Source organism: Pleurodeles waltl, chromosome 2_2, assembly GCF_031143425.1.
Source record: "Pleurodeles waltl isolate 20211129_DDA chromosome 2_2, aPleWal1.hap1.20221129, whole genome shotgun sequence".
Taxonomy (NCBI): domain Eukaryota; kingdom Metazoa; phylum Chordata; class Amphibia; order Caudata; family Salamandridae; genus Pleurodeles; species Pleurodeles waltl.
The window spans coordinates 710,224,471-710,296,559 of record NC_090439.1 but is presented as its reverse complement, the minus strand read 5'-3'; positions in this window follow the sequence as shown (position 1 = coordinate 710,296,559).

Here is a 72,089-nt window from a genome sequence, read left to right as displayed (position 1 = left end):
GTTAAAATTATATCTGCATGGTGATATTTCAACTGCAATACTGTAAAATACAAATTTTTGTAGGGATAGCAGAGAGTTATCTGTTGTCTTAGGTCTTTTGGGAGGTTGGGTGGGTGGTTGATGTTTATATTGTTTTCTGAATGGTTTATTTGCTGTGTGTAAGTTCATGGGTGTAAAAGATCATGGAGGATGCTGGTTTTGTAAAGTGTAGCTTTATTTAGACTTTGGGACTTATTCACAATTAGTACATTTCCTTTTTTATCATTTTTTTTTTCAGACAAAGAAAGAAAATTAATTACAAAAATAATACGGAGCGGAAAATTCATCCAGTGAAAACAGATAATCACATTCAAATTCATAGTACTTCAAATCTACTTCCCATAGCGAGCTTTTCCCTCGCAATAGCCCATTAACGTGCCCAAACCCACTCTCCAAACCGCCCCCAGATCGCCTGCCCCTTCTTCCTCGTGCCCCTCCCCTTCCGCTCATATAGGGCAATCTCCAAATGATAAATAGATAACAATTTACCCAGCCACACCCTGTGCATTTCCGCCCTTCTCTCTGAGATCCCTAAAACCGACATATCAGAGGTAAGCTCTACCTCATATCCCATTACCCCCTTTAACACATGCTGGACCCCTTCTTTCAACGGTGTCAATTTCCCACAAGTAGCAAACATATGTATGGTATCTGCACCAAATACGCCACATCTCGGGCAATGCAACGCGTTCCCTCCAGCCTTCCCCATTTGGCTATTTGAGCTGGGGTATGATATAGATCGTACAATGTCTTATAATGCTGTGCCTGTAGTGCTGAAGACAGTAACATGGTATGCCCAAGCTCCAGAGATTCATAAAACTTGATATCTCCCTTGTTAAATTTACTATCCGACTTCTTACTGTATTTCTCAAGATCATTGGATTGTTCAGACATGAATATTGAGTATATAGATCTTATTGATATACTAGTCTTTTAAATTATATTCTCCAATAGAGGATTCTTTGCAAAACCCTGTACCCCCCCCCCAGCTTTTTTACTCAAAAAATCTCTTATCTGCAAATACTTAAACAAATCTCTCCGCTCCAGTCCAAACTGCTCCCGAAGGTCCTCAACTGGCTCGACCCCAAACCAGTCGTAAAAATTGCCTAACCTTCGTATCCCCAGGAGGGCCCATTTAGCAAAATGACCATCTTTAAATATCCCGGGGAGGGAAGGGTTATTATCTATTAATGTATAGTGGTTAAACCGTCCGAGTCCAGCCATTTTCCGCCACGGTCGCCAGCAGTTATAGGCGGCTTCCAGAATCTTAAACCGTACTTTCTTCCACCTTTGAGACAATATAGATGCCTAGATACACAGCATGGTCCACCCTGCGAGTGTCCTGTGTAGTCACATGTCGATTAACCAATAACTGGGTTTCTCTTTGTTTAATAAGTACCCGGCAAACTTCCCAAATTTGCATGTCTCCTCCTCTATTTCTCTCAATGCTACATCTGGGTTGGGGGTTATAATTGCTATATTGTCAGCATACGCCAGTACCTTCGTTTCCCATCCCAATCTATGAACTGGAGAGATAGCAGAGTTCCCTTCTAGCCGTCTAAGCAGGGGATCTATATATATCGCAAACAGCAATGGAGAGCATGGGCATCCCTGCCTGGTACAATTGGTACATTTCCATGTGAATACATCTACCTGTGTACATGCAGTCTTACACTTTGTAGTAAATGTACTCCTATTCACTATTTCTGAGTTTACATGTACTACAAAGTGTAGACTTACTCATCCCCACCCCTTAAACAGGGGGCAGAGCCAAACTTATGAGTGTAAAGATACTATTAGGGACTTTTCATGTGTAGGCAGATGTCTTCACCGCCAGGGTGGAGATATTCCAGTGGTAGAGTAATGGTTATTTTGAAATGTTTAATAAACTTTATTTTAAAATTGTGAAAAAGTATGTACGTTTTTATGTTTAATAGTAATGTAACTGAAATGTAAATATTTATTTCAAATGTAGAACAAAATAAAAAGGCTACATCACTATTCACTTAAATTTGAATTAAATATTTAAATATATTAAATAAAATTCAATTATTTAAAAAAATATATATATATTTTGAATAAAATAGACCTAAAGTAAAATGTTTATATTTATGATGTATTAAACATAATTTAAACATTACGTATAAAAGTAATGTAAATTGATGTAATTATATTTATTAAGTTCATTCAGTCTAGAAATCTAGTCCATTTGATGTAATTATATTTTTTTAACTGTTTTTTAAATTAAAAGATTTATTCATATAATTTAAACAAAAGTAATATTTGTGTTAATTTATATATAGTTGTTAACATTAAAGTAAATGTATAAATTTATTTAAAAAACAAAATAACTTTATATTATTTTAACATTATTTTCTAAGGTGTTCTTTTTTCAGTCCTTGCCCCTATTCTTTTCTATGGGAGGGTGGTGCAGTGGCAGTAATTTGCCATGTGTTGTGTTGGACTCACTCAGAGCCTGAGCTGGTGTACAGTTACTAGTGTTTTGGGCCCATTTTGATTTTAGTAACTTTAGAAGTTCAGTTTGTAAATTGGAATGGACTTACTCTTTTGTAGACGGGTGCATGTCCCTCCAAAAGTAAGCCCTAATTAGCGCTCCCTAAAACTCTCCTTACTCCTCCTGCAATCCCTCCAATTTTGTAGTAAGTATTTCCTTTTTTTCCAGCCCCCCCACCTGCTACCCCTCCATTTACTACTAAATCCTTTTTCTACATGTCTGTAGACATCTACACTCGGGTTGAGATCTCTGTACATAATAGTTAGGCAAGGTGGAGACCTCATCACATAGGTTAGTAAATAGCATTATTCACTATGTGAGTAGAACTAATCATGCTACTGTTGGAAAATGGGTTATTGGTAGGGCAGGTAGGTACCTACACCTAGCAACAAGCCACAAACCTCCACATAAGTACAGTTAGGTCTCAGTAAATTAATCCCAGCTCTACCCTTGGTAGCTTGGCATCGAGCGTCAAGGCTTAACTTAGGAGACAAAGTGTAAAGCATTCAAATATCACAAAACAGTAATTAAATAAAACACAGGAAACAGTTTAAAAATCCAAAACCAATTTATAAAAATAGCTTATATTTTTATCTTTAAAATGACACAAAAACGATTAAAATCGGTTCAGGGGAACCGGAGATATGAATTTTTAAAGTATTATTATTTTCTAGCGCTTAGAAACAAAAAGGGCCAATCGGGTCATCTGGTTGCACCAGGACCGGGGCAAAGTCAAACTTTCAGGCCGACCGCGATGGAGCCCTGCTCGGCTACAAGTCGCGGGAGGCCTCGGTTAAAAAGTTACCTTCTGACTTAGTCTCTTTTTTGATGTTTTTCTTCCCCGGGACGAACCTGCCAGTTGGATCCGACCTCCTGGAGCCCTTGTCCGGATACGCGAAGTCGGTTTCCTCTGTGGTGATTTTTACCTTCGGACTTAGTCGTTTTTTCGAGATGAAAATCCTTCGACCGGGGTAAACCTGGATCTTGATCCGACGTCCGTGGAGCCCTTCTCGGATACGATGGCTGGAAGGTCCCGGTCAACTTTTTACGTTCGGACTTAGTCTCTTTTTTGGGTGTTTTTCTTTACCGGGACGAACCACGAAGTCAGGCCGGGTCGCGGTTGAGGCAAGCCGGCTAGAATTTCCGCGTCGGGTCGGTCACTTTATGGAGCTTTTTTCAAAAATTCTCCAATCTTTTCCAAACTTCTGGGGCTTCACCCAGATGTTCTTTTAAGGTTCTTTTGGGGTCCACAGCTCACCCCAAGGGTCCAGAAGTTCTGTGATGGTCCTTGGGAAGTGCGGACTTCAACTCCCAGAATACACCTGGCGCAAACTCCTTTTTGGCCACTGGACAGTGGTCAGCTGGTCACTTTTTCAGGAGTTGGTGCAGGGGACACTGGTTAGCAATTTTTCACCTGTAGCAAACAGGGAGTCCCTCCTTGAACCAGTGGAAGCCAGGCAAAGTCCTTCTTGTGGTGAAGCCCAAGTGTGCAGCTGGTGCAGTCTTTCTGAGTGCAGGGTCCAGGTGCAGGCCAGGGGTCCAGCAGGGCAGTCCTTCTTCTCCTTGTAGTTCCTTCTTCTTGAAATTTGGTGGGGATCTGAGGCGTGGGTGCAGGTCTGCCAGTTTTATCCTTGCTCCTGGGTGAAAAGCAGGGGGGCCCTGGTCCTCCAATCAGGAACAGGGTCGTCCCCCTGTGATGACCACTTCCTGGGAAGTGTGGCAAAAATCCATCCCAGAAGGCAACAGTCTCTAAAAATCCAAAATGGATGAATCTGATTTTTAGAGGAGAGATCTGGCTGAGCCCACCCACTGGTGTGGCTAAAAATCATAAACACACCCCTCTCCTGCCCTCTCCTAATCTAATCAAGGGGGCCCCTAGCTGTCTGGGGTTGCAGGATGTGGGGGTGTTGCTGGGTGCTCCAGATGTCCTTCTCTGCCTTTGAAGACCAGTTTGGCAGCCCTCCCCCTTCCTGCTTCCCCATCTGCTGAGGGGAGATTCTCTCCCCCAAGCACATTCCTTTGTGTGAAGTCAGGCCACTTCACACCTCATTAAAGTAGCCTGGCAGAAGCTGCTGCAGGCTGGCCAATCAGAGCACAGGAGCAAAAACAATGCAGAGCTGAAATTGGCAACTTTTTAGGTAAAGTCTAAACTTTTTACCTGCACTAGTTATATTAAATGCAACAACTGGAAGTTGTGGGATTTATTATAACAATCAATTTGATACCAAATTCTTGGTATGTAACATTTAAGGAGACTTTAAAATTTAAAATAAAGTCTGCCCATTCTAGCCTATGAAGGCCATTTACTTCAATGAGGGAAAAACGAATTTGGCTGTTTTTACCTCACCAGGGCTTATAAATCTATTTTTATAAAGTCCCTGCTTATAGTTACATGGCACCCAGCCCTAGGGGCACATAGGGCACACCTTAGGGGTGACTTATATGTAAAAATAAGGTAGTTTAAGACTTTGGAAGTACCTTTAATTCCAAAGTCGAATTTGCATATAACTTTAATTTAAAAGCAGCCAGCAAGGCAGGCTTGCTTTTAAAATGACACTGGGCACCTCAGCAATGCACCTAGGTGTGCACCACCTATGCTGTGGTCCCTAAACCTACATGCCCTACCATATACTAGGGACTTATAGGTAGGTTAACTTAGCCAATTATAATTAGCCTAATTTGCATATCCATTTTACACAGAGCACAGGCCCTGGGACTGGTTAGCAGTACCCAGGGCACCATCAGAGTCAGGAAAACACCAGCATAAAGTGGAAAATGGGGGCAAAAAGTTATGGGGCCTCTGCAATCAGCCCCAGTTTCTCACACAACCCCCCCCCCAGCCCACACGCCCAGGAGACTCAGCCCAACCCTGGGAGAGTCTTCCTGGCTTGTTAGGCGAGGAAGACAGTGAAGAAAACTGGCTGTCCCTTTGCAGGGCCTACTCTGCCTTATATCCTCCTGTCAGGGTCACTCCCTCTGGGTAGTGAAGCCATCCCAACAGTAAAAGGACCCAACTCAAACTGAAACTTCCCTCTAGGGGGGTCTTCCTCCTCTCTCTCTGCCAACTTGGGTAGTGAGGTGCCCACCTCCCCTACTCCTAACTTTGCTAGGGCAACACCTAGCTTACCCAAAGAGGTCACCCAACACTTGAGCAACCCCACCATGACCAACAGGGTCAGGGGGCCTACTTTGCTATTAGCCCTGGGGTCTGCCTCCCAGGCCAAGTACAGTGCTGCCTGGAAGGCTAGCACCCAGCAGAGGCTACTGACAGCTGTCAGTACCCAGAACCACACCCTAAGCTCTCCACTGACAGGTGGCTGAGCTGCTTTAGGGGCATCTTTGGGGTCCTGGCACCCCTCTTGCTGTCTAGAGTGGGGGGCTACCACCTCCTGTGGCAGACACCCTCCTTCCACTCTCCCTTCTGTCAGTGCAGGGGCAACACCTTGCATCTGGACAGCTGCCTGACTACTCAGGACTTCCTTGGGGTCAGGTGAGGCCTCACCAGTGCCAACTCTGGGCTCCCCCCTTACTGGGGCAGAGGGCCCTTGGCTCCCTGGAACTCTCTTTAAGAGTGGCCTACCCTTCCTTTTCTTCTTTCCTTTTCTTGGGGACCCCTGTCTCCTAACTGTAGGGACTGACTCCCCAGGACTTTGGGTTGGGGGGGCGCCCTGGGCGACCACCCCATCTGTGACCAGACTCACCTCTGGGAGGTCATTGCCCAGGATACAATCTAGGGGAAGGTCAGCACTGACTACCACCCTAATCCAGTCAAGGATACCCTCCCTCTCTAGGGGCACTATGGCTACAGGTTTGGAGGTGACCTCCCCTGTGGCTATCCTGACTTTCTTTGTCTTTCCTGGGACATACATGTCTGGGGTCACTAACCGGTCACTCACTACAGTGTGACTGGCACAGGTGTCTCTCAGGCCAGTGGTAGGGATCCCATTCACTTGAATGTGGTGGAAGTGCCTACTCCCACCCTCAGGGATCACCAGCTTACCATCTGGTCCTGTCTCCCAGCACAATGCTAGGAGGACTTCATCATCTGAGGAATCCTCCTCTATGGCTACACTGGACAGCCCAGTGCTAACCACCTTCATTGGACAGGCTGCATCTCCTCTGAAGTGACCTGTCTGCTGACAGTCAAAGCAAGCCCTACTGTCCAAGAGCTTTTTTAACCCTGGGTCTCCCTGTCTCTGCTTGTCAGAGTGGGAGTGGGATTTACTCTCCTCCTTCTTAGGGTTCTGGGGTACAGAGGGAGTCTCTGTGGTGGGCTTACCACCTCCCTCCTTAGGTTTTTGGGGACCTGTCCCCCCCTTCTTGGAGTCTCCCCCCTGGGACTTGACAACCACCCTGGTTCTCAACCACTCATCAGCTGCCTCCCCTAGCTCTCTAGGGTTGGTCTGCTTAGAGTCCACTAGATGCTGGCGTAACCTTTCTTGGATACAATTGGTCAAGATGTGCTCTCTCATGATCAGATTGTATAACCCCTCATAAGTATTTACTTTGTTGCCAATAATCCAGCCCTCTAGTGCCTTTAGTGAGGTGTCCACAAAGTCAACCCAAGACTGGGTACTGACCTTCTGGGTGTCCCTGAACTTCATTCTATATTGCTCTGGGGTCAGACCAAACTTCTTGACTAAGCACCTCTTCATACTAGGGTATGAATATGCCTCCTCCCCCCTTAAGGTCAGAAGCCTATCCCTCCCTGAGTTGGGGACCAACTCCCACAAAAGGGAACCCCAGTATTGAGGCCTAACCCTTCTCATTTGGAGTGCCCTCTCAAAGGCCCCTAGCCACTTATCTATGTCATCCCCCTCTACATAAGCAGGAACCACCCCCTTGGGTAATCTGGGGCAAACTCCCCCACCCATGGACACCTCAGCTTCTTTATCGCTGCTTCCATCTCTTTTTTCTTTGTATGCCCACTTTTGCTTTTCTAGGGCCAGCTTATCTGCTTCCAAAGCTATGTAGGCTAGCTGGGCTTCCAGCTCTCTTTCCCTGATGGATGGGTTCTCTCCTCCTGAAAGGACCCTCTTCCTACCACTAGCTTTGGGTCTGCCCCTAGTGACTGTATCCAGTGAGGACCGTTCCTCCTCTTCCTCACTTGGGGTCTGATGCCTTTCCTCCCCTGAGTGGTTAGAGTTAGCATCATCCTCTTTTGGTTCCTCCTCTGGAGCTTCCTCTGTCTCTACCTCTTGTGCCTCAGCCCATGCTGTCAGGGATTTAATCAGGATTTGCTTCCTGAGATCAGGGGTTGCAGGCAACCCCCTCTCAATACACAACCCCCTAAGCTGGACTACTGTCAGTGTGGGTAGGCTAGCCAGATCAAGCTCCATGGTTCCCTAGTTTTGTGTCAACAAAAACTTTTTGCAAAAATTGGAAACAAGAATTTAGAAAAAATTACAAAAATTCAATAATTGAAATTAATCCAAATTAATTTAAAAAAAAATTAAAATTAAAAATTAAAAAATTTTTTGCACTAGGACAATTTAAAGGATTTTTAATTTGTTTTATCTAAAACTGTAACGTGATATTGAACACAAGTACAGGATCCCGTCGCTGCTTCCAATTATGTTGGAAAATGGGTTATTGGTAGGGCAGGTAGGTACCTACACCTAGCAACAAGCCACAAACCTCCACATATGTACAGTTAGGTCTCAGTAAATTAATCCCAGCTCTGCCCTTGGTAGCTTGGCATCGAGCGTCAAGGCTTAACTTAGGAGACAAAGTGTAAAGCATTCAAATATCACAAAACAGTAATTAAATAAAACACAGGAAACAGTTTAAAAATCCAAAACCAATTTATAAAAATAGCTTATATTTTTATCTTTAAAATGACACAAAAACGATTAAAATCGGTTCAGGGGAACCGGAGATATGAATTTTTAAAGTATTATTATTTTCTAGCGCTTAGAAACAAAAAGCGCCAATCGGGTCATCTGGTTGCACCAGGACCGGGGCAAAGTCAAACTTTCAGGCCGACCGCGATGGAGCCCTGCTCGGCTACAAGTCGCGGGAGGCCTCGGTTAAAAAGTTACCTTCTGACTTAGTCTCTTTTTTGATGTTTTTCTTCCCCGGGACGAACCTGCCAGTTGGATCCGACCTCCTGGAGCCCTTGTCCGGATACGCGAAGTCGGTTTCCTCGGTGGTGATTTTTACCTTCGGACTTAGTCGTTTTTTCGAGATGAAAATCCTTCGACCGGGGTAAACCTGGATCTTGATCCGACGTCCGTGGAGCCCTTCTCGGATACGATGGCTGGAAGGTCCCGGTCAACTTTTTACGTTCGGACTTAGTCTCTTTTTTGGGTGTTTTTCTTTACCGGGACGAACCACGAAGTCAGGCCGGGTCGCGGTTGAGGCAAGCCGGCTAGAATTTCCGCGTCGGGTCGGTCACTTTATGGAGCTTTTTTCCAAAAATTCTCCAATCTTTTCCAAACTTCTGGGGCTTCACCCAGATGTTCTTTTAAGGTTCTTTTGGGGTCCACAGCTCACCCCAAGGGTCCAGAAGTTCTGTGATGGTCCTTGGGAAGTGCGGACTTCAACTCCCAGAATACACCTGGCGCAAACTCCTTTTTGGCCACTGGACAGTGGTCAGTTGGTCACTTTTTCAGGAGTTGGTGCAGGGGACTCTGGTTAGCAATTTTTCACCTGTAGCAAACAGGGAGTCCCTCCTTGAACCAGTGGAAGCCAGGCAAAGTCCTTCTTGTGGTGAAGCCCAAGTGTGCAGCTGGTGCAGTCTTTCTGAGTGCAGGGTCCAGGTGCAGGCCAGGGGTCCAGCAGGGCAGTCCTTCTTCTCCTTGTAGTTCCTTCTTCTTGAAATTTGGTGGGGATCTGAGGCGTGGGTGCAGGTCTGCCAGTTTTATCCTTGCTCCTGGGTGAAAAGCAGGGGGGCCCTGGTCCTCCAATCAGGAACAGGGTCGTCCCCCTGTGATGACCACTTCCTGGGAAGTGTGGCAAAAATCCATCCCAGAAGGCAACAGTCTCTAAAAATCCAAAATGGATGAATCTGATTTTTAGAGGAGAGATCTGGCTGAGCCCACCCACTGGTGTGGCTAAAAATCATAAACACACCCCTCTCCTGCCCTCTCCTAATCTAATCAAGGGGGCCCCTAGCTGTCTGGGGTTGCAGGATGTGGGGGTGTTGCTGGGTGCTCCAGATGTCCTTCTCTGCCTTTGAAGACCAGTTTGGCAGCCCTCCCCCTTCCTGCTTCCCCATCTGCTGAGGGGAGATTCTCTCCCCCAAGCACATTCCTTTGTGTGAAGTCAGGCCACTTCACACCTCATTAAAGTAGCCTGGCAGAAGCTGCTGCAGGCTGGCCAATCAGAGCACAGGAGCAAAAACAATGCAGAGCTGAAATTGGCAACTTTTTAGGTAAAGTCTAAACTTTTTACCTGCACTAGTTATATTAAATCCAACAACTGGAAGTTGTGGGATTTATTATAACAATCAATTTGATACCAAATTCTTGGTATGTAACATTTAAGGAGACTTTAAAATTTAAAATAAAGTCTGCCCATTCTAGCCTATGAAGGCCATTTACTTCAATGAGGGAAAAACGAATTTGGCTGTTTTTACCTCACCAGGGCTTATAAATCTATTTTTATAAAGTCCCTGCTTATAGTTACATGGCACCCAGCCCTAGGGGCACATAGGGCACACCTTAGGGGTGACTTATATGTAAAAATAAGGTAGTTTAAGACTTTGGAAGTACCTTTAATTCCAAAGTCGAATTTGCATATAACTTTAATTTAAAAGCAGCCAGCAAGGCAGGCTTGCTTTTAAAATGACACTGGGCACCTCAGCAATGCACCTAGGTGTGCACCACCTATGCTGTGGTCCCTAAACCTACATGCCCTACCATATACTAGGGACTTATAGGTAGGTTAACTTAGCCAATTATAATTAGCCTAATTTGCATATCCATTTTACACAGAGCACAGGCCCTGGGACTGGTTAGCAGTACCCAGGGCACCATCAGAGTCAGGAAAACACCAGCATAAAGTGGAAAATGGGGGCAAAAAGTTATGGGGCCTCTGCAATCAGCCCCAGTTTCTCACAGCTACAAAATGTAGTTTGTTAATAGAACCCTACTGTATCCATATTCACTTTTAGACGGCACCGTGGTGATTATGGTTTTGGTCTGTAGTGGTTGCTAGGGTGGTGTGGTCTTTTTTTACTGTACGTATGATCTCATTTATGGAATGGCACCAAAATGAAAAGACCAAGGGCTTAATTTATGAGATCCAAAAGGCTACTGCTACTGACATGATGTAAGTTTTAAAGTTATCATATCCTAAACAGAAGAGCAGTCTTGAAAGTCTTGCTGTTTTAACACATTCATGTTCCCTATTTGTTCTGCTATCTCTTCTCAGGTAGTCCTGCAGTCTTTACGCAGCATGCTCCCATTATATCGATAATATAACTTCTCATTGATATTTGTTTTGTAAAGTACACAGTCATGCTTGAATTTCTTAGAGGTGAGTAGCAGATGTTTATTGTCACCCTCGGGAGGGTGAAAGGCAAAGTGGAACTACCAAGATTTGAATCTATGACTATATGGTCAAACACAGTGCATGCATTAATCCACTTTGCCATCAGACCCGAACATTGTTAACCATTAGAAGAACAGACCTCAGCATCACGAAAATCTCTACCTTAATATGGCCATTAAACTGACTTGCCATGACCCCATCACTGTTGATTTGTAATAGTAGGTATGTCAGGCCAACATCATAGGGGTAAAAAAGACTGACATATCATGACAGATTATGTTACTGTAAATGCTTTTATGCAGTGACACATATTCCTATACACACAATATGTCATTTCAACATATATTTTAGCACCTGTTAACCTTGAAGAGAGATTCATGATGTTTAAGTGTCATGCAAAAAGACAATTCTATAAGTGTGTCATAGGCCAGTCATGTGCTCTCTGTGGATTCCCGTTATGTTTTTGTGCCATTGACTCTGTTGGATCTGTCATCCTTGGTGCGGTCTTCACACAAACCTTTTGCTTTCACCCCTCCTATTTTCTAAATTTCTTTTTTATTGGTATTAGAGCTCTGTGCACTTTAACACTACTAACTAGTGATGAAGTGCTTGTGTTCTCTCCCTAAAACATGGTAGAAACTGGCTTATGCCTGATTTGCACATTTAATTTACTTATAAGTCCCTATTATATGGTACTACATATACGCAGGGCCTGCAAATTAAATGCTAATAGTGGGTCTACAGCAGTCATTGCGCCCTCCAATTAAGTAGCCCTTTAAAATATGTCTCAGGCCTGCCACTGGAGCCTTTATAACAGTTTTAGAACTGACAATTTGTTCTGGCAAACTAAACCTATATGCAGGCCTAAACATACCTTTTTACAAAGATGTCACCCCTAAGGTTGCCCTACACAGACCATAGAGCTGGGGCATTGTAGTTAACAGGTAGGACATATATTTTTAAGCTTTACATGGCCTGGAAGTGAAAAACGACTACATTTGTTTGGTAAGGTATACTCTCCCATTGAATAACACTGGGTTACCTTGATACATTTAATAAGTTACAAGTTTTGACTGTGAACAGATAGGGATGTCAAGTTTGGACTCAAATAAATTGCATTTTCGATCCTCTTCTTTGGTAAAGTCAGATCCTAAGTCACAATTCTGAAAATGCTACTTTTAGAAAGTTGTCATTTTCATGTGCTAACCATTTAGTGCCTGCTACCCGTATTCTAGGTCACATGTATGCGAATAGCTTGGCAGTTGCCTTTGTGTATTCTTCCCAGACATTGAGGCAAAAGGGGACTAGGTGTTGGCAGAAACAGCTATCATGCCCGGATGGGTGGGGCAGAGCTGTTCCCTGCCTACTGACATTTCAAAGACCTGCCTCCAGCACACACTCAAAGGTACTTGACATATCAGTCTTTTGTAACCTCATACTAATTGGAGCCTTGGCTAGGGAGTGGAACAACTTTCTAGAACCAGATGTGGGGATAACCATGATGGGACCCTTACTTCAAAGGCTGACATCAGGTAGGAATATTGGACCTCCTGATCCACCACTTCCTTATACTCCTGTATCTGTGGACTACAGAATAAGGAGTGCTGTGTTCCCCAGAGGACTGCCTTGCTGCTTGAGGACTACTTTGTTCTTCAGAGGACTGTCCTGCTGCTTGAGGCCTGATCTGCTGTCTGTAAAGGAAGCCGGGACCCTGCCTGCCTTGTTTCTGGAGGACTGCTATGCTGCTTGAGGCCTGCCCTGCTGTCTGTGAAGGAAGCCTGGTCCTGCTCCCTTCATCCCCGGCTAACCCACGAGACTCCAAGGGTCAGTTGGCTGACCTCCTGTCCTTATCTACCGGGTCACAAGAAGATCCAGAGGCCTACCTGCAACTGCCCAGCTAACTTGCTGCAACTGGACATGCCGGGACATGCAACTGGACCTGCCTTAGCCCTGCTGGCCTCTGCTAAAGTGAGTCCCAGATCTCCCAGAGGAGCCTCCCCAGGTCTTGGAACCTTGGCTGGCATCAGAGTGTACATCTCTGTGAAGAAAGGTGAAATCTAAAGTTTCGGGGAACAGGTCCATTTGCACCAAGAAGCTGCTGCTCATTACGACTGCAAACATGAAGCTCTGGTGAACCTAACTCTTTGTGCTACAGTGACCGCCAGCAACAAACCAGCTATGTGAATCTTCATTCTACAGCTATGACCGTCTGTGAAACAGGGCTTGTTCTTTGCACTATAGTGACACTCATCAGTGATGCGCTCCCTGCTCCTTGCACCCCCTTTACTGCTGGAGTTTGTGAAGGTAACTTTTTTCAGTGGGACTAGCCTGATCCCTGTAACCAGTCCATGCCCCATTGTGGTCAGCCTGAACTTGTGACTTTTCCCCAGTTTAGCATGACTAGAGGACTGTGAGTGGTGCTTTGTGTTTTTAGGCACTATACTAACCTAAACCTTTAAAATTGCATACCGTTGGTGCTAGTGATCATGGTGGTATCATTTTAGTTAACAAAATGCACTCTGTATTTCTACATTGGTTTGGGATTTTGCTTGTGTTGTGTATTCACTTTATTGATGTTTGTATGCTGCACAAATACTTTTCACTTTGCCACCAAGTTAGGCCTGACTTCTTTTGTGTCAAGCTGCCAGGTTAATTTGGAGACTATTGTGGTTTGAAGACAAGGACTGTGGTTGTTGCTTGAGTGGGGCTTCCATCCCTCTCAACCAATTATCCAATTACTTACACTGGTGGTCAGAGGTGTGATCCAGTACATGTGCTTGTGCAGTACCACTAAAATCCCACATAAATAATCTAACATCAGATTTTAACTCTTTTTAAATTCTCCATAGTTTCTGATTTGGTCACTTTTTTCACTTTTCCAATTTAAGTCTAGCCTCACATCCTTTGCTTCACTAGAGATGGAGCTGATCAACTTTGATGACCTTAGCAAGGCAGAGCTACAGAGACTTTGCAAGGAGAGAAGGCTGCATATGGGAGGACAGCCACAAATTCGGACCTCCAGGTAGCCCTCAGATCCTCTTAGGAAGTCAGCAGGGTGCAGGTCACCCAAGAGGAGCAGGCAGAGTATGATCTTGAAGAGGAAGTGGACTTGGAGGAAGAGGAGGAGGAAGAGGACCTGGCCACAGGCCCTGAATTGCAGTACCCTGGGGAGAAGCTGGACAACTTACTCAAACGATGGCTCATGGTCGAGGAGAGGCTCACCCTCCTCTTCCATCCAATTATCTGTCACCAGGGGCATGGTGAGCCTCTCCCCGACTATCAGCCATCAAGATTTTACTCTCCTCCAAAGCTCTTTTAACATTCTTCTCCTCTGCTAATCTCCTAAGAAGCAGGAGGAGTTAGTAGATGGTGTCAACCTCTCCCCTACCCTGACCCCCGAGCAGCAGAAGGACTGTTGCCACTTGCTGACTCCTCATTTTGGGGGAAAAAGACCAAACAACCAAAAGACAATCACGCTTCCAAGGTCCCCACCAACACCTCAAACTCAGAACCTGAACAGAATAATTTTCTATTGACCAAAATAGCCGACTTGGAACGAGATGCACAAGATGCCTTCTCCACCGGAGGAGACACTCTGCTGGCCATGGGCGGAGTGGGCAAATAGCAGATAAAATAGGCAGTAGAGGGAGCAAACTAAGGCCCTCATTATGTCTTTGGCGGTAAAAACCGGCTACCGACGTGGCGACGGCCGCCAAAAGACCATCGCCCCGGCTACCATCTGTCCGCAATAATATGACACCAGCCGGATTTCCACCACAAGAGGCGTAAATCCGGCTGTGGCCATACTGGCGGATGGTGGTAAGGTGGCGCTGATTCCACCAGAAGCGCCACTCCAGTCGGCCACCAGCCGTATTATGAAAAATAATACTGCCTGGTGGCGTTCTGCTGATGGGCGCTGCTGGCCGTAGCAGCGCCCCATCCCATTCCCTGCCGGAAGACCCCCTGGATGCAGGGAAGTCGGGTTTCCGACAGGGGAGGGGAGTGGGTGTGTGCATGATTGTGAGTGTGTGTGTAGTGTTGTTTGCGTGCATGCGTGTATGCATGTGTGAGAATGCGTGTATGCATGGAAATGTGAATGTGTGTCTGCGTGTCAGTGTGAATGTGTGTACGGATGTGTGTGTGAATGAATGTCTGCGTGTATGTCTGTGTGAATGAGTGTATGTCTGCGTGTGTGTGTGTGTACGGGGGGAGGTTGGAAGGGAGGGGGAACGTGGATGAAGAGGGAGTGGGGGTTCATCTCTGGGAGTGTTTTTTTTTTTTTATTCTTTTTATTAACCGACAAAACAGCCATTGCAGTTTTGTAACTTGCGACCCTTAATAGCCCCTCTTTTGAGAGTGAATCGTAGTGGGGGAAACAAATAGTGGAGTATCACATTAACAACATAAACAGACATCCCCTTATTAACATACAGTTGCGCCCTACTGTAGCCAAGCTACCACCAGATCCAGCTCTTCCCCTGTAGGCCTCCCACCCATCCCAGATTTTGCACCATTTTTTCAGGTACCCCCTGCTTTCATATGCTACTTTTTTGGCACTGCAGTACCAGTCAAGGTCTTACCTCCACTCCTGAATATTGGGTAGGAACTCCGCGCCCCACATCCGCGCTATATTGCGTTTGGCAATTATAGCCGCTATTGGCAACCAGGTGGCCTGCTGTCTCGTCCAATGTTCTTCCCCTTCTATATTTAAGAGCAGTAGGCCTGGATTTAGTGGAACCGTCCTACCCAGAACCCGGATAGCCTCTCAAGTCACCCCCTGCCTAATAGGTTAGCACCCTGGGTCAAGTCCATAGAATATGTAAGAAGGTGCCCTCCATCCACAACGCCGCAAGCACCGCGCACTCTGCGTCCGCCCTATCTTATGCATTACCACCCTAGAATAGGGTGCCCTGTGAAGGATCCTCAGTTGTATTAGTCTAAGTCGTGTCTTGATTGCCACCACCCTGGGACTCTGCCTCGCCACCCCCCATTCCTCATCAGAAATTGTGCCCAAGTCCGACTCCCATTTTGCCTATAGGGATCTCTGGAAGTGTTGGGGGGAGGGGCCTCCTATCAGTGACAGGGAAGGAATTCTCTGTCACTAATAGGGCCTACCAGCTTGGTTTTCGTGGCGTTCATAACCATGGCGTAGGCAAGGTCATGATATCGCAGGCGGTACAATAGCAGCAGCCGGGCTGGAGATTCTTATCTCCTGTCTGGCGGCTGCTACCGCCATAGCAGTCGGAGTAGTAAATTGGGGGGTTGAATGTCATAATGTGGCGGTAAGAACTGCCAGCCTGTTGGCGGTACTACTGCCCCATTATCTCCAACCGCTAGGGTCATGATGACCCCTTTAGACTGGTCATGCTCCACAGAAATACCACTCTCCGATGAGTCCCTTAGACTCCTACACAAGAGAGGGAACACCTTCTCTTTTTGCACTCTATCTGTGCTGCAAACAAGTCTGATTGTTGTTTCGAGGTGGGGGGAGAACCAGTTGATAGCTACTGTTTGTTATAAGTGGTTCATGTAGTTAGCCACCAACGACATCAGGACCATGCAAAACAGAGGCAAAATTGAGGCCCTCATCCTCCTAGACCTCGGCCGCCTTTGACACCGTCTGCCACTACACCCTACACACACGCCTCCACAACGCAGGGATCCGCTACAAAGCCCTGGACTGGATTACATCCTTCCTCACCGACAGAACCCAGAGAGTCCTCCTCCCTCCATTCCGATCTGAAGCCACCAAGACCATCTGCGGCGTTCCCCAAGGATCCTCCCTCAGCCCGACCCTTTTCAATGTCTACATGGCACCGCTCGCCAACATCGTCCGATCACACAACCTCAACATCGTCTCATACGCCGATGACACCCAGCTGATCCTCTCACTCACCAAGGACCCAGTCACCACCAAAACTAACCTCCACGACGGAATGAAGGCCATCGCCGACTGGATGGAGAGCAGTCGCCTAAAACTGAACTTGGACAAGACAGAGATCCTCATCCTTGGCTCTACCCCCTCCGCCTGGGATGACTCCCGGTGGCCGGCCACTCCAGGAACCGCACCGACGCCCACCAACCACGTATGCAACCTGGGATTCATCCTGGACTCATTGCTCTCCATGACCCAGCAAGTCAACACCATCTCATCATCCTGCTTCAACACCCTCTGCATGCTCCACAAGATTTTCAGGTGGATCCCCACCGAAACCAGAAGGACGGTCACCCAGGCCCTCTTCAGCAGCAGACTGGACTACGGCAGCGATCTCTACACGGGAACCACGGCCAAACTCCAGAAAGGACTGCAACGTATACAGAACGCCTCCGCATGCCTCATCCTCGATATCCCACGCAGCAGCCACATCTCAGCCCATCTGAGAGATCTACACTAGCTCACTTTCAAGCTCCTCACCCACGCCCACAAAGCACTCCACAACGCCGGACCAGCTTACCTCAATGAACGACTCACCTTCTACACCCCTAACCGACAGCTCCGCTCCGCTCCGCCAACCTCACCCTCACCACCGTTCCACATATCCACAGGACTACAGCCGGTGTAAGATCGTTCTCCCACCTCGTCACCAAGACCTGGAACACCCTCCCCAGCCACCAGGTCCCAGGCAGACCCGGGACCTGCTGACCTTCAGGAGACACCTCAAAACCTGATTGTTCAAGCAGTAGCATCTCCACCCCCCTCAGCGCCTTGAGACTCTCACAGGTGTGTAGCACGCTCTACAAATGATTGATTGATTGATAGACGTATATATGGGGCAACAGACCTCTTGAGCTCTCCTAGGCAATGGACTAGAGTGAAAGATCGGGCCAACGAGGGGAGCACAAGATGGGATATGGGGAGGGGAGATAGTTGGAATACTGGCACATCATGTTTTGTTCATTGGTTGTTATTAACTTTTGTGGCGACCACAGACACATACACTTGTATCATGCGGGAAAGGGCAGAATCTAACAGCAAAGCACACAAATCACACCACCAGCTCCTACAATGAACCACAAAGGTAATACTCATCCCTTCACAGTCCTCACGTGGAACGTTAATGGACTGGGCAGCAAGATTAAAATAGACCTAGTGATGCAGTACATCAAGAGACAACAGCTCAACTTGGTCCTCCTCCAGGAGACGCACCAACAAGGGCCGAATTGCTGCTTCCTGGGGCATCGGGCGTTAAACACTCTGGCCTACGCGGGTTTCATTAAGGGGGCTCATTGAGTGGCCATACTGGCGAAAAGAACCCCTCCATTCCAGGTGGCTTAAACATGGACAGACCCGGGGGCAGGTTTGTTGGGGTACACGGTCACTATAACCGAAGGGAGATAATGGTGTGGAGTGTATACACTCCACAGAGGCTCCAAGCCTCCACCCTAGCTGAAATTACAGGCATATGTACCACTCTACCTTTCCCCACACATATCCTGGGGGGGATTTCAATGATGTAATGGACATCAGCCTGGACCGATCACATCCACGTGCTGTACTATACAGCCAACGGTACTACCAGACTTTGTGGAGGGGCTGTGTCTGGTAGCTCTGTGGAGGTCGTAGTTCCCATGGGCCCACAAGGTATATTCATGCCTCAATTACATACTAGCGTCCACATAGGGGGCAAGAGATGTTCAAAGGGTGAGTCACCAAGCAAGAGGTCTATCGGACCACTCACCCTTGCTAGCAACATTAGGGCCCGCTAGAGATAAAACAACAACAGGCTGGAAATTGAGTGCATGGGATTTGGCGGATAGGGAGGGGGCACAAACACTCTGAACTGAGACAGAATTATATTTTACTGAAAGTCAACACTCTGTTACTGCTAGGTAGTATCATGGGAGGACTACAAAGCTGTCCTACATGACAGAGCACAAAATGCAATAGCAAGCAAAAAGAAACAGGACACTTGAGAAACATCTGAGGGTTCTCTGCTTGTTAAATCAATGATGACGCACTCCAGATCCTCAGTGATCCCCACAGGTTGTGTTGAATAACCATTTAAATAATACTACATGTCATGTGAAAGGAAAGTTTTACAATTTGGGAGTGGGGGTTAAAGCTCAGCATCTTAACATTTAAGCACCTTAGTCAGGTAGAAACCATGGCTGATGTGCCCCCTTTCCCCTGCCTACATAAGACTCGATGGAGGGGGAGCTGAAAGAACAAAACCCATTAAGAGCAATAGTCACGTGCCCAAGTCTCCTGGTAGCAAATTATGTTGAATTTTTCAATAAAAGGTAACCAGTTCTTATTATTATATTCAAACTAATTTCTGGTTTGTTCTAGGAGAGAAGCAGTAAGTCCAGTTGATGGTTTACAAGTGGGGTTTTTGTCCCGAATGCCACGGCCCTGTGGGCTGTATTGGTACCTCTCAAGGTATTACTTCGGGGTAAAGTCATTTCTTGATCCGAGGGTTCTTCTGCCCCCTCACCTGGGAGCCAAAATGCAGCAGTAGTAGTTAGCTAAATTGACATGTGAATCAGTTACTATCAATGGGGCTTTAATCTGATGTGGACCCGCACCATCCCTCTCAGATAAAATTGAGCATCACAAGCTGAATATTGAGGGCGACCTCCCTTGTGGATAAAGTTAACATCTTCCTCTGTGTGCGGGATCGTGTCTGCTAGGAATCGCAAAAGAGCCCTTGGTGATGCTTCCCGGAAGCTCCTCAACTGATCTGTGGGGTGACTGAGTCAATCATTGGAGTCCAATCCTGAGAGTGGGAGAAATCTATGATAAGTAGGAAATGGGGTATCTTCCTGTGAAACTACTTGCCTCCTGTCCCTGTGTGTTGATTAATAAGTGGGGGTGGGGTAAAAATAGCCTAACATTACAATACGTAGGGACACCTGTGAACCCCCTTGGTGGGCCTAATGCCAAATCTTATCAAGCGGTGGACCAAATCTAGATACTTGCAGTTTATTACTATACAGTCTCCTTTGTTTGATTTTAGGGAAGGGCCAATCTATCTAACTCTTCTCACCAGTAAGGTGTCATTATGTTCCCAAAATGCAAAGGCAGTATTTTGGGCAAGCCAAAGGCAGATTTCATTTTTTAGATCAATACATGTTTCTCCTCCATGAACAAATGAGATACACTCATATGGTAAATGTAAAGTCTGTTGAGCTGTTGGTGAGTTGGACTGAGCAGGTAGGTTACAGGTACTGGTAGATCTAGAGGGCCTTTTTCCCCTGGGGCTAACTGCAGATGTTTGAGTTATCGACACATACCTTTCCCCAGAAGCCAGCTCAGAGGTACTTGCCATATTGACTTCTGTTTGGGGCTTAGGGACTCCTCCAGAAGACACACTGTGCATTGAAGTACCATATTCACACCGTAAACTCTCATCATTTATGACTGCAACTTTGTTGCTAAGCTGTGTAGGAGCAACAGTTGAAGATTGCAAGCTTATCATGGTTGATAAGTCTTTGATGACCCTCCAAGGGAGATAATTCTCTCCATAAGGGGGTCGATAGCAGAAGTCACAATGCTGTTCAACAAAGACTAGATCCCTTCTCAAGATAGATTGAGGCGTCCTTTATATAACTACAGGTTCATGATGGATTCTAAAATCCCTTGGGAGCATGCTGTGTCTGGAACTAGGGGATTGCTGTTATGTCTTTTATTCATTGTTACAGACGTGGCACCTATTTTAGTTTCCCTCCTTCTTTTCAATGAGGGTTTGCATCCTCTATTAGTTCCTGAGAGGTCAGATGTAACAACTCCCGTTTCCGGAGCGAGCTCCCCCACTCCTTCCACAAAGTTTGACAATGCCACATCTGTCCGCTCAGTGTACAGATTTAGAGCCACTATCTGCAGTTTTCTTTGTTGAGTGACAATCGCCTTTCTGCAAGTTCTATTTCTTTAAACACTACACTGACCGCTCAAAATAAAAAGGAGTCCAGTGTAGTGCCTTGATTGGAGTTGGCAGAGTTAATGAAGGAAGGGCCTATCCCAGATCCAAGTTTTCTTTTGCCCATGTTTAGAGAGCAAGACCCAAATATCAAATGCCTAATTAGATTATCAACTCACCAGGATAAAGATGTGTCTGCTGACAGGAGAACCAAGGGGTGTGGCCCAACCCTTTTTGTGTGATGATGGGTGAAGACGGACCTGTCTTGGCCTGGTCTTTGCCTGGGCACATGCCCAAGCGTGTCCTGTACTGCGGGGCACTGTACGTGCTTATTAGCATGTTGTCCTTGGCCTGGCCCTGCCGGCAACAAACAGCACCCCATATGGCCGGGGGCAAAACAAAGTTCAGGGCCCCACTCCTGCTCTCACACATGCTGCGGGACACTGTAGGCACTTATTAGTGCGTTTTCTTGGCCTGGCCCTGCCAGCAACAAACAGCACTCTAGGGGACAAATGTCCACCCCAGACGGCCACGGGCAAAACAAAGTTCATGGGCCCACTGCTGCTCTGACCCACCCAGATCTGTGACTGACACAGTTAAGTTACTTATCAGACTTTAGCGTATGGTACTACATGTACCCAGGGTCTGTAAATTAAATACTACTAGTGGGTCTGCAGCACTTATTGTGCCTCCCACTTAAAAAAAGCCTTTAAAACATGCATCAAACCTACCACTGCAGCCAGTAGGGTAACATTAAAGCTGCCAATTCAAAGTAGCAAACTAAAACTTTTGCCAGACCTAAACCTTTCTTTTTAAAACAATATGTCACCCCTAAGGTAGGCACGAAAAAGCCCATATGGTAGGATGCATTGTATTTAAGAAGTAGGACATGTCTTTTTACATTTCAGTAATCCTGGTAGCAAAAAACTCATGTATTTGTTACACCCATAAGGCCCATCTCTCCCATTAGATAATGTTGGGTTATCTTATTACATTTAATAAGTGCTATGATTTGATTGGGAATGGATAGGCATGTCAAGTTTGGACTCAAATGAATTATAATGTAAAAATAAACCTTTAATGGTAAAGCCAGATTCCAAGTTACAATTCTGAAAATTCCACTTTTAGAAAGTTGGAATTTTCTTTTGCTAACCATTTGGTACCTGCTGCCTGTATCCTGGATCACATGACTGTGAATAGTTTGGCATTGATTTATTGTGTATTCCTTCCAGAAAGTGAGAGAAACGGGAATACATGCTGGCAGGATGGGCCATCCTGCCAGAATGGGTGGGATGGAGCTGTTCTCTACTACTAATTAAATTTCAAAGGGCTGCCTCCAGCACACACACAAAGTGCCTGACACCAGTGTTTTGTATCCCCAGTCTTGGCAGGGGAGGGGAGGGGAAGAACTTTCGAGAACCAGATGTGGGGGTAGCCAGGATGTAACCCGCACTTCAGAGACTGCCACCAGGAATAAATACTGGACTTTCTGAGCCACCTCTTAAGTACCTTTCTGGATCTGTGGAGTATAGGACTGCCCACCAGCTTGAGGCCTGCCATGCTCTCTGTAAAGGTGGACTGGAGCTGCTCCCTTCATCTCAGGCTAACTTGAATGACACCAAGAGTCAGTTCCATAACTTCCTGTTCTGATATAGAGGGACACAACTAGCTCCATAGGCATCTCAGCAATACCCCAGCTGACTTGAAGCACTTGGACCTGCCTAGACCTGCTACTGTATCTGTCTGAACCCTGCTGGCTACTTCTCGAATGAGCCCCTGATCTAGGCCCAGGAGCCTTGGCTGGCTTCAGAATTTACGTCTCTGTGACAAAAGGTGAAATTCTGAAGTTGTGTGCTTTCCACCACTGCAAACATGCTGTGTTCTTGCAGAGACTCTGCACCATCTGGTGAACCTGACTCTTCGTGCTGCAATAACTGGCAGAGACTACTGGCAACACGAGATTTGCATTTCACGCTACAACAATGGCAGCCTGCAGTATCCGCAATGAGTAATTTCAGCAATGACTGTCTATGACACCCGACCAAAGCAGTTACGATCTGAGACAGGCCTCCTCTTTGTGCTACATCGATGACTATCCGTGACGCACTTCCTGCTTTTTGCGCCCCTCTACTGTAAACTGGACTCTTCATGCCAGAGTTTGTTAAGGTAATTTTTACAGACGGCCTAACCTATTCCTAGTATCCGTCCTGCACTCTATCGTGGACAGCCTGAACTTGTGACTTTCTCTCAGTCTAGCATGACCAGATGACCATTAGTAGTGCTATGTGCTTTTAGGCACTATACTTACATGCATATCTTTGGTTCCACTGATTTAATTATTGCCTTTAACTCTTTTAGTGCTGCTTAAGTACTTTGCACTTTACCTCTAAATTAAACCTGACTGCTTTTGCGCCAATCTACCAGAAGGTTAAGCAGAGGCTAATTTAGTGACTTTTGTGAATCACCCTGACAAGGACTGTGGTTGTTGCTTTAATGGGTCTTCCACTCCTCTCGGTCAGTAACCCAAGTTCTTACCAACACACAGACCAGTTACTCATTATTTCCTGGTATATCGTTAGTTCAACCAATTATCAAGTACACAGGCCATGACCTAAAAAATTCTAGACCTTGTTTCCTTTGATTTCTTCAATTGTTCCCCAATTTAATGACCTCCCTCATGACTATGCCTCTAGGACTCCATCTGCCATGGATATCAAGTGCTGTATGAAACAAAATGCTTGGGGACACTGCAGATCTTTTAAAAATAAAATATATTCTTTAGGTTCGTAATAATCTAGTCATTGTTCAAAGAAAAGAAGAGTAAGGTAAGTGCAGCAAAATAATAAGGGCAGTTGAAAAGGGGTGGAGGTAAGATTTCTAGCAATGACCAATGAATGAGGTACAACATATAGAAAATGGAAAATTCAGAACAAAAATAGCACATGTATCCTGGTTGACTCAGGCACTACCTTTATTGGTTTTACAATTACTCCTTCCCTAACAAACTAAGCTATATACGCACTTAGTGACTGGTTGTGAGTTGGCTGGTAATGGTAAATGATCTGATTTATGGATAAATGTAATTGCTCCAACATCCTCTAATATGTAAACGAATAATAGTTTTTATCAGTTGTTTAATGATATTTGTTAATATAGGGCCTCATTATGAGTCTGGTAGTCACCAGACTGCCAGACTTGCAGATGGCGGTCGGACCACTGCAATGCGACGGTCTGACCACCACATTACAATCCTGGCAGTCGGGCCCCCAGGGAACTGCCAGCTCCACCAGGATCGGACATCCCTGCGGTCTGGTGGTGGCGGCTGTCCTAAACTGCCAGGTCAGCGCTGCAACCACTACCATGAAAATGCTAGCGGAGAAGCTGGTACTTGGCATGGGCAGTGCAGGGACCTCCCTGGCCAGCACCCTTGCAATGTTCATTGTCTGCTTTGCCCTCTATAGCATTGCCACCGGCTCGATTATGACACGGAAACAATGCTGTAGGCTGTTTCCCACTAGGCCAGTGGACTAGACTTAGTGGTAACTCTTAATGGGGCCGGCGGTGAGGTAGTCAGTATGGAGACAACCTCCCCGTTGGAATAGGATGTATGGTGTAAACTGTCTGCCGAACTCATAATCAGCCCTATAGTCTATTTATTGCACAAATACACTACTCACAAAACATAGTTCTGTCTAAGACCCAAAATGCCTATGATCATACCATCATGTCTCTATTGTTATTTATAGCATTCTGAAAATATTAATTTCCTGAATAATAAAACAAACACATAAACAAATAAAATACATGTTTTCCAAGGAAGCATTCTCTGCTGGTGTTGAATACACTAATTGAATTACCTTTGCAAACCACGCCTATGAGAGATGTAATTTCCTGAACAGATTTTCCACTGAATAAAAGCACCACCTACACAAACGTATGGAGTTCTTGTGACCATGCAACTCCAAACACATCTCGCAATCTTGAGTGGAAGTGGTTCAAAAATAAAAAATTCTGTCACATTCAGTTCATGATAGTAAAATTCTACTAAGGTCTGAATGTAGTTCTTATGCCTTTTCCTTGAGCTGTTTGGAAATTGATTGAAATTTTGAAGAAGAGAGCATTGCAAGTTCACCTGGCCTTCAGGATTGTTACATCTCTGAACAGGACTCACTAGCAACCACAAGTTCCCCGGCCCAGCGTCATGCGAGGAGAAGGTAATTGAGTCTTTGTTTCTCATGACCGGCCTGTGGTGGGAGGTTGCCTTCGCTTTGCCTGTCAGGCTTCTCTGCAGTGGAAGCCTCTTGGTGGGAACACAGAGGCAAGAGTTTGCGATGCAATAGGTCTCGCATATTTCAAACAATTTAATTGTCATCTTATGACAACAGCGCCCATGAGCAAAAAAAAAAAAAAACATGAGTGGAAACTGACAAAAGATGACTGAACAAAATAAAAGAAAGTTAGCTTTAAAAAATAAAACTTTGCAATTTCGTTTGTACTGCTGGGCATGTTTTTGCCAGTCACAAGCCTTCCGTTTGCATGGCACTTGAAGTTAAAAAGTACAAAATCGTACCTTGGTCACGTCAGGAGCACCGGACAGGTACTAATTAAGTTCAATTAATTAGTGCTTGATCCCTGCTTCACCCAGAGGAACAGAAATGATTCCAGACATGCCTTGCCGAATTACAAGGCTGTAAAGAAGAGTGCCACACAAACCAACAAATGTGAGTGACAGGCGGGCTCCAATCACTTTACTGAACACAACAGTGTCTCGCAAGCGAGAGATATGCACAAGCGCATGCACTCGCAGGCTCAACCCTAAAAAATAGGGGAATGGCTTAGAAGTGTGGAAACGAAGGGGATGGTTTACCTCTGTGGGGATGAATGATGTTTTTGTTTCATATGTTATTTTTGGGTTCTGATGCTTTTAAAATGTCAGCATTCGAACCAAAACGTCTGAGAATTCTCTGTTCTTTGTATTCGCCAGATTTTGATGCAAGAGTTGTGGATCTTCTTGTGGATCTCTGGTGTCTTTGTTTCTGTGTGTGTGGGCTAAACAGTTTAATAAGATGTAGGCAGAGTGAGTGTAACCAGGGCTTTAACTGAGGAAAAAAGTGGGGGTATCTAAAAGGGGTGTAGCCTATGTAATTAGGGGTGTGACTCAAATATGTAAACTACATTTCTGTGATTCTTATAGTGTGCCATTGAACTGGTATTTTGGTACCGCTCTGAGATTTTTGTGACTGTATCCAGGTATATAACACTAAAATCTGACATACACCTAACACCAGCCAGGACCATTGTCTGTGTCAATGGTTCTTAGCTCTTTAAACTAAATAAGTAACAACAATGATTTTGTAAGTAATATTGAAAACGTTTTAATTCTGAAATTGTGAGACTGAATTACACATAACAGGCCTGTGGAAAGGGTATTGGCCGTCAGAGTGTCTCTATCACTTCTGTAATGTTCACTCTGTGTTACACATATCTGCCCTTTTTCTATCCACATCTCTTTGATCTGCATATATCACACCTCCTTCCTTTTCTGTTCTGGGCCCTTTTTCATTTTGTCCTGAATGTACTTCTGTGCATCTCCTTCACTTCACCACGTTACAATCCCACAACACACCCAATCACAATTGCAGCTTGAATAGGTGACCATTGCTCTATGTGCTGTTCAGAGAACCCAAGGATTGGGAGATCATGTATTTTAACCCACTGACATGCACTGCAAGGATCTTGCACTTCATTCAGCCTCAATTCCAGAGCTCTTGTGGCCTGTTATAAAGAACTGGAGGTGAATCAATTCTAAGCGTGCATTAATCAAGGTTAATGTGTTTCACGAACAAAATACAGAAACACCACATCCTGGAAGTAGCTATCACTCATAGCAAATGGAAGACTGTGTACAACATGAAATAAAAACAGAAAATCTATCGCTGACATGGATTACCGTAACGTTATTTACATTCAGAAATCAATCGGTCTTTTTGCCAGTAAAGTTCAGGACATGAATATAGGACCAGATAGGGATCCATTTCAATGTCTGTTTTTAATTATTACCCGATCTGATACCTGAGGAACTCGGCCCACATAATGCCCTGAGTCTAACTAAGATGTGTTGCCATGTAAGTGCTTACTGTGTGATTTTTCAGTTCTCTTTATAGATATTGCCTACTGGCAATCATCAGTAGGTAGTTATAGTTACGGCTTAGTTTCCATTGAAAATTTGTTTTTTTAACTTGCCTATATCATTGGCACTGTTTGACGAATCTTCATGACATTTTCCAAAAAAGTGCTCTCTAGAATCTTGTTGTGCTTGGAAAGTTTAGGGGTCATCTGTCAAGTGGGGGCAGAGAAAAGGAGAGGGTCAAATAAAGTCAAATAAAGTGCATTTCCCATTTTAGCTCTCATTGAGATTTTAGACATGACTGCAGCCTGAACTGCTAGACTGAATTGCACCTAATTTGTCAGGAAGGTAGCTATTGGTCCAGGAAGAGTGTTTTTTGTTATTTGGTGTAAATATGTTCAGTATTTTGTAGATACTAAATGAAATCCAAATTAATTTATCTAGGTTTGCAGAACATTTGTGATTACTGACAATCTCATACAGTGATCTGATTGGCTGCCAACACTTCAACCAGGAAGTGTTGGCAGCCATTTTGAGACTCATCTTTAGCCGAGTTTCAAAAGGAAATTAAAAAAGTTTAGAGGGGGCAGGGTGCTGTTACCCTACCCCCATAGCCTTGGTGCAGGGGTCCTCCAGGGGTCCTCCGGGCACCTCTCTAGGGCTAAAAGCATTTTTATTGCAGGACTCATGACAACTTTTATAAATTCATTAAAAATATCAATGTAACAATAGCAGTCAAATTATTGAAGAGAAAACTGTGCATGGCAGGGAAGTCAGTTATAGTTACCTTAGGGTTTCAAGTTATAGTTACGTGAAATAACTCTAACTATAACTGCTAAATTTCTATGGTTTTGTGCAAGTAAATTCAGAACCTAACTATAACGTCTCTGTAGCCTTTGGTTTTTTAACTGAATATACATATCTTTATATATATCTATATATGTCTATCTCTCTCTATATATATGTTTTTTGGGGGGGGATTTATTTTTAAAACATATTTACTTTTGTTAATAATCTTGCAAAACATGTTTAATTCTGTTAATAACCTTGCAACAACAGAGGGTTCAGTACATGATAACACATATTAATTATTTGTAATTTCTTTCAGTAGTGCACCTCGACCAGGTTTTTTAAATTCAATATCGGAGATCAGTCATTGCTCTGTGTAGACAATACTTGAAATATTTTAGCATTTACCATTTTAGCCAATTACTAGTTCTCAAAATCTTACCCCCGACAATCTACGCAAAAGTTCATCTCAGCTTGCGCCATTTTCTAGCCATGCTCCCAAGGCATTATTAATTTTCTTGGGCAGCCTGTACTGGTCTATGCAGTCTTTTCAGCTACACAACAGACTTCTTGCATCAACCTGGTTAAAAGGAAAGGATAACTTATATAAATAGTCCCACTACTTTGGTGTTGGGGTCTCGTCTCTTCTCAGTTTGCTCTTTGCCATTCGGTTCCACATTCATTGTTTGCAGTGAGTGTGCATTATCTGCTCAGTCTGTATTGTCTGCCACTGATTTCTGAGCTTGTTGACTCTAACCAGGACGTCGGGTCTCTTTGTGTCTCTGTTACTTTCAACAGCTCATCTTTCCTACTGTCTCGCCACAGGTTCCAATTCCAGGTTCCACTGCCATCTTTTCTCTTGTCTGTTAACAGATGCCAGCTACCCAGCCAGTCCAATGCTGCCTCTTGGGTTGTGAAGTGCTATATCTTCCCTTCTGCGATTATCTGGAGTTGTGATGTGAAGGACATCTTGTACTGTCTGTTTCTCTGTCAAAGGGCCCTTTTGTCTGTATCAAAGCAATTATGTTGTTTCTGTACTGCTGGCTTGTATCCCTGGACCATTAAGATCACAGAGTTGCCATCTTTAATTGGACCTTTAGCCAGATGTACACAGGTTTATTGAATCAATAGTAAATTAGTTACAAGCCACAAAAAATAGGTTTCCCTATGTATGAAAGTGTGGAATGAATGCTAGTAGTATTTTGGTTAGCAAACCGAATGGTTCTTGATTCAGTATTGAAATATCAAATTGAGATTAGTGATTGCCAAATATTGAATTGCAAGCACCATGTTCAAGGCATTCACAAATGCTGATTTTGCACATGCAATTTATCATTTAGTGGAAGCAGGTGGTAAGCATTTGGAAAGTATAAAATGGTACCAAGAATACATTACATTTTTAACAATGGCAGCCATTTATGCTATGGTGTAAAGAATGCATTTTTTTGCTCTTCAGCAAAGGAGAAGGAGGAGGATGGAGGGAAGGAGTTTAATGGAAGCTTGACAGATTGTTTTACCAAAGTAAGGAGGCAATATTTGGGAAGGATAGATAGAATGGATAGATAATTATAGATCTAGAAGACGATTTGCATACTATTTTAATTAGGTCAGGCTATACCTACCCAAGTTCAAGTAAATATGTTCCCTTCATCTGCTAGCTTCAGGGACTTATCACATTTTGGCTGTTACGGAGTGATATCCCAGAATGCTCTTTCAAATTGTTTTAGAGGATGTTTCGATGCACTTATATGTAGAATGCATGTCCATATTTGCTTTCTATATATCCAACAGAACTTGCTGGATTCTATGTTAAAACGTTGTCATATAACTCAATTCCCTGATGTCATTTAGAGTGCTGATAGTACGCACGTACTTTCATGGCCACCATCAGCAACAGAGTACCTGTTTAGCAATAGAAAAAGCCAACATTCTTTAACCATGCAGGTTTTGTGCAATCCAGAATAACTAATCACTGACCTGGTGACTAAATAATGTGGCAGCACTCACAACTCCCTCACGTTTTGTCATTGTGGCCATATGACTTTTAATCCAGCGGAGAGTTGTGAAATGGGTACACATTAGCTAAGTTTAAACAAAACATGTAATTTTTTTTAGAAAAAGATGATGCATATGTAATCAGGCTATGGATTATGACCCCTTACCAGGATCACTGTACACCCAAAGAAAAGAGATACAGCGGAGCTCAGAAGAAAACTTGTTCAGTATTGGGGCGTATATTTGGAATAGCAAAAGGGGGATTTATGTGCACGCACAAAAGTAGCTGTGGCATTGTAGTATGCACCCAAGACCTGTTGTAAAATCATAGCTTCATAGTAAAACTTTGCACAACATAGCCACATATTAAGGATTTTCCATTATTACAATAATGACTCTGGTGATGATGACCTAAAGCCCCTTCAAGAACCACATAGGATGTATGTTGCAATGAGAGCTGAAAAAAGAGTTTGTCGAATAAATATGAGAACCAGTCACTTCAAAAGTAAGTTCTCAAAATAATTTTCAAATCAGTTTCTTTCCACCAGCATTTTCATCAGCCTTTTCATGACAGGGTCCCCATCATGAAAAGGCTGGCGGGAAGTGGGGTTGTAATCAGCCAGGTGGTGCTGAATTCAGCGCCACCTTGGCAGGACACAAGCCCAACCGGTCACCCCGTTGGGGTCTATGATCATGGCTTGGATGACGGTCTTTAGTAAGGTCCACCCACCAAAGCTGTAATTTGGGAGTCAGACCGCCTGAAGTGTGGCGGTCCGACCGTCAATGCTAGGCCCTATGTTTCCGATGTAATTGGCAATCCCTGAGGTTCAATAAAAAATTACCTTCCCTGTATCATGGGAAGCTAACTTCCCTCAATTGGGTACCCCATGCCCTGAGGCACTCATTTTTCTTTTGCGGCCAGAGAGTTACTGTTGCTATGCTAATCTGAATCGCAGTATTTTGAAGGCAACAACATTCTGGATCATCATAGGTATAGGGGCTTTAAGTATTTAAACTGTTGTTCTTCTCTTAGTGCATACCCTGATAAAGGTTCCTGAGCCAAAACCTAGGTTCGTAGATAGTTTATGTGTGCTCTTGTGCCAGTGGCTGTTATTGGTTGCTGATAGGTTCAGAGCTCATTCTGTCTTTCTTCAGTACATGGTAATTTACTATTATTTACTACAATACATCCAGATCAGTGCAGCGAATAACTCGTTTGTACCATTGCACAGCCTTGGGCTGGATTATTGCTCATCTGCCTTTTTTTTTATAACTGCAGTGATTACCTTTGTGCTTGTGTGTCTTGGTTGGGATGATGGCATCTTTCTGTACCTCTTTAGGAAATGTCCTTCATATATGACCTTGTTGCTCTCACTGAATTCGTTTCCTGTGGACAACAAGGGTTTATGTAGGGAGCCTTGAGATAACCATTCTATAACCGTTTCATTTTTGTCATTTATTCCACAAAGGAACATCAAAGAAAGAGGGCAATTTTGGAATTGCTTCCTGTTTCTGTATTTTTTTTTCAAATACTTTGAATTTCAACTTCTCACTCTGTACGAAAGATCCCATTACGTTTTTGCTGCTGAAGAAATAAAATAACACAGTCCGAGTTTGTTGTATTATATGGGCTGCTTGTGTTGCCATAATATATTTTACAATATTGCTCTCAATATACCTTTGTAGCAACGATCCTGGTGATTTTAGGAAGCGGACACTTTCTAGTATCCCTCAATGGTGGTTGAAGCCCGAGGAGAAGCATTTTTTCTGCCCCCAGCCATTTTAACTGGATGAAAATATTAACACAGCCCAGATTGATTCTAAAATGAGGGTCAATTTATCTAAGCATCACTGAACAACATGATAGTGTTCAAATGTTTTATGGGCAGCGAACTGCAAGTCGCCTATGACACGTTCAGGGCCACAAGTGTATTAAAAAAAATTCTTGAGAAATTATGTATTCCAAATAAAGGCATTCCGTGACAATTGACTATTAATTTGGAAAATGCTTCAAAATATATTGCGAGTTTCATTATTGTTACCACGCATGCACAGACAGGAAAGAATTATGCATCCCCATTTCCCAGCTGCCGTTTTATGGACTGGAGGGAAAAGTAGCATTTGCATTCCTTAAAGAACTGATTTAGATTCTGAAACAAATTGGAAAGTTAATCGGGAGAAATGCGCGGCTTGAAAGAATCCTGCTTTTTTTGTGAGCAGGGTTACGTTGCCGGTGACGTCATTGCTAATGAAGTGCCTCTAACGAGAGGTTTGCAGCCAGTCGAGGGCACTTTATCCCTTTGGGAGGTCAGCGGAGGAGACAGGATTTTAAGTCCATCAGAGCTGAATACACAAACAGGTTTTGGTTGAAAGAAGTGGGGCTCTGGGAGACTGTCTGCTTCAAGAGCAACGTATAAGCGCTTTAGGAAGTATAAACCGGATAAACAAGAAGGGACTTAAGCTGTAAAAATGTAGAGAATTAAATAACATTTAGGCAAAACACTAACCGAAGAGAATAAAAGATGAAACAACAAATATAAGTAAAGCTAATACTTGTGACTTTTGAATAATGAACAGTGTTACACACCAAGTGCAGATACAGTATGAGGAGTGTCAGTGCGTCAGACCTTATTAAGTAAACTTACAAGGGAGATGTGAATAGGCCAATGGACCTTTTGACTGCGCTTAGAGTTTTTCCTACCATATATCCCGTATCAATACCAATCAATAACATCAACAATCAATGACATCAATTGGAGTCAATAATTTCCACTCACCATGACCTTACATTCATGATTAACCACACCTTTATGTAAGAGTTAGAATGTTTATTTCCCTTTATTAACAATGCTAATGTCATGTAACCTAGGCCCTCATCACAACATTGGCGGTAAATGCCTCTTACCGCCGTGCAGAAGACCGCCAACACACCGCCGCGGAATTCCGCCACAGCTATTATGACCCACAGCACGGAATCCGCCAAAATTTAGGCACCCACACAAGTCCGCCACACCAAAGGTCAGTGATAAACTGGCGAAAACAAAACCTCCACCGTCACGCCAACAGAAATACGCCCACACTATCACGACACACGAATCCAAGCTGCGGTCTTTCAACCGCGGTATTCCATTGGCGGTACACACCGCCGCACTCAAAATACACACACATTTACAAAATACAACCACAATGGACAATTCAAAATACACACACCTGATACACATACACACACCACTCCCACACACCCAATACAATATAAAACACACACCCACATCACCCACAAACCCCTACGACCACAAGTACCGAGAGAAGGCCAGAGAGAGACACTACAAACAACTACCAAGCATCCACAGGCACACAATACCATCACCCACATTACTTCCACGCACCTCACACAACACACCACTAAATAGCACCCCACTTATCACTACACACACCAACCCACACATCACCCACACCACCCCATGGCACGGCAAAGACACCCCAGGTCCTCTGAGGAGGAGCTCAGGGTCATGGTGGAGGAAATCGTCCGGGTAGAGCCACAGCTATTCGGATCACAGGTGCAGCACACCTCCATTGCTAGGAAGATGGAGCTATGGCGAAGAATAGTCGACAGGGTCAACGCAGTGGGACAGCACCCAAGAAATAGGGATGACATCAGGAAGAGGTGGAACGACCTACAGGGGAAGGTGCGTTGAGTGGTCTCAAGGCACTACCTTGCAGTTCAGCGGACTGGCCGCGGACCCCCACCTCCTCCCCCACAATTAACAACATGGGAGGAGCAGGTCTTGGCGATTCTGCATCCTGAGGGCCTCGCAGGAGTAGATGGAGGAATCGACTCTGGTAAGTCAAAGCTTTACTATTACATCCCCCACCCTACCTGCATGCCATCACATACCCCCACCCTCACCATCACCCCCATCACTCCTACTCCTCACAAATGTCCCACTATCACAACCCACCCAACCCAACACCAAGCCCTGCATGCAACAACAAAGCATGGACACCCATCACCAAAGCATTGCCACTGCACATACCCTTTCACCCCCCTAAACCACCATCACACAAGGTCCCACACAGGAATGCAAGCACTGGGGTACACGGACACCCACCTATTGCACACCATGGCACACACAGATGTAATAAACATCCTTTTATACCCCTGCAGGACCCCTACCCAACCTCACCGGACAGGAGGGTCCACACATGTCCACACCACCAACAGAAGAGGCCCACAGTGATGACAGCAGCTCTGTCCAACTGGATCTAGATGACCAGCCCGGCCCATTGGGGACCTCTGGACAGTCGGTTCCCCTCACACAGTCACAGGCCACTACAGACCTTCCCCCCTCTGGAAACACCACCACAGCACCCACCCAGCAGGCCCATACCTCTGTCCCCAGGACACGTCAAGCAGCAGTGTGTCCACCACTACAGGGAACCCAGGATAACCGACCACCCCAACAACAACAGGGACTTGGGGGCAGTGGTAGTGGGCACACGGTCCAGGGGACAGAGGACGGTCCAGGGGACACGGTCCACGGTCCTCTGTCATGGTCCAGAGGTCCATGACAAAGACAGAGAACGATGCCAAGACCCCCACCAAGAAATGAGACCACCCTGATTGTCATCCTTCTGTCCCACCTTGTCACCCTGTCCATCCTCAAACTGCCCCAGCTCCACTTCCTGTGCCCATTTGGGCAATGCTCCTGTGAGACTAATAGACTGGACTCTGCCATTGACATTCCTCCACCATCACCCCTCACCATTTTACAACCCCCTCCAATATTGAGCACTTAAATAAACACCCTTGAAGCACAAAACAATCTGGAGTCAGTCTGTGATTTCGAAATAGTGTATTAGCAATTACAGTGGCAAAATGCTCTTTCAATTGAAATGTCAACATACCTATGTCACACAGCTCTAGTCCATGAGGAAACAAAGCAGATGTCACACTGTGGGACACACATCTGTGAAATCGTAAGGGAAAGTGACAACTCAGTGACCATACACTGGGTGAAAACGACAGACAGAGGTAGTAGTGTTAAAGTACATGTAGTAGGCAGGTTTGTATTCTTACCTGTGTCTCACTGGAAATATTGCAGGATCACCGAGTTCCTGTTGTCCATGTCCCCTTCTTCTGCTTCCTCGTCTTCACTGTCCTCAGGCTCCACAGCTGCAACAACACCGCCATCTGGACCATCCTCCTGCAGAAAAGGCACCTGTTGTCACGAAGCCAAGTTGTGAAGCATACAGCAGGCCAATATGATCTGGCACACCTTCTTTGGTGAGTACAATAGGGATCCACCTGTCATATGGAGGCACCTGAACCTGGCTTTTAGGAGGCCGAAGGTCCGCTCTATTATCCGCCGAGTTACCCCATGGGCCTCATTGTAGCGCTCCACTGCACTTGTCCTGGGATTCCTCACTGGGGTCAGTAGCCATGACAGGTTGAGGTAACCAGAGTCACCTGCAAATGGCGAGGGACAACTGTTAGACACACACTAACCTGTAGGGATATCCCCAGACCCAGACAACCATTCCCACTGACTTGCTTCCAGGTGCTCACCTAATAGTCACACACAGTGCCTCTGGAGTTGACCCATCACATAAGGGATGCTGCTATTCCGCAGGATGTTAGCATCATGCACTGAGCCAGGGAACTTGGCATTCACATGGGAGATGTACTGGTCTGCCAAACACACCATCTGCACATTCATGGAATGATAACTCTTCCGGTTTCTGTACACCTGTTCACTCCTGCGGGGGGTACCAAAGCCACATGGGTCCCATCAATGGCACCTATGATGTTGGGGATATGTCCCTGGGCATAGAAGTCTCCTTTCACTGTAGGCAAATCATCCACCTGAAGGAAAATGATGTAGCTCCGCATGTGTTTCAGCAGGGCAGACAACACGCTGGACAACACGTTGGAAAACATAGGCTGGGACATCCCTGATGCTATGGCCACTGTTGTTTGAAATTACCCATTTGCAAGCAAATGGAGTACTGACAGCACCTGCACTTGAGGGGGGATTCCTGTGGGATGGTGGATAGCTGACATCAGGTCTGGCTCCAGCTGGGCAAACAGTTCCTAGATTGTGGAACGGTCAAGCCTGTAGGTGATGACCACATGTCTTTCCTCCATTGTCGAAAGGTCCACCAGCGGTCTGTACACCGGAGGATGCCACCATCTCCTCACATGTCCCAGCGGACGGTGCCTATGAAGGACAACAGCAAGCACAGAGTCAAACAACTCAGACGTACGTACCCACAGCTTACACAGAACACGAATCATAATCCGAAAATTGGCCTGTATGTGTGTTGAGGCTAGGCCTAGGTATGTGTGACGCAGTTAAAAATTAAGCCATGTGGGCCCCTGAAATGGCGGTTGCCTGACCTCTAAAGTGGGACAATAGGATGTGAGGTAACTGCGCTGGCGTTGTACACCATCGCAGTAGGCGGTCGAAGACTGCGGCGCAATGCTGCATTGGTTAACATTGGACCCTATGGGTCCCAGGAGCCAATGACGATGTACGCTGGCGGTGACGGTACACACTGCCGCGGACGTGACCACCATTTTCTATCTGTTCAATCACTCGATACCTGATCTTCGACAGGAGAGGACCTACACTGCAAGTGCTGTTGTGACCTCGGTCTGGAAGAGACAATGGCTCCTGCATCTGGGGAAAGGGCCCCTGCCTTCACATCGGAGGAGTTGGAGAAACTCGTGGATGGGGTCCTCCCCCAGTACACGCTACTCTACGGTCCTCCAGACAAACAGGTAAATACACTGGGAGCATGCTGTATGGGCTATGCCTGTGTGGAGTGGGGTGGATGAAAGATGGGGGGGGAGATTGAGGCGTGCATGAAACAACGGTGAGTGCATGTGCATCATGGCAAGGGTAGGGATGGGGGCCAATGATTGTGAGGGTGCATTTGGTAATAACTTTTCTTTTCCCCCTCTACAATTCATGTAGGTCAGCGCCCACCAGAAAAAAGATATTTGGCATGCCATCACCAAGGACGTCCGGACCCTGGGGGTCTACCACAGACGGAGCACCCACTGCCGTAGGAGATGGGAGGACATTCGCCGCTGGAGCAAGAAGATGGCAGAGGCCCAGCTGGGGATGGCCTCCCAACGTGGGAGGGGTGCCCGTCGCACCATGACCCCCCTGATGTTCAGGATCCTGGCAGTGGCGTATCCTGAGTTGGATGGGCACTTGGGGGCATCACAGCAGCAACAAGAGGGTGAGTACACTCTTATTCTGCTGATTTTGCATGCAGTGGAGGTGTCTGGATGGGGGAGGTGGGCTGTGGGTTTCCCTAGGTCAGGGCGAGTTTAGTAGGCAAGGTCCCCTTGTTCTGGCAGACCATGTGGCACCCCACCCCACCTGTGTACAGTGCCAAGTACACCTAGTCAGGCTCCTGTGTCACCCATGTGTGCAGATGTCGTCCATAGCTTTGTAGGCCATGTCCCAGGGATTGAACAGTGGAGCCCAAGTGCGCGGCGTTGTGCAGGGGGCTTCTGTGTCTGTCGTGTCTGCCAACGGTAGCGGTAATGCATGCACTCTACATGTCTTTCTTCTGTCGTCTCCCCCTTTTTGTGGTCTCCCTGTTCTTGTGTGCATTAAAATCTTGAGGCGGAGGAGCAGTGGCACCGGAGCAGGAGGGAGCTGCATCCCACATGGCCCTGGAGGGTGAGACAACGGACTCGGAGTTCACCAGTGGGACGGAGGGCGAGGGGAGCTCCATGGCGGGGACAGGAGCTGACACCAGTGACACGTACTCGTCCTCTGATGGGAGCTCCCTTGTGGTGGCGACAACATCTGTGCGCCCCGCATCTACAGGTTCAGCCTCCACCCCCCCTACCAGCACCGCCCTCCCAGCAGTCCCTCAGCCTTTGCCCCGTGCCCGCTCACCCAGGAGGGTGGGCATCACCTTGGTCCCAGGCACCTCAGCCTCTGCCCCAGTTACCCCTGCTGCCCTCAGTGAGGAGGCCATTGACCTCCTCAGGTCCCTCACTGTTGGGCAGTCTACCATTTTGAATGCCATCCAGGGTGTAGAAAGGCAGTTGCAACAAACAAATGCATTCCTGGAGGGCATTCATTCTGGTCAGGTGGCCCTTCAGCGAGCTTTTCAGACTCTGGCCTCAGCACTGATGGCAGCTATTTTCCCAGTGTCTAGCCTCCCCCCTCCAACTTCCTCCACCCAGACCCAATCCCCTCTACCTCAGCCTATCCCAAGCACACCTTCAGACCAGCATGCACACACGTCAACACACAAGGGAAGCTCAGGCAAACATAAGCACCACACATCCCACAGGCACTCATGCAAGCATCACACACATGCAGACACACCAACATCCACTGCCTCCACTGTGTCCCCCTCCTCCTCGTCTCCCTCCTCGCTCCCAGTCTTGTCTACACTCACACCTGCATGCACTATATCTACAGCCACTACTTCCATCACCAGCACACACACCACCACACCCCGCTCATGTGCAGTCACCACCCCCACTGCCATTCACACATCCCCTGTGTCCTCTCCCAGTGTGTCTGTGACGCCACCTCCCAAGATACACAAATGCAGGCACACACCCACCCAACAGCCATCCACCTCAGGACAGCCTCCAGTGCATGCACTTTCACCCAAAGTCATCAAATGAACACCTCCTATAACCACAACCTCTTCCTCCACTCCCAAACCCCCTCCAGCTACCAGTCCCAGTGTTTCCCAAAAACTTTTCCTGTCCAACCTGGACCTCTTTCCCACACCTCCCCCACCCCGTCTGTCTCCTAGGGCCCGACTCTCCAGGTCCCAACCTAGCACCTCAGCCACAACATCTCGGGGACCAGTGGTGCCTGTAGTCACCGGAATCTGGAGTGCACCGGCCACCATGGCAGCCAGTGTGGCACTGAGCCACAGCACGGACAGTCCCCCACCTGTGAAGCATCAAAAGTTGGCCAGTGCCCGGCGGGAGAGGGGGAAGACTCCAGCCACCAAATCCGCTCCCAGGGGTACAGGTGGGAGTGTGGAGTCAGCTGCGACAACTTCCAAGATGGGAAGAGCCACAAGAAAGTCAGCAGGTCTGGGAAGAGCAGCACGGCGGAGAAGACCGCCATCATCCCCGCTGCCCAGGAGGCCACTGTCGTCATCCCCGCTGCCCAGGAGGCAACCACCATCATCCCCGCTGCCCAGAAGGCCACCGCCAGCACCTACCCTGCTGTCCAAGAGACCACCGCCACCAGCCCCGCTGCCCAGGAGGCCACCGCCATCATCCCCTCTTCCCAGGAGGCCAACGCCATCATCACCACTGCCCAGGAGGCCACCGGCAGCACCTGCCCTGCTGCCCAAGAGGCCACCGCCACCAGCCCCGCTGCCCAGGAGGCGACCGCCATCATCCCCGCTTCCCAGGAGGCCACCGCCAACATCACCGCTGCCCAGGAGGCCACCGCCAGCACCTGCCCTGCTGCCCAAGAGGCCACCGCCACCAGCCCTGCTGCCCAGGACAGGACCGCCAGCACCAGCCCCGCTGGGCCAGACAGGACCACCAGCACCAGCCCTGCTGGGCCAGACAGGACCACCAGCACCAGCCCAGCTGGGCCAGACAGGATCACCAGCCCCGCTGGCCCAGACAGGACTGCCAGCACCAGCCCCGCTGGCCCAGACAGGACTGCCAGAACCAGCCCCGCTGGGCCAGAGAGGACTGCCAGCACCAGCCCCGCTGGGTCAGAGAGGACCGCCAGCACCAGCCCCGCTGGGCCAGACAGGACCACCAGCCCCCCCTGGCCCAGACAGGACCGCCAGCACCAGCCCGGCTGGGCCATGAAGGACCTCCAGCAGCTGAGTCACTGCAAAGGACCCCGCTGCAACAAGCACCGCTGAACAGGGCACCGCCGCCACAAGCACTGCTTCACAGGGCACCGCCACAACAAGCACCGCTGAACAGGGCACCGCCGCATCAACCACCGCTGAACAGGGCACCGCTGCTACAAGCACCGCTGAACAGGGCACTGCCGCTACAAGCACTGATGAACAGGGCACCGCAGCCACATGCACTGCTGGCCCATGAGCGCCAAGGGCACTGACGCTACTGAGTCCGTCACAAGCAGGATGAAGCACTCTGGGCACCAAGCCCCTTCCAGAACCAGTGGAGAGATACATCCACTACCTCAGTCCTTGGCAGGATGAAGCACTCTGGGCACCAAGCCCCCTCCAGAACCAGTGGAGACTGTCATCCACTTGAGAGACTGTGGCTTTGCACTCCCCAGGATTGAACAGTGGGCAACCCACCCACTGTAGAGACTTGAGAGACTGTGGCTTTGCACTCCCCAGGATGAAGCAGTGGGCAAACCACCCACTGTAGAGACTTGAGAGACTGTGGCTTTGCACTCCCCAGGACTGAACAGTGGGCATGTGGCCCCCTCGTGGATTTGGCGTTGTGCACTCAACCAGCTGAGGTGCCCCCACTTTCCCTCCCCCTGCGGTGCCTGTTTTATTGCTATCTGATGCCCCTGCAGTATTCTCTCCATCATGGTCGAGGATCTTGTGTGGGCCTCGCCCATACCGTGTGGGCCCAGTGTTCCACGGACTTCAATGGAGCACTACCTGGACTACTATTCTTGGTGTATATTTTGTTAATAGTGTATATATGTATATTTTTGTGTACTGCATTTTAATATATTACAATGGTTACACTCATTTTCTTTGGTCTTTGCATTCTTCCGGGGGAGTTGGGGGGTGTAACTATAATGTATCATGATGTATTAGTGTGTGTGTTGTCGTGGGTGATGGTGGGGGTGGGGATGTTGCGTGTTGCTTGTGTGTGTCCCTGTGTTCCCTCTCCCCTTCCCCGTGTCGTAGGTGCAGTACTCACTGTGGTCTTCGCCGCCGGCGTTCATGCTCCTGGTAGAGGAGCAAGAAGATAAGGGCTGACAGGATCTGCAGCTCTGGCTCCATGGCGTCCTGGTTCCTCGTGGGGTGTGTAGAGGTGAGCGTTTTCCCTTTGAGGTCCTGTTTCCGCCGTTTTTTTGTCCGCGGTGAATCAGCCCCGGAAAAGGTGGCAGATTGGTAGGTTGTGATACTGTGGGCGGTACTTTGTCCTCCGCCTGTCTGTTGGCGGTGACTGCCAAGCTGTTTGTACCGCCGTGGCGGTCAGAGTGTTAAAGTGGCTGTCTTTGTTGGCGGTTTCCGCCACAGTCTTAATTCCAAATCTTTTACCCCCGGCCTGTTGGCAGTCTTACCGCCGCTTTAACACCGTCTGCCAGGGTTGTAAAGACCACCTTAGTCTCAATATCAAATGAGAAACATACAGAAACAATACTGGCTGACCAAAGCGGCAAAAGAATCGCAATCTACTCAAAGCTTGAAATACATTCTAAGGTTACAGTACAAATTAATAGCAAGATTAACTGCACAAACGATATAACATAACATACATTTAGATTCAGCAAGGAAAATACATCAACTGTTATTATAGGTAGCAAACTTCATCAGTGAGAACCCTCACTAACACCAGATTAGAATAGCATGTTTGGACTTCATGTAAAACAATTTAGTCACACAAATTTGGAAAAAACATCTAACTATGGCTCTACCAAAATTAGCGGTTGGTACCTAGAAACAAAGGCAAATAGACATAACAATCAGTAACATTTTAAGTATACCTGTCCTCAATATGGACCAGCAAGCTGTGACAGTCTTCATCAACAGGACATCAGTTTGGAAAGCCAGGCATCAGGATTCAGCATTAAAGTTCAGAAAAAGCAAAGTCTCGTTAAGCAGTAAAGTTAAACACGTCTGGTCAAGGAAAATAACAGCGTTGGAATGATCCCTCTCCTCTCGGTGCAGTCCGGCTAAGTTAGATTTCCTAAAACTACTTCCCACATCCTAATTGTTCAGGGGATCACATGTTTACATCTAGTCCCATGAAACTAAAATCTTAAATCTACAATTTTACTATTACATGGTTCACATGTCGATGATTGGCTCCTCTTCTCCCGCTCTCGTCATTCGGCTCATCAGGTATCAATATTGTTGCAGCTTATGTTCCAGTCAGTACATCCATTGTCTTCTCCTGGGAAGGTCAGTCTTACACACACTACAATATACATTGTTTCACTAGCAAGCACAGCATTTCTAGCAAGCAGTTTCTCATGAGAACTAACTTTAACTACGAGCACATGGTCAGTACAGTGGAAAATCACAATTTAATTATCTAAGCATCCATTTAATGAAACACCTAAGCAATGCAGCTTGACATGAGACCGTGCAACTAGGCCAAGACCTCACGAAGTTAAGGCCTACAATTAATAAAGCTAATACATAATACATAACCCTGAATATGACATATTACTACATTCATCAAACATAAGCTCAACATTTCACATTAATTAGTCATTAATAAGTACACTTTGTGACCATTGGCATGCCACTCTTGTGGGCGCACTTTCAAATGTGTGCATTATTTTTCTCTAAGTTAATACATTTTCTACGTAAATCCAACACTCAACATACATGAATATTAATTATTACACTTCAGAGTTAACAAGCCCTGCTCTGATGACTAAATATGTCATCACACTAAATCCTCCTACACACATTTTTGCTTCAGCTAAGATTCTGTCATACCTATTCTTTCAAATCTTCGTTCCCTGTTTGAATTTTACCTAAACCAACTTTCCCTTTTAATGTCTTTCCTCCTCTGATCATTCTTCATTTTCTTCATTTTAATCATTCCACACAATTTGCATATTCCCCATGCTCCAATTTTGCAAATCACAATAATCAATATTCCTTGTATTAGTTTCAATATTATCCCTTTCACAATGTCGCTGAGCCAGTTTCCCACTGAAGAAAATCCTTTGCCAACTTTCTCCCAAAAACCTGGTTCTTTCAATTCTTTCAAATCAGCACTCACGTTAGTCTGATTAGTAAGTAAGCTTTTAATTTCTTCACTATTATCAGGAATAAATGAACAGCAATGCTTCGAATTAGACATTTTGCAAACTCTGCCATCCTTTGCTAAAGGCATGTCTAAAGCAAGGTGGTTCTGAAGAGTCATAGCTCTTTCCACTGCCAATTCTGTTTCTATCAGGAACATGGCTCCTGAAACACTTGTCGGCATGTTATCCACAATAGTAGACATCTTTCAAATCTTTATCGAATTCAGAACAACTCCTACTGAAGGAAACATTTCCCCAGATATATCTTCTACTATACCAGAAGGAGACTCTCTCCTTTCTCTACTGTGATGTAATTCTGTCTATTTCAGAAGTCTTTTCAAGTCATCCAGTTGAAAAATCTTTGGGAAAACTATCCCCAAGTAACACGTGCCATACCATCCTCTTGGAAGAAGGTAATAAGCATTAGGTCCACAGATGTAATATGTGCCAGGAATGGCTGGATCCTGCCAATTCAACATAAATGAGAATTTACTTTGAAACAAAAACCTTCCTTCACTCAATCCTACAATCAGTTTCAGTATGAGATTTGGGTCTATATACACAGACCTTCCCTACGTGATGTGCATCTAAAGCTAATTTCCCTTGTGTTTTCATTGCACTAAAAGCATAATCATTTCTGAAAGTCCTGTTCTCTAAACCCTTTTCTAACTTCTCCTTTAATGCTTTTCTACTGTCATTTGTGTGATCTAAGAAGCTCTTTTCTAAAGGTGTAAGCAAGCATTTCAGATTATTCCTGTGAACGTACGCTGTGCCAAAAGTTAATGAAGGTTCGAACAAACCCCTTACTAATACTATGTCATTGTCCTTAGCCACCCTATTCAGGTATCTAATTATGGGGACGAAAACACGACGTCATGGTTGAAATAGAAATACTGGATGTACTCCTGGTTATAGAATCTTGTTAATAAAAGACTACAGCTTATCCCATAAGTAAGAGGCAAACTATGATATGTAACTCCTTCTTCGACTGATGAAGGAATCTTCATACACACCTAACAATTCTTCGCATCCATTGTCTCAACATACTCAATAAGGGGTAGAAGACATTAGAAGAAAGTTCCCCTTGGGCAGTATCTACATGCAGATACTTCTCATCTAACCTAAACTTCTCTATCGCTGTTAATGCACTAGCTGTCTCTGAAGCTGAAGTATGGTTGGCTTTACTATTCTCAAAAACAGTCATACCCACAATCAATATCACACACAATTGCCAAACCAATACAAAAACAAAAATCTCCTTTAAGCAGCTATTTACAGCTTTCAGTCACACTTCCAGGATCCTTTTTGTCAGTAATCAATAAGCTTGTCAAAAATCAGTTTAGCAGCTTGTAAAATCAGGTTATCTTGTCAAATTAGATTTTCAAAAGTATTTTACGGTTATTTTCAATAGTAACTTTTCTCTTTGTACCTTTTTTCAATTTGTCTCAACAGTTCAGTTTATTACTTTCCTTCAAGTACCAAAATATTGCCCTTGAATCTCTCTATCAAAACAAAAAGACAAAAATGATCTTTGCCATTCACTTGTAGTTGCATACGCCCACTCAGGGCACGTGAACTTTCAACTTGCAATTCTCTTTCTTTTCAACTTTCAATCCCCATTCAATTTTCCTTCACTCAGATCTTCCCTCCATGTTGTATCTACTTCTTCCTCGATTGTTTTCACAACAACTGCTTCTTATTTCTTTGCCTGTGATTCCGGCCACTTATCTCCTTTCAGTGGACTCTTGGTTAATGCTCTTTTAGGTGTTGAACTTGAAACTTCTTCTTGCTCTGCAGGATTTTCTCTTGACGGACCTGCAACTGGTTCAGGAGAAGTCAGATCACATTGGCTTTGATCCGCCTCAACTCCTTCCCCCGCGGGGTCTGGCGTTTGCTCTGTTTGTCTCTCAAATTTGTCTAACTTTGGGAAATCCCTCCTCTGACTGGGCTCTCCTGCTGCCTCAATTAAGATTGGCTCACTGTCACCCTCCTGGAGGTCTCCTCCTTTGTCTCTCACACGAGTGATTGAACCGCCTTCAATGGGCTCAGACCTGGTCTCAGCTCCTCTTTCTTCTCCTTCTGTCTCTAAGGCTTGATTTGTTGTTGGTACACTCTCAACAACTCCTCTTCGTTGTACAAAGGACATGCCACTTTTCTGGTGTGGCTTACGTGTATCCAGTTCGGAACTCCAGCACACTTCATAGCTGTGGTAGTGGCCAGAACCACCTGGAAAGGGCCTTTCCACAGAGGCTCCAAACATGACTTCCTCACATGTTTCCGAACCACCACCCAGTCATCCGTCCTCAGGATGTGTCCTTGATCTTGGATTGGTGGCAGTGTGGTGACTTCCACCTGATGAGAGAAAGAGCAAACCATATCAGCTAGACCTTTGCAGTAGTCCAACACCATATCGTCTGTTAAGTTCACAACAGCATTCGCAGGAACCACTGGCAAACTCATTGCTCTGCCCATGAAGATTTTGTGCGATGACAATCCAGTGTTCCTGTAGGGTGTGTTTCTCATTGTCATCAGAACTAAAGGTAGTGCATTAGGCCATTTCAGATTCGTGGATGCACAAATTTTTGCCATTCTTGATTTCAAGGTATCATTCATTTGTTCCACTAGTCTTAATGCTTCAGGGTGGTAACTACAATGCAACTTCTGCTCAATGTTTAATGCTGCACATAGCAATTTCACTACTTCATAGTTGAAGTGACTTCCCCTATCCGATTCTAAAGAGATTGGAAACCCAAAACATGGTATCAGTTCCCTAAACAGTAATTTCGCTACTGTGAGGCTGTCATTTCTTCGTGTGGGGTACGCTTCAATCCAGTGCCTAAAGATGTAGACAATCACCAACACATATCTCAATTCTCAACCCACAGGCTTATCAATAACATCCATTTGCATTCTGCTGAATGGACCTCCTGTGGCTCAAATAAACCACTGTCCCTTTTACTGCATCCCTTTGTTGAGAAATGACACAAAAATGGCAAACTGTTTCAGCAACTTGTTTAAACTTTGGATTAAACCAATTATGTTTAAAAAAGCGACTCATGGTATCCCTCTCAACATGTGCTTGACCTTGGTAATACCTAGCCATTTGTGACAACAGACTGTTGGGCAAAACCAATTGACCTCCTTCTGAAAACCACAATTTATCCTGTCGCTGTACACATTTCATTTTACTCCAGGAACGTTTTTCCTCCCTGTCAACATTATTCTGCAGCGGTCTCAATTCTTTCAATGTATGTATTACATGCAATTCAAAACTTGGACATGTTTCATCTTCTTCAGGTAACAATTCCCACTTATCTTTGAACAACATACAGTTCAACGCACAAAACCATGAGACTTGATCCACATATCCATTTCCCAATTACACAAAGGGGGTCATTACGACCTCAGCGGTAATATGGAGGAAAGTACTGCCAAAAGGCTGGCGGTACTTTCCTCCATATATGACATTGGTGGTTTGGCTGAAGCCAAACCGCCAATGTACCACACTGACTGCCACAGCGGTAATGGTCGCCGGGCTGGAGACATCACTCTCCAGCCCGGTGGCTGTCACTGTACCGCCTGCGGGATTATGACCCCGCCTACTGCCATGGATTTCGTGGCTTCCCTACCGCCACGAAAACCATAGTGGTAGGCACTATGAGTGACAGGGAATCCCTTCCCTGTCACTGATAGGGGTCTTCCCCATCCTCCTCCCCCTCCGCGGGTACCCCCCTTTCTCTCCAGACCCCACTTCATACACACCCCTCCCTTCCCACGCTCATCCATGCATGCATGCATCCATTCACACACACATCTGCACACACTTACATGGAGACACGCATTCACACAACTCAACATACACGCACTCACACCCCCAAACATGCACACACATACAACACGCAACACACACCCACATACACACACGCACAGACATACACACACACCCCACATACACAAAACACCCCCACACCCTCCCCTGTCGGAGCACCCACTTACCTTTGTGTCCGCCAGCAGAACACCACCAGGCCGTATTAATTCTCATAATACGGCTGGCGGCGGACTACTGGCGTGGCACTGCTGCTGGCAGCAGTGGGGCCATACCACCGGTCACCGGAATGGCCACAGCTGGATTTCTGCCATACCTCTGGCGGAAATCCGGCTGTGGTCATATTATGGCAGATGGCTGGTAGCCGCCACAACGGTCTTGTGGTGGCAGTCGTCGCGGCGGAAGGTGTTTTTTACCGCCAATGTCATTATGAGGGCCAAAATCTTGCGATTTCAGGTGTGCACTGCATTTCACCAGGCCAATCTTTTCAGGCTTTTGGATAGCTTGCAACAATTCTTTATTTCTCTCACCATTTCTCACTGGTGAACCAGAAGAGGTCATGAAACCTCTCTGTGACCACAACTGGACAAAGTAATGGACTATTCCAAATCCATGCTGGCTATCTGTATAGATGGTAACTTTAATCTGAGCAGAAACAGGGCATCCTCTCAGTACTCCTGTATTGTCTCTGAGACAGGAGCCATCAACAAAGATAATTTGGTCACTTTCTTCCAAACGGGTATCTTTAATATCAGATTTTGGTTTTGTGTACAGATCAGTTACTTCAAGACAATTATGCTCAATGTCTTCCAATTTTTCAATTTCAACTTTTTCATTAGGAAGCAAGGTTGGCGGGTTAAGCACTGTACAACTTTTAAATGACACATTTGGTGACCCCAAAATGCTCTTCTCATATCGAGTCAATCTTTCACTTGTCAGGTATTGGGTCTTGGTGCATGTAAGCAAAAGTTCAACTGAGTGAGGGACCATTATTGTTAGGGGATGTCCCATCACAATGCCTTCACACTGTGTGAGGTTCTGTCCAACCGCTGCAATTGCACCCAGATAGCCTGGTAAAGCTGCTGCAGCTGGGTCCAAAGTAGCTGAAAAATATGCTACTGGGCGGTTTACACCTCCATGGACCTGCGTCACATCAGACAAAGAACATGCATCACACTCATGACAAAACAACATGAAGGATTTTGTGTAGTCAGGCATACCCAAAGCCGGAGCTTTGCACAGACTCTCTCTCAATTCAGAAAACGCTTTCCTGCAAGCCTGGTCTAACACTAGGGGATCGGTATCCTCCTTATGGGTCAGCTTCTTCAATGGCTTGGAAAGGACTGAAAAATTGGGATTCCATTGGCAAAAATAGCCTACCATTCCTAGGAACATTCTAACATCTGTCTGTGTTGCTGGGGGACTCATATGCAATATTACTGTGACTCTTTCTCTGGATATTTTCCTTATTCCTCTCTCAATCTGGTGCCCCAAGTATTTCACTTCTTTCTGACAGTATTGCAATTTAAGTAGAGACATTTTATGACCATTCTTTCCCAAATGGTTCAATAAGGCAATCGTGTCATACTTGCACTCGTCCCTTGTTTTGAATGCAATAAACAAGTCATAAATGTACTGTACCAAGGTCGATTGGAAAGGCAATTCCGATGACTCCAAATCCTTTTTCTGATTGAATATGGAGGGTGACTCTGAAAACTCTGAGGAATTCGACACCAACAGTAAACTCGGTCCAAAAATTTGAAACAAAAGAGAAATTGTCTGACCTCATAAAGAGGCACAGAAAAGAAGGCTTGTGACAAGTCTATGACAATGAACCACTCACCATCACATGGAATCGCAAACAGAATCACAGCTAGATTTGGCACCACAGGGCAACATTTGATCACAATATAATTTATGTTACTTAAATCCTGGACAATTCGAACTTTCCCACAGGGCTTTTTCAATCCCATTCTCAGTGAACTACATGGACAGCTCAACACTTCTTTCAAGACCCCTTGTTTTACAAATTCTGCAGTTATTTGAGCAACCTTCATAAGGATATCCTGTGGCATGTGGTACTGGGAAATCTGAGGAAAAATCGCGTTCGGCTTTACAGGAACTTTAACTGGCTCAACTCCCTTATCAGACCTATCTCTTTCCCTGTCATATCCCACACTTTCTCTTTAACCGTTCCCTGTAAATCAGGAGGAAGCTGCTTCACAGTGAATACTGGAAAGAAATTAATCAGGGGGTACTCCTTATTTATAGCCTCACACTTGGTCTCTAGAGCTCGGTCATCCCCATCATCACTATTCGTCTGTATCTCAATTCAACCATTTGAACAGGTAATCGAGCACCTGGTTTTACACAGCAAGGGCCAGATGTAGAAAAATCCCAATTTGTGACTCTCAAATTGCGAGTCTGAGCGACTCGCAATTTAAGAGTCGCAAACCCGGATTCTGGATGGTGTCCCTCACACCATTTGCGAATCGCAAGGGGGTCGCAAAGACCCACCTCATTAATATTAATGAGGTGGGTCGCAATTTGTGACTCCCTTCCGATTTGCAGAACTCACAGGGATGGTGGCCTGCTGGAGACAGTAGACCACCGTGTCTGTGACTGCTTTTTAATAAAGCAGTTTTTTTTTGTATTGCAGCCCGTTTTCCTTAAAGGAAAATGAGTTGCAACACAAACGAAAAAATTTAACGTTTGTGTTTCATTTTTTCAGAGCAGGCAGTGGTCCATAGGACCACTGCCTACTCTGAAAAAGTGTTTTCAGAGCCATTCACAAAGGGGAAGGGGTCCCATGGGGACCCCTTCCCTTTTGCAAATGGGTTAGCACCCATTTGAAATGGGTGCTAACTGTGAATTGCTTTGCGACCGCGTTCGCGGTCACAAAGCAATTCTACATTGCGATGCAAATCTCAAATAGGAAGGGGACACCCCTTCCTATTTGCGAGTCGCATTCCCATTTTGCGAGTCGGTAACCAGGTTACCGACTCGCAAAGTGGGAATGAGCATCGCGATGTGCTTTTTGCATGGTACAAACAGCGAATTTCGCTGTTTGCACCATGCAAAAAGCTTTGTACATCTGGCCCCAAGTCCCTTCCCAGCAGGCCTACTCGACTTGAATCATAGACTACGAATTTGTGGAATCCTTTAACGTTGCCAATTTTAACCTGAACTGGTTCTGTAATTGGACTGGTCAAACACTGATTTGCTACTCCTACAATCTGGACAGTTTTTCCTTAAAGTGGTAAGTCTGGTACTTCTGCAATTCTCACTGTAGAGTGTGTAGCTCATGTCTCAACCAAGAATGAAACCTTGTGACCCATTACCTTTCCTTTCACATATGGGCCTTTCTGATCTCCCTCTAAGGAAGCTGCAGGCACACATTCCTCTTCATCCAAACTCTCACTCACCCAATCATCATTTATTCCATTCTCACTGTGTAACTGAAATTGGTGTACTGTGTTTTTAATCTGGTTAAACTTCTAACCTGTGACCTATTTAAATAGCATCACCTGCTGCTGTTCCATTGGGGCTTGAGGTATTTGAATTTGCTGTGTAGGTATGTTGGAAAATGGGTTATTGGTAGGGCAGGTAGGTACCTACACCTAGCAACAAGCCACAAACCTCCACATAAGTACAGTTAGGTCTCAGTAAATTAATCCCAGCTCTACCCTTGGTAGCTTGGCATCGAGCGTCAAGGCTTAACTTAGGAGACAAAGTGTAAAGCATTCAAATATCACAAAACAGTAATTAAATAAAACACAGGAAACAGCAGGCATGGGAGGAGGACATCCCATCTCCTCCTGAGTTTGTCAGACAAACCCATGATCATGCCCTTCAGGGTCTTATTGAATCTTTCCACCAGACCATTGGTCTGTGGATGGTAGGGTGTGCTGAACTTATAAGTAACACCACACTCCTCCCACATGGCTTTCAGATAGGCTGACATAAAGTTTGTGCCCCTATCTGAGACCACCTCCTTTGGGAATCCCACTCTGGTGAACACACCAAGTAGGGCCCTAGCCACTGTGGGAGCAGTGACTGTCCGGAGGGGTATTGCCTCAGGGTACCTGGTAGCATGGTCCACTACCACCACAATGTACCTGTTACCTGAAGCAGTTGGTGGGTCTAGGGGACCAACAATGTCAATCCCCACCCTCTCAAAGGGAGTCCCAACCACTGGCAGTGGAATTAAGGGAGCCTTTGGCTTGCCCCCTGTCTTGCCACTGGCTTGACAGGTGACACAGGAGCTGCAAAACTCCCTGACTTTTTCTGACATTTCGGGCCAATAAAAATGGTTGACCAGCCTGCTCCAGGTCTTGGTCTGTCCCAAATGACCAGCTAAGGGGATATCATGGCTTAAGGTAAGGAGGAATTCTCTATACTTTTGGGGGACCACTATTCTCCTAGTAGCCCCTTCTTTAAGGGTCCTAGCCTCAGTGTAGAGAACTCCATCCTCCCAGTAAACCTTGTCGGTACCACTGGTATCCCCTTGTTCTTGCCTGGCAGCAGTCTGCCTCAGGCCCTCAAGAGTGGGACACTCTCTTTGTCCCTGGCACAAATCTTCTCTGGTGGGCCCACCTGCCCCTTGCAGTTCTGCCAAGTCAGGCAGAGTTTGCAGGGAAGGTGTCCCTCCCTCAGAGTTCAGATCCTCCCCCTCAGGGTTGGATTCTTCCTGACCCTCTGTACTTGTTGGGGCTGGTAAGCCAGACCCAGTGCCCTTTCTCTTCTTCTTGGAGGCTTGGCCCATTGTTCCAGGGTCCAAGTGTCCAGCATTTCCCTGTTGTGCTGCCTGTGACCTGGTCACAGCACACACCCATTCAGGGAGGTCCAGCATCTGTGCATGGACCCTTCTCTCCACTTCTGACCATTCAGATGCTTCAAGATCATTTCCCAGCAGACACTCTACTGGGAGGGCAGGAGCTACAGCTACTTTTTTAGGGCCAGTCACACCTCCCCATTCCAGACTCACCATAGCCATGGGATGGAGTTTGGTTCTGGTATCTGCATAAGTCACCTGGTGGAAGACACCAGGTAAGACCTGCTCTGGAGAAACCAGCTTTTCTGCAACCATTGTCACACTGGCTCCTGTATCTCTCAGAGCTTCCACTTCAGTCCCATTGACTTTAGGCCTCTGCCTATACCTCTGCATGATGGGAGGTAAGGTGGCCATAGTTGCAATGTCCACCCCACCCACGGATACTAAGATGACTTCAGTGTACCCTGATTCCACCCCTGGGCCAACTTACACCCCCAACCCTACACTAGCAATCCCCTGGGATTGCCCACCAGTGGGGGGCTTCTTGGTGCAGATAGCATCTCCTCTTTTATGTCCTGGCTGATAACAGTCAAAACACTTGCCGGCCTTAGCAAGCTCCTGAAACTTTCCTGCTTTAGCAGGATCAAAATTCTTTCCCTGATACCCTTTCCCTTTAAAAGTGAATTGGCTCGGGGCTCCCCCTCCCTGAGAAGTTTTTGGGGACTCTTGTGAGGACTCTTTGGGTTTTTTGTCATCTTTCCCCTGGTTCTTCCCATGAGAAGAACCATGTCCTCCCTTTTTCTGATCACCCCCTGGGGGTCTCTGGTTAACCCTAGTTCTTAACCAGTCATCTGCTGCCTCCCCCAGCTCTCTGGGGTTGGTCAACCTAGAGTCTACTAGATACTGGCGGAGCCTCTCTTGGACACAATTAGTTAGAAGATGCTCCCTCATAATCAAATTGTACAGCCCCTCAAAGGTACTTACCCTGTTGCCCTGTATCCAGCCCTCCAGTGCTTTTACTGAAATGTCCACAAAGTCCACCCAGGACTGGGTGCTTGTCTTTTGGGTGTCCCTAAACTTAAGCCTATACTGCTCTGGGGTTAGACCAAACTTTTTAGTCAAGCAACTCTTCATACTGGGGTATGAGTCTGCATCCTCCCCACTCATGGTTAGGAGCCTATCCCTCCCAGAGTTGGGAACTAACTCCCAAAGGAGTGAACCCCAGTACTGAGGCTTGACTTTCCTCATCTGGAGGGCCCTCTCAAAGGCCCCCAGCCACTTATCTATGTCATCCCCCTCTACATAGGCAGGAACCACCCCTTTGGGTAATCTGGGGGCAAAACCCCCACCCAGGGACACCTCAGTTTCTTTCTCGCTGCTTCCATCTTTTTTTTCTTTGCTTGCCCACTTTTTCTTTTCTAGGGCAAGCTTATCTGCTTCCAAAGCTATGTAGGCTAGCTGGGCTTCCAGCTCTCTTTCCCTGGTGGATGGGTTCTCTCCTCCTGAAAGGACCCTCTTCCTACCACTAGCTTTGGGTCTGCCCCTAGTGACTGTATCCACTGAGGACCGTTCTTCCTCTTCCTCACTTAGGCTCGGATGCCTTCCCTCCCCTGAGTGGTTAGAGTTAGCATCTTCCCCTTTTTCTTCCCCCTCTGGAGCTTCCTCTGTCTCTACCTCTTGGGCCTCAGCCCATGCTGTCAGGGATTTAATCAGGATTTGCTTCCTGAGATCAGTGGTTGCAGGCAACCCTCTCTCAATACACAACCCCCTAAGCTGGACTATTGTCAGTGTGGGTAGGCTAGCCAGATCAAGCTCCATGGTTCCCTAGTTTTGTGTCAACAAAAACTTTTTGCAAAAATTGGTAACAAGAATTTAGAAAAATTACAAAAATTCAATAATTGAAATTAATTCAAATTAATTAAAAAAAAATTAAATTAAAAATTAAAAACAATTTTTGCACTAGGACAATTTAAAGGATTTTTAATTTGTTTTATCTAAAACTGTAACGTGATATTGAACACAAGTACAGGATCCCGTCGCTGCTTCCAATTATGTTGGAAAATGGGTTATTGGTAGGGCAGGTAGGTACCTACACCTAGCAACAAGCCACAAACCTCCACATAAGTACAGTTAGGTCTCAGTAAATTAATCCCAGCTCTACCCTTGGTAGCTTGGCATCGAGCGTCAAGGCTTAACTTAGGAGACAAAGTGTAAAGCATTCAAATATCACAAAACAGTAATTAAATAAAACACAGGAAACAGTTTAAAAATCCAAAACCAATTTATAAAAATAGCTTATATTTTTATCTTTAAAATGACACAAAAACGATTAAAATCGGTTCAGGGGAACCGGAGATATGAATTTTTAAAGTATTATTATTTTCTAGCGCTTAGAAACAAAAAGCGCCAATCGGGTCATCTAGTTGCACCAGGACCGGGGCAAAGTCAAACTTTCAGGCCGACCGCGATGGAGCCCTGCTCGGCTACAAGTCGCGGGAGGCCTCGGTTAAAAAGTTACCTTCTGACTTAGTCTTTTTTTTTATGTTTTTCTTCCCCGGGACGAACCTGCCAGTTGGATCCGACCTCCTGGAGCCCTTGTCCGGATACGCGAAGTCGGTTTCCTTGGTGGTGATTTTTACCTTCGGACTTAGTCGTTTTTTCGAGATGAAAATCCTTCGACCGGGGTAAACCTGGATCTTGATCCGACGTCCGTGGAGCCCTTCTCGGATACGATGGCTGGAAGGTCCCGGTCAACTTTTTACGTTCGGACTTAGTCTCTTTTTTAGATGTTTTTCTTTACCGGGACGAACCTCGAAGTCAGGCCGGGTCGCGGTTGAGGCAAGCCGGCTAGAATTTCCGCGTCGGGTCGGTCACTTTATGGAGCTTTTTTTCAAAAATTCTCCAATCTTTTCCAAACTTCTGGGGCTTCACCCAGATGTTCTTTTAAGGTTCTTTTGGGGTCCACAGCTCACCCCAAGGGTCCAGAAGTTCTGTGATGGTCCTTGGGAAGTGCGGACTTCAACTCCCAGAATACACCTGGCGCAAACTCCTTTTTGGCCACTGGACAGTGGTCAGCTGGTCACTTTTTCAGGAGTTGGTGCAGGGGACTCTGGATAGCAATTTTTCACCTGTAGCAAACAGGGAGTCCCTCCTTGAACCAGTGGAAGCCAGGCAAAGTCCTTCTTGTGGTGAAGCCCAAGTGTGCAGCTGGTGCAGTCTTTCTGAGTGCAGGGTCCAGGTGCAGGCCAGGGGTCCAGCAGGGCAGTCCTTCTTCTTCTTTAGTTCCTTTCTTGTTGAATTCTGGAGGGGATCTGAGGCGTGGGTGCAGGTCTGCCAGTTTTATCCTTGCTCCTGGGTGAAAAGCAGGGGGGCCCTGGTTCTCCAATCAGGGACAGGGTCGTCCCCCTGTGATGACCACTTCCTGGGAAGTGTGGCAAAAATCCATCCCAGAACGCAACAGTCTCTAAAAATCCAAAATGGATGAATCTGATTTTTGGAGAAGAGATCTGGCTGAGCCCACCCACTGGTGTGGCTAAAAATCATAAACACACCCCTCTCCTGCCCTCTCCTAATCTAATCAAGGGGGCACCTAGCTGTCTGGGGTTGCAGGATGTGGGGGTGTTGCTGGGTGCTCCAGATGTCCTTCTCTGCCTTTGAAGACCAGTTTGGCAGCCCTCCCCCTTCCTGCCTCACCATCTGCTGAGGGGAGATTCTCTCCCCCAAGCACATTCCTTTGTGTGAAGCCAGGCCACTTCACACCTCATTAAAGTAGCCTGGCAGAAGCTGCTGCAGGCTGGCCAATCAGAGCACAGGTGCAAAAACAATGCAGAGCTGAAATTGGCAACTTTTTAGGTAAAGTCTAAACTTTTTACCTGCACTAGTTATATTAAATCCAACAACTGGAAGTTGTGGGATTTATTATAACAATCAATTTGATACCAAATTCTTGGTATGTAACATTTAAGGAGACTTTAAAATTTAAAATAAAGTCTGCCCATTCTAGCCTATGAAGGCCATTTACTTCAATGAGGGAAAAACGAATTTGGCTGTTTTTACCTCACCAGGGCTTATAAATCTATTTTGATAAAGTCCCTGCTTATAGTTATATGGCACCCAGCCCTAGGGGCACATAGGGCACACCTTAGGGGTGACTTATATGTAAAAATAAGGTAGTTTAAGACTTTGGAAGTACCTTTAATTCCAAAGTCGAATTTGCATATAACTTTAATTTAAAAGCAGCCAGCAAGGCAGGCTTGCTTTTAAAATGACACTGGGCACCTCAGCAATGCACCTAGGTGTGCACCACCTATGCTGTGGTCCCTAAACCTACATGCCCTACCATATACTAGGGACTTATAGGTAGGTTAACTTAGCCAATTATAATTAGCCTAATTTGCATATCCATTTTACACAGAGCACTGGCCCTGGGACTGGTAAGCAGTACCCAGGGCACAGCCAAGAGTCAGTAACCACCAGTACCTATCCAGAAAGAGTGGGGGTGATCAGGCAAAAAAAAGGACTTTCCTACAAGGTACCATTTGAACCTGCTGTTGCATTGGCTGCAACTGTGTCATTGGTACACGTAGAAATTGCACTTACTGCATTTTTTTAAAATTTAGCATTTGATTCACATTGTTAAGAAAATTTTGATTATGACCTCTCATTCTCAGTCCTCTCATGTTCTGGAACGAGTTGATGTCACTTGTTTGCTGAACGACACATTCCTGTACCATCATCGGACACTCCTGCTTCCAAAGTCTGGCCGCTCCACAAGCGTGACAAGGCAACAATATGTTCATTCCCTGCACATCATTCTGAACCACTTCTGTATTCAAATCAGGACTACGGTTTCCATTACCAGTTCCTTCGCAACCTCTACCTCTCATCTGATTTTGGCACACCAGATTTCCCTGTTGCTGCTGCTGTAGAAAATGACCCTGTATCCCTGTTTGTGCCGCTTTAATCTGCATCACCATCACCTTTTTCTTCAATTCTCTCTGCATCAACTCAATCTTGTCACTACAGTACTTTGCATACTGCAACACCTAATCAATCGGCTTTGCTTGCCAGCAAATCAAATGGCTCTTAATCATCTGGCTAATTTCAGGTCTCAATTCTTCCACAAATCTGAACACAAAATGAATCATGTCTTTCGGCCAATCGTTTCTGCATCACTTTAATGCTTGAACGCCTGCAAAAATCTCTCATAATACGCATGTATCGACTCTTTTGCTTCCTGAGCTGTCCTGTCTATTCTCTGCCAGTCAATATTTTTGGGCGAAATTCTCATCTTTGAAAATTCAATTACTTTGTAGTAATATTTAATTACTTCAGGAGATGGCATCCGTAGCCGGATCTCTCTCTGGTTCTATTGTTGGCCAATTTATACTTTTTTTGCACTCCATCCATAAATCAGCTGGAAATACTATTCTAATAGAGTGTTCAAGTCTTCCCATAGGCATTTTGAAAGTTTCACAAACCTGTCAGTTTGCTGGTACCATTCTACTGGCTTCTCTCTCAACCTGGGATAGTCATTGTAGAAGACAGAATCTCACTTCTGCTTCAAGGGACTTGAACAAAATTCCCTCCCGGAATCTCTCTCATTGGTAAGATTTTCACTGGATCCTTGCCCTGCTGCACATTTGCAGTCAGCTCCACAGAATCCCTTTTTGTTTTCTTATCTGCCTTCCCATTTGTCAAAGCATGTTTGGACACTTTGAAGCAACTCCCTAAGGTGGGCCCTCATCCCTGCGGATCTCATGTGCTAAAAGGCTTTTGTGTCAAAATCTATTCTGTAACTCATTTTCAAATGCGTTGTCTTCTCTATTTCTATGCTGTACTTCTCTGCCAAGTCTGCTAACCTTTGTGCACATTGCTCACTTCCCTCATAATCTCTGAGCACAGATACCTCAAATCTGCTTCTCTAGGACTCTAGTCTGTTCACACCCATTGTTCCCTCAATGAGCTCACCCACTTCCATTCCAAGTCTCGTATAGGTCAAGTACTCCTCTCCCCTAGGAGCACTCTTCAGGGTATTCAGTTTGCCTAACCATTCGGTCAATTGCTGGGCCATCAAACCTTGCAGCAAAGTATTATTAGCCTGGGCATGTGGCACTTGTTGCACAACTGGATTTGGGAACTGCAGTGTCAGTAATTTCAGACTCTGACTAACATTCGACCCCATGACAGTATCCGGAGGAACTCCAAATGGACTAAGGTCTGGCAATGATCTTGATCTGTCAAAGGTCCGTCCCACAGGAGAGACTACTCGGATATTCTCATTAAGTCCTCCCCTCATTGAATTCTGACTCAAGACTCCCTGTCCCTCTGCACTGGTTTCTCTTGTGCAAACAAAGGTACAACTGGACCAATGGCAACAGGTACAGATACAGCATCTGGGCTTTGTCTGATACTCAAGTTCTGTGGGTGCATAGTTCCCATATTCTGGCTCATCAGTATGGACCTGACTGACTGTGTCCCTATTATCGAAGGGTATTTTGGCACTGCTTGTGTCTGCACTTGAGGCAGTAAAAGTGGAGTTGGCTCTATCTGAACCAACATTGGTTTCGAGAAAACCTGTCCTGCCGGTACTATTAGGTTTGTGGCAGTTTCCACTATAGGTACGTCAGGGTAAATTCTTAGGACAGTTGACTGTGGCACCTGATTTTGTGCTACCGGAGTAAAAGGTGCATTAAGACTGCTCTGCATTGGGGTCTGTGTCATACTCGGATTAACCTGCACTGGACTCGTAGTTATGTTAACCTTGATCAGAGCTGAAGGATTTACACTAGTCCTCAGACCATTCTCTTGTGCTGCATATGGTGGGGGACGATTTCACAACAACTGCAAAATAAACTCACTATCTTGATCGTTTTTACGAGGGGGTAGAGGCACAGTTGATCACTCTATGCAGGCTTTGAAATGGCCCTGCATCAAGTAGCAGAATTCCAAGAAAGACCAAAACTGGTTGAATTACTTACATCATGACATGGTACAGTGTGAGTTCCCCCAAGAGTATGCTTGAGAGGCAGCAATGTGCACAACATTATGTGCATCAGGGGAGCATAGAGTGGTGGCAGCATGGGGCAAAAACACTATATGGGGCAAGGGCTACATGGTGTTCAGAAGGATGGTAGTGCAGGATAATGTGCTTCAGATCAGGGAAGTACAGGCTGATGTTCACCAGGAACACTGAGCGTTGGGCAACTGGGAGGAGAGGTTGAACCACAGCAAGGGACACAGTGTGATGTTCAATAGAAGACCTGTTTCTGCGCACTAGGGCACATAGGGCCTGATTACGACTTCGACGGAGGGGATTACCCCGTCCCAAATGTGATGGATATCCCACCTGCCGTATTACGAGTTCCATTGGATATAATGGACTCGTAATTCGGCGGGCGGGATATCCATCTCATTTGGGACGGAGTAATCCCCTCCATCGAAGTCATAATCAGGCCCATAGTGTGAAATGCAGCAGTAAGCATAGGCTGATGTGCACATCCCTTATGTCCATTATTAGATGAGTGTTGGTCTATGCACATGGAAGCCTGTGTCTCTTAACCTGTGTGCATAAGTGTCTGTATGTTTGTTCAGCAGCAAGTATAATAACCACCGCTCATTAAGAGCAACAACTGCACCCAAAATCCATGATATTTGTTATAACTTAGCACATAAGAGAATTTAGGGTCAGATGTGTGAACAATAGAAATAGTGATTACCCAATTGCGATTTTTTGCAAATCGCATTTGGTAGATTGCTAATGTATGAAATTCTGTAGAGTGCTATCAGTTATTCGTAGTAGGTCGCAAATAGATCTACCTCCTGAATATTAATGAGGTAGGTTGCAATTTGTGACCCACTATGATTTTGCTGCCATCACAGCAGACCACCATGCCTGAGATTGCTTTTAAATAAAGCAATCTTTTTTTTTTAAACACAGCCATTTTCCTTATAAAAAAAAGTTGCACTTAAAAACAAAAAAAGAAAGGTTTCATATTTATTTTTTAAGAGTTGGTTGCTCTTAAAATAATATATATTTAAATATTCTCAAAAGGGAAGAGGTCCCAGGGAGACCCCTCACTATTTGTCAGTGGGTTACCACCAACTTCAAGTGGGTGGTAAAGTGTGAATGTTTAGCATTTTGGTTGCAAAACATATATACTTACCAATATGAATTGGTATTTGGAAGGGATGCCCCAAACATGCCCTTCTGAATACCGATTCACAAACCCCCCAAACATACCCCTTCTGAATACCGATTTGCAAACCCAAAGTGTGATTCGGTAAGTAGTTACCAAATCACAATTTGGCCACTGTACATAGGAAAAACATTTTTGCATTCGCAAACTGACTGATACTGCGAATCAGGCTATTTCAGAACACAAAAATGATTCATACATCTGGTTCACTGTTCATAGCTTTGAATAGATAATGGCTACAGAGGCACACAGTATACAGCCGAACAGGCACACATTCATCACAATGTTGGCATTTGTGCATGGGTGCCGTTATCTGTTAAAACCTTTCCTATTAGTCAACAGGACTACACTTCCTGTGTTCTTGTTATACAACGTGACTTTGTCATGTGAAAAGACGTACAACAAATGACACCCGCAAATTAAACACTGATGTGTACACAGATATAATAAAGATATGTAGGATTATAATCCATGCTATGATCAATCAATGGGTAATTTTTAAGTGGGGCAGAAACAATGGGAAAGGAATCTGAAAACAGCAAGAAAAACATCACCTACCTAATAGAACTGTAGTTCCCATCTGTAGACAGGACTACACTTCCTGTAATCCTGTCATATAGTTTGACTCAATCACATGACATTATGCATAACAACAACACCTGGAAAGGAGACACAGGGGAGTACACAGTTGTAAAACATCCACTTTTGACTCACTGCGCGCCAAATGTGACTGAGGCGAGTGATGAAGGTGATAATAAGTGAAGATGTACCCTTAGAGTGGTGAGTAACTAGATAACTAAAAAAAACTTTTTCCTACCCACAATAATATTTGGCACTTCGAGGCTTTCATTGCAAGGTTTAGCTCAAAGGGAACAGTCTCTATTTTCCACCATCAGGGGGATGCAACAATCAATAAAAGCTAGTGACAGTAGACGTAGAAGTTGGGTATTGCTAGACTGTCCACCAACTTGTCCAAGAACTTGGGATTAATTATCTCCCTGAGCAAAAACCAATAGAGCATAAGATCAATTAAATTGATGTTATGGGGATTCTTCCCACTAAGGAGCAGATTAGGGATAAATGATAGGTTGGATATTTTCAAATGAGATAATATAACCACCACCAAGGAACAGGGACGAGAACAGGAATGGCTGTATATCTACGTTACATTACAATTGACAATAGTTTATATTACTCTAAAGAGTGTGAGTAGAAGGAAACATCTACTTCCTACGAGTGAATGGGACATGCATAGCACCCTAAAGTAGGTGAGTTATGCTGAAACCTACACACCTATGAAGCCATTTATCACAGTGGCATACAAGTTTATTATTCTGCTGTATATATGAGCAGTGAGTGGCCCTCATGGTGTGCATGATTTGCTATGAACACTGAATGAATGGATGTGTCATCTGCACCTTAGGGTTTCCTGAGTTGGTTTGATTATACTCATGCAAGATGATGGCTTTATTAAGTATTGGGTACCTCTCTTTTTTTTTGTATCGTACTGGTTTTGCAAAATTGCACAGGGAGGAGTGCCGTATGCCACCTTATGTTCACTGTTCCCTTAGAAATAGGTCAGCAAGGAGGTGTAGGTGCCCTGAAAAAGGCAAAGTGACTGATCAGGAATTTTAGAATTGGCCAAAATATGTTGCCATAATAGGGATGTCAGGACCATTGGATGCCTATAGGATATCTGTGGCATAGGTTTTTATTCAAGGTATTGGCTTCCATAGAATAAAGATATTTAGGATATACCCATAACTATTTTTACATTTGACTGTACCCCCTAGAATCGTCCAGAAAAGTGAATATTTAAAAGCTCCATGACTAGGTTGAGCCCACCTTGGCGGCATTGTCTTACCAGGGTGAGAGAAAACACAGATGATGAAGCATGCCACCTTTTGGTGAGTGTGGTTCTTTTTTTAATGTTATTAATATTCCTGTAGGATGTGGTACAAAAGGTAGTCAAGATTTAATTCCTGGGCTTTCACATTTTGTGGTGTAATGCCAGTATCTATTGGTCTGCTTGCCTGGGTGGTATTAAATATACTGCATTTTGGTCTATGTGCATGCATGCCTTTAGGTTTCCTGTTATATCTTTGAGATAGTATATATTATCGATGGATGTCAAATAATTGTGATCTATGAGAAATCTATTAATATATGTATTAGGAACAGTACCAGGTATATATGGATGAGCATAGCGGCAACTGAATAACACTTTAAGATTCTTACACATGAATGAATTGTTTTTAATTTATGCTTAACAAATACTTTGTAGTATAATATGTGGAGCACATTATTAAATCAAATTGGTATCTATTCAACATATTGAATAGATGCCTTAAATGATCTGATTCAGTATTAGTTTGAGGTATAGATAATGAGTTTAAACTAGGGACAGAATTATGAGGTCTTAACAATTTGTATATCAGATTGTGACTTTTTATGATCCTCACTTATAATATGTATCAGTATAAATTGCGCTTGAAATGTCATCATTAAGTTTTTTTTATTTGTAACACAATGGGATTTACCAATATTAGATTTGTGAAACTTAAGAAACCTATATTGTATTGTTGCTAGTTATTTGTTTACAAGATTTTTGGCACAAGGTATGCTAAAATAATTGTGACAGAATGAACATGTGAAAGTCAAAAACACAGAATATCGATTCATTTCAAAGAGTTCTTCTCTCTTGGAGGAATAAAAAGTCAATAGGGAATATACATTATTGTGTAATGTTGACATTAATGGTAATTAAGATGTTGAGAATTTAAAAGTGAACAAATGATTGTGATTTTTACAACTGATTTAATTTTAAATGTATCTATCTTTTATGTTGATTGACAGCCCTAAAAAAATGGTGGGTTATATTTTGAAAAAGGTGTTAGCTGGATGTCTACTTTGTTGAGGCATGCAATATTTGTGAAAACAATTGAAAGAATAGTACCAGAAAGTGGAATTGTATAGAGAATTGGACACTTGTGAGTAATTTATATTTGCAATTTACTCTTACATTTTATAGTAACTTCACTACTTTTGTCTATTCACTAGATCTGAGTGTAAAGTCATTCAAAAGTCATTACAAAGATGTACCACGGCACATCCAAAAAGTCCATAACGTAAGTCCTTTGTATAGTTGTACAGAAACATATGGCACAGCAATGTGGTTCATCAAGAAGGTTTTAATTTGTCCGCTTTCGTATATCTCCGATATAGACCACAGCTAACTCCGTATGAGAAATGACTCCTTCAAATGAGAATACAGCCGACACATGTTTCGTCAATAGGACTTTCTCAAGGCCAAATTAGTCATCATAAGTGCCCTTCAAAATACTTCAATAGGTTTCCTATGTCCTCCAGATAAATTGTAAAGCCAGATAAGCATCAAATGCAAAGCATTTAGTATGCAATGAGAAGCCGCCCTTGATAAGTCGTGATCGTCAGTTATCAGCACTTATTATAGAAGATAGAAAGTTATTCAAAAGTGTAGACTTACATGTTTCTAACCCTGAAAAAGGGGGGGGAGCCAAACTTACAAGTGTGAGATACTAATGCCAAAAAAATAATTAGTACTAAGTCCATACTTCAGCTCTGAGCTGCAGTAATGTGCTAATGTTTTGGGTCTATTTTGACTACAGTAACATTAGAACTGCAGTTTGTAAATAGCAATGAGTTAAACATTTTGTCTGTGGATGCATGTCCTTTGCTTAACCTGTCTCTAGCCCTCCCTAAACCCTTCATTTCTCATCCTCAAACATTTTAGTAGTAAGTATACCCCTTTATCCAGCTACTCTCTGGGTCCCTCCCACATATACTGCTAAGTAAACTTACAGGTGTGAGAATCTCACCATAGAAAAAATAGGAAATGTGAGGTTTACACTTGTAGGTTTGTGAATAGCATTTTGTAGTACTTAGTGGAACTATTGTAGTTCTACTAAGTGTACTACAAAAATGTAGTGTGTGAATTGGGCCCTCAGTTTTTTTTATCACACAACTGCTCAAGAAAGGAACATGTACAGCTGGAAGCACTTTGCTGGTGAACCCTTGAATACCATGAGTTATTAGGATAATTTACGTTTCTGCCACAGAGCATTTGTAGTGGCATACTGTAACTGTCCCATCAAGCTTCTTCCACACTGCTTTGGTTGCTCGAACACTGTACTGGCCAGGGTCACCATGCTCCTAAGGTGCTTCACTCTTCCGGGATCCGCCCTATCATCACCAAGAGCTATATGTCAGGACATGGGGTCATAGTGTGTGACCTTAAATGTGGCAGTCCTCTTGGATGTGAACCTCTGTTTGCAGGCACCAATGAGGGAGTAAATAATCAAGTACACTTTTGAATGTGATATTTAAAACAGTCGGCAATACTAACCTTGCAACTTAACCTGAAATCTATCCAAATTCACCCAGCCATATTACAAGTGTCTGATCTTTGTAAGGAGGCAGATAGCTCTACTGAGGTGTAGTAAGCATTGTGACATTATTTTGTTGGTTCATTCTCTCTACTATTGCTACTTCTATACTAGTTTTCTTGGTCTGTGTTTATTTTCTCCTACAATACATGTGCCGCACAGCCCTTTATGGTTATCCCTTCTGAAGTCTTCCTTCCTAGTCTTGGTGAGCTGTGATAAAATGGTTAGAGTGGACAAAGTATTTTATGAATAATATATTGACTATTCAAAGTGAGTAGTTCATACCTGTTCAAAAATTTGAATCTGCTATTTATTTTTGGACAAGAAGGTCTTATGATTTATAATCAGATGGGAAAGGGTCCAGTAACTATTAAAGAAACCAATGTTCTAAAATGACATTGATGATCTTGACACATATTTTTTACTAAGTTTATGTGTTGCCATCAATAAGTTTCATTTCTTTTATTTCTTTAAAAGAAAATGGATTTCTGAACCTTTTGAGGATTATGGTTCTCATTACGACCCTGGCGGTCGGTGATAAAGTGGCAGTAATACCACCAACAGGCCGGCGGTAATTACCGCCAAATTATGACCATGGCAGAAAGATCTCCAAAAGACAGCCAATGTACCACACTGACTGCCGGGGAGGAAACAACAGCCACCACAGCGGTAGCCGCCTACAGCCAGGCGGAAGTCAAAGTACTGCCCACCATATTACAACAACACAATCCGCCACCTTTTCTGGGGTGGTACCAACGACATCAAACGCCTAGCGGAAACTGAGATCAGAAGGGAAAGGCCATGGAACCCGAACTGCATGTATTTCTGATGATATTCTATGCTATGCTCCAGCATGAACACCAACGCCGGTGAAGACAACAACGGTGAGTACAACCACCTAGCACACAAGGGAGGGTGGGGGGGAAACGAGAGTGACGTACACACACACCACACAGCCCCGAAACACACACACACCATACACACAACCAGATGCACAAGAAAGCAAGTTAATCCCCCTAAATCGGCTGAATAATGGAAGGACAAAATGAATGTATGAAAGTGAGTGTAATGATATCCACACAGTAAAAAATAAAAAGTTATTCAATGTAACAGATATTTACGAATGTACAGATCAATGGACACTGCCCAGTCCTCAGTTCACATGGGCCACAGGCCAAAGTCCAAGGTCCCACTTGTCACCTACATCAACACGGAGAAAACATTGCAGGGGCATCAGTTGGCAAATAGCCAGGCACTTCAAGGGGGGAAGGGCACCTGAGCCGGAAGCGGAAACAAGACCACTGATTCTGGAGGGGGCAACATGTCCTGTGCTTGGTCCTGAGGAGTGATAGGCCACAGTCTCTCAAGTGGGTGACTTTCCCACTGGTTCTGGAGGGGGCAACATGCCCTGTGCTTGGCCCTGGGGAGTGATAGGCCACAGTCTTTCAAGATGGTGACGTGCCCACTGGTTCTGGAGTGGACAGGCCACACAGTTGCCCATGGAGGCACGATTACATTGCGTCCAGCGGTGGTGACGGCTGCACTCTGATGGTGCTGGTGGTGGGAGGCTCCTGCACATCCCCTGCACCCTCGGATGGATGCACTGTAGTGGAGCTGGTGGTGGTGGGAGGCTCGTGTCCACCAGCACAACGGAGCTTCCTCCGGAGGAGGTGCCTGTGTCTGAAGTGTCCCCTCCAGTCTCCGCCGTGGTGCTCCCCTTGCCGCCGTCCTACTGGCACCCTCAGCGTCGGTGGACTCTGCCTCCTGGGGCCTGTGGGATGCAGCTCCCTCTGTCGCCAGTGCCTGGGCTTCTCCACCAGATTATGCTAAGGCACATAAGAACAGGATGACAAGACAAAAAAGGGGGGGAGAGAGACAAAGGATACACTGGGTCAATGGCTGCACTAACATCACCGTTGGCGTACACAGCACCCTCACACACAGGGAACAGGCCTACTTACTGTGCATTGCACCACCACTGATATTGCTAGCCTCCAAGGCATGAGGAGGTACACACCCCGCCAACTGCAGCACACCTGGGACCCACGCAGCCCTGACCAGTAGTAGATGCTTACAAGCTAGGTAGGCAGGATTATCCCTTCAGAACCCTAGCCACCAGAGGACCTACGCTGCTATATCAGGCCTGGCCTAGGGGCACCCACTGATGCACATCCACCACCCGGATACCACTCTACCAGGCGTAAGTTGCAATGATGGGCACTCTACTCACCCCCTTGAGGCTGCTGTGATGCCCTCAAGTACCCATACAGCTCTGGATAGCCCACCGCCAGTATGTGGGGCATCAGAGGGGTCTGGGTTCGACAGGCAATCCTTCCTCATTGGGAGGCCAGCCCCAGCTGGGCCTCCGCCGTCTTCCGTGCCCAGCATCTCAGGTCCTCCCACCATTTTCGACAGTGGGTGCTCTGCCTGCCATAGAACCCCATGGCCCGCACCTCCTTGGGGATGGCACGCCATATACCCTTCTTTTGATGGGCGCTGACCTGCAGAGGCAATACAGACAGAAAAACATCATTAGACAAACAGTCCAGCCTGTTACACATATGGGCCACCATACTCGTTCCCAACACCTTTGGCACACACATAGCCCAGCAAACAAGCTGAATGCAGCAAAGAGGACATCCATCCACCCCCTTACACGAGGCCTTCACACACCACTCTGTGCATCCATGCCACATGCATCGTGGCCATAGTGTACTCACCTTTTGGTCTGGAGGCCCATACAGGAGTCCCTACTGGGGTAGGACCCAATCCACCAGTCTCTCTAACTCCTCCAAAGTGAAGGCTGGGGCCCTTTCCCCGGTCACACGGGCCATGGTAGGTTTCAGACACAGGTCACAGCAGCACATGCAGTGTAGGTCCTTTCCTGTGGAAGGTGAGGTAGCAAGTGAGGAATATCCTAGAAAATTGCGGTCACGTCCGCAGCGGTGCATACCGTCACCGCCGGTGTAGATCACCATTGGCCACTGTGCCCCATAGGGGCTAATATTAACCAATGAGGAGTTGCACGGTTCCCGCCCGCCTCCCGCCACGGTGCACAACGTCAACGGAATTACCTCACTTCCACCTGTCCCTCCACACAGGACAGGCGGAAGTCATTTCAGTGGGAGCAGCCCTATGGATTCTTGCTGCGTCATAGGAGAAATAGGCACAGACTGGACAAATCACACTGACCCATTACAAGTTTACAGATTGCAAACTCCTGTCGTGGCTCCAATGTTCAGTTTGTGATAGCCTCCTCACTCTTTTGTCCCTTAGATGCCTACCGCTGCGGCTGAATAGGAGATGGAGACATAACCCGTGTACGGACCCCTGGTGGACTTGGCAACACTGGAGCACAGTAACATTATCCTCACCTATAGACTGGACAGGGCCACAATCACAGAGCTGTGTGCCCAATTGGAACCTGACCTCATATCTACTATTTGTCATCCCACTGGGATCTCCTCTCTTGTGCAAGTGCTATCTGTACTCCATTTCCTGGCAACTGGTTCTTTCCAAGTAACAGTGGGGTTGGGAGCAGGAATGACACAGCCAATGTTCTCAATAGTGCTGACATGAGTGTTGTCTGCCCTGATAAAACACATGTGCAGCTACAGGATTTGGCCACAGTGAAGGCCGAGTTTTATGCAATGGGACATATCACCATCATAATTGGTGCGATTGATGGAACACATATTGCATTTGTCTGCCCCCCGGCAGAATGAACAGGTGTTCTAGAATCATAAGGGTTTTCACTGCATGAATGTTCAGATGGTGTGCTTGGCAGACCAGTACATCTCCCACATCAATGGTAAGTATCCTGGGTCGGTACATAATGCCTTTGTCCTGAGGAATAGCAGCATCCCAAATGTGATGTCCCAACTACAGAGGCACAGAGTGTGGCTAATAGGTGAGCACTGGTTCCCACCCAGTAGATGTTGGTGTTTGGGTATGGGGTTGGCCATGTAGGATAGTGTGTGGCTAAATGTTGTCCCTCAATATTTGCAGATGACACTGGTTACCCAAACCTATCATGGCTGCTGACCCCTGTGAGGAATGCCAGGACAAATGGCAGAAGAACGTTATAATGAGGCACATGGGTGAACAAGAAGGATAATTGAATGGACCTTTGGCCTCCTAAAGACCAGGTTCCGGTGCCTCCATCAGGTGGATCCCTGTGCTACTCACCGAAGAAGGTCTGCCAGAGAGTAGTGGCATGCTGCATGTTGGACAACCTGGCCCTCAGACCCCATGTACTTTTTCTGCAGGAAGAGACTGAAGATGCCCGTGTGGCAGCAGTAGACCCTGTGGACAGTGAGGATGAGGAGGCAGAGTATGAGGATGAGGACAACAGAATATCAGTTATTCGACAATACTTCCAATGACACACAGGTAGGACAGTGTAACTTTACATTTCAATGACTTTGGTTGTAATCTGTGTGGCAACGGCATGCTGATATTTCCCACTTCTATGCTTACCTACTGTTTCCTCTGGCAATTGATTTTGCAGATATTGGTGACTTGACAGAGACTCCTGGTATGATCACTACAGCCAGCCACATGTCGTAAACCTGTGCTCATTCTATGTACAGTTGATTTTCAATGTTTGTACCTATTTCAAATAATGCATATTTGATATACATGACATACTTCAAATGGATTTTTTCAAAGCGTGTTTATTGAAGTGCTAACATATGGGGGGAAAGTGCAAAGGGATGGGGTGATAATGGAGGAAAGTCCAAGGTATTGTTCCAGTCTGTTTGTAGCACAGGGGCAGTGTCCAAGGGGACATAGGAAGGGGAGCAATGGCACTTCAAGGTGGACAGGGTGACTGAGTGGGACACACAGGTGACAATCAGGAGAATCTAATTTCCAGGCGGGGTTCTTGGCAAGTGTCTCTGGCTTCTGTCTGGATTGTAGGGAATGTTTGCGGGGTGGTTCACCTTCTGGTGGGGGAGGGGTTCTGGTGGCCTGTGAGTCCTGTGGCGGGGCCTCCTGGCCACTAGAGGCAGCAGAAGTGCAAGGCTGTCCAGATGTCTGGCTAGTGGCAGGGGCCCGCTGGTGTGAGACTGCCTCCCTTATAATGTTGGCCATGTCTGCCTGCACCCCTGCTATGGAAATTAGGGTGTTGTTGATGGCCTGCAAGTCCTCCCTGATCCCCTGGTACTGTCCATTCTGCAGCTGCCTGTTCTACTGCACATTGTCCAGGATCTGGCCCATCATGTCCTGGGAATGCTGGTAGGCTCCCAGGATCTTAGAGAGGGCCTGCCCCCCCTCCCGGTGCACAGTAGTCCTCCCAGTTTCCCTGATGGCCTGTGCCTCTGTCCCCTGAACTGTGTGCCCACTGCCACTGACCTCAGGTCCCTGATTGTCTTGTGTCTGAGGTGTGGCCTGGGGTCCCTGTAGAGTCGGACACACTGCTGATTGACGTGTCTTGGGGGCAGAAGTGTGGGTACGCTGGGTGGGTGCTGTGGTGGTGTTTCCAGATGAGGGAGGCTTGGTGGTGGTGTGTGACTGGACCTAGGTGACCGGCTGTCTAGTGGTCCCTGATGGGCCAGGTAGGTCATCCAGCTCCTGAAGACCAGAGTTGCTGTCATCACTGTGGGTCTCTGCAGGTGGGGGACTGGATAGTGCTGGCACCTCTTCTCGGCTGACATTGGCTGGGGTACCTGTGAGAATGTAAATTATGTGTTATGGTTAATGTGTCTGACATATTGTACATCCGTGGCTTCCCCTCTGTGGCTGGATTTGCCCTCCAAGCTTTCAGTTTAGTATTTTAATGTATGGTGGGATTTTTAGTTCTCTATGCTGTGCATGCTTTAGTGACGAGTGTCCATGCAGGGCTGTGAGGGGTATCCATGCATTGGTACAGCATGCAGGGCTTGGCATTGGGATGAGTGATAATAGAAAGAACTTTCTATTAGAAAATTGTAGTGGTTAGCTACCTCTGTGACAAAGACAAGGGCAAGTGCTTTCATCTATTTTGAGTTCAAAGGCAAATTAGCTGCTTGTAGCATGTTCTACAGTTAGTGCAGATTGTTAGGGGTGTCTCTGTATGTTTTGATTGAAATGGTAGTAAGAGTATTGCATGGCTGCATGCATAAATTGTTTTAGAATCTTAAGAATCATGGCTTGTTCAAAATCTATAATTATTTTATGTGGGGTAGTAGTTATTTGTTTTATGTGTAATATGACATAAGAGTTTATTGTAAGTGCTGCTTTATTTGTTTGGTAGTAGGACATCTATAAAAGGGATATTTGTGTTGTGATTCTCATCATGTATGGTGTATATCTGTGTGAATGGTTTGGGACACATTTTCAATGCCCCATCCATCAGCCAGGTTTGACAATGTCTTAGATTTAGTAAGTTATCTGCTGTAGGAAATATTAAGATTTGTTTATCATTATTTAGGTTGTCATATAACAGGAAAGATTCCTTGTTATGTGTAATGTTTAAATGTTCATGTATTTCTATGTCTGTGTATCTTCTAGGGGCAGGAGGCAAGTCACTGGTGGCTGTTTTAGTTCATGCATATTTTAAAGTTGATAAAAATGGTAGTTGGCTTGTGATGTTTTCAGGAACTTAGGGAGTATATTCTTTAGGATTTAGGGGTAGGGTTCCTAGAAGCTACTGCTTGCCTCTCTTTTGATCAATATTTGTGGTTTTATTAGTTAAGCATAGGAAGGCAGTATTTTGTAAATGATACTTATTTTCTGATATTTATGTATTTTAATATTGTATTGTACTGACTCTATATTATGTGAGTGATCCATTAAAATGTAACTCTGGTACAATGTGCAGCTTAAACATGATCATGGGAAATGGACGTCCCCAAATGGATATCTGTTACATGTACTATATTCACTATATTATCTTTTTCATTCTATTGTAGATACAAACAATAGGTCTCTGTGGCACACTTGTCCTGTTGCCGAAACATTGGCACTGGGATAAATGTTCATAACACACGGGCTAAACTTCATAGGGTAGCATAATACTTACATTATTGTTTTTTTCACTTTTAAGAGAAAGTTTATGATGTTGTAACAAATACAACGATGAAGTACAATAAGAGAAAATGTGTGAAATACAAGTATTGATATGCAAATAATTTGCAATCAAAGAAAGGAGGAAACAAATAAGAAAGACGGAAGAAAGGGAAAGCATGTGTATAGGTGAAAATCCTCCAATGAAAATCAGTTGTTAATAATAACAAGAGTAGTCTGATAGTTATATGCCATAGGGTCACAATCTTGAGAGAGTGAGATAAACAACAAGAAATACTATTATCAACAATGAGGAAGTTGAGGAGGTTTGAGAACTTCTTCAGAATTTGGTTGGTGTATGAAAGATGATTGTGCACATCTGTCCAGAGAATTTGTTACTGGAGAAAACATGAAATCAGTATTAGAACAAGTGGTATAGGATGCATGTACACTCTGTCCAGTCTGTGGTTGTAACATATTGCACAGCACCAGGCTTAAAAGGACAGTTGAGTAAGGTCCTCCTAGTTTGTTGTTATCTTTTGAAATGCAACTGTGAGTAAGTCTTTTTACATTAACTGAAATGATTTCCCAGTCCCCGGATCAACTTTAAAAAAATATATTTATGAAAGAAAAAGGCACAGTTGAGTTAAAAATGCAGTTAGTCTGGTTCCAGATTTTCAACCAAAAGTTACGAACCAAAGGACACATAAATAATAAATTATTTATATCTGCAAATTGTATATGACATGACCAATAAGTGTCAGAAAGTTCTGGATAAATTTTGTGTAGTTAAGGGAGATATTAGGAGTCCATTTTATATACTGAAAATGTCTGTGTGGTATTTGCTGCACAAGAATATTTCCTAAGCTGTATCCATATTTTTCTCCACAGTGGAATAGGTCACACTACACCTAGATCATTCTCTCAATGTAGTTCAGTGTCAAATTTAATAGATACTGTCGCAGTAGTATGTAAGAATTTATATAAGCGTGTATTAGAGGGTGAAGCTTTATTGTTTATATATACATATGATACTGTTTATTAACTGAAATGTATTTTGAAAAGAAGTTCTGCTTGAGAGAAAGCTATTAAGGAATGTTCAGAAAATAGTTGGTGTA